At 32.8% G+C, this 60,948-nt stretch overlaps 1 protein-coding gene and 1 long non-coding RNA gene across 4 annotated transcripts; both read right to left on the bottom strand.

Annotated features, from left to right (window-relative positions):
* Positions 1–7,215: 7,215 nt before the first annotated feature.
* On the bottom strand, positions 7,216–32,004 carry LOC114342764 (zinc finger protein 271-like). Of its 3 annotated transcripts, none has more exons than XM_050662008.1 (4): positions 31,889–32,004; positions 31,584–31,673; positions 30,884–31,497; positions 7,219–9,096 (listed from the first exon to the last, which is right to left on the bottom strand). In XM_050662008.1, the coding sequence occupies exons 3-4, from the start codon at positions 31,110–31,112 to the stop codon at positions 7,589–7,591; spliced, it is 1,737 nt and encodes a 578-aa protein (XP_050517965.1). In that variant the 5' UTR covers positions 31,113–31,497; positions 31,584–31,673; positions 31,889–32,004; the 3' UTR covers positions 7,219–7,588. The 3 variants fall into 3 exon arrangements, with proteins under 3 accessions (XP_028149355.2, XP_050517965.1, XP_050517966.1); XM_050662009.1 differs by having other exon boundaries at positions 30,884–31,371; XM_028293554.2 differs by lacking the exons at positions 31,584–31,673; positions 31,889–32,004 and adding an exon at positions 25,412–25,524 and having other exon boundaries at positions 7,216–9,096; positions 30,884–31,008.
* A 3,022-nt stretch (positions 32,005–35,026) lies between these two features.
* Positions 35,027–36,797, bottom strand: LOC114342766 (uncharacterized). Its single transcript, XR_007700856.1, has 2 exons — positions 36,079–36,797; positions 35,027–35,208 (listed from the first exon to the last, which is right to left on the bottom strand). It is a non-coding gene; the product is annotated as an uncharacterized LOC114342766 (long non-coding RNA).
* Between the last annotated feature and the right edge of the window lie 24,151 nt (positions 36,798–60,948).

Raw genomic sequence — 60,948 nt, 5'->3', positions numbered from 1 at the left:
ATTGAAAAAAAAAATTTAAAAAATTGAATTCTGAGAGTGAGGGCATTTTGCCTACCCTTTTCATCTAGTACTTTTAGTGATTCAATAAAAATATTAGAAGGACACTGTTTATTATTTTTGCTTAAAAACGATTGCAAAGTAGGAAAATGTCAGTAATTATTCTTTTCAAGTTGAGAAATAAACAATTTTATTTTAAGCTGGAAACTTTTGATCTCTGTAAATAGCTCGTTAATTAACTGTCCTTTGCCTTGTAGTGTTGTATTTAATTTATTTAGGTAAGTTATAATGTCTACGAGAAAAGCTAACTCGCTTATCCATTTAAAATTTGATAATTCTTGTGTATTATTACCTTTGTCTGTTAAAAATATTTCAATTTCGTCAATCAACTCATCTGAGCCATCTTACTTCAGAAAAATAAATGACATAATAGGGCTAACTTTCAAAGTCTGTCTTCGCTTGTTGAATTTCTTTTAAACTCTTAATTTGAAACTTTTAATGCATCTTAATACTGAAAAACTTCGTTCAACTGATGCACGTGTGGATGAGATAGTTAGTACTAATTCACACAACTTGACCACTTCACACAGTGACTTGTTTAAACCAGTAGTTATAATTATCACTAATGTCAGCTGTTTCATAAACAACACTTAAGTGGGAATGCAAAGCTGGGATATCAAAAAATTTCATTATTTAATCGTATAGTGAAATAAATTCCTCTGTGGGAAATTTTGATGAATTATAATTAGAAATATTAAGATTATATATTATAATTCTACAAATTTTAAATCGTTAAAATTTTGGAAGCTAGAATTCATTTGTTGTAGAATAATATCGAAAGGTCTCTCTGTTTCCTCTGTTCTCTTTGTCTCCGACATTATCAATCTTCATTATTTTTCTTTCATGTTCAAACCCCATATTTTCAGTTTTATCCCAAATATTTTTAAACTGCTCTCGTTTTTTTAATTATCGTATTAATAAAGTCATCAATTTGTCTTATACAAAATGCAATGTCATTGACTTCTGTAAAATGTCAAATAAAAGATCAGTAAAAGGAAAAATCTCTGCAAAAATTTTAAATCGAAATATTCTTTAAGCGAATGTATGTTGACCTAAGCACCCCTTAGCAGTCGGAGCATCTCACTTTTTGAAGGCGATAGGACGATCGCTTCCAGAGGGTACCAAAATTCGCGCGACTAGTGGGTACGGTCATTGAACCCTGACCAATTTTTAAACGGGACAACTGCATGACAAAAGACGATTTTGAGATGCGCTTCTGTCAGGAGTGGACCGAATAGTTGATTTGTGTGCATATTGAGTTCGTTCGTACGCGATTAACTTTTAATATTTTTCAATGCCTATTGCCTAGGTAATATGTAGGTTACTTGGATTAGGGAAAAAATTTTAATTATTAAGTATTAATTAATAATATATTTTCTTATATGGAAGTATAAATAGGGAAGCGGTGCTTCCCCCGCTTCCATGGACCGCACGCTTCTGATATCCTCACCTCTTGTAGTCCCATGAAGGCTTTTTAATGCAGCAAGTTCTTCTGTGACACACAATTGTTAATCAATTCCACGGATAAAAATTAACAATTGAGCGGTGCTAGTTACATCGTTGCTTTCATCAAGCGCTAGTGAAAAATACTCAAACTGCGAAGAATTTTCTTTTAATTTATTACACATATTAGTTGATATATTTTCGATACGTCGAACTACTGTACGTGCAGACAAACTAACATCTTCAAATTTTTTTAAATTTTTTCCGGGCAAATTTCGTTGACAGCAGCCAAAATACATTTTTTAATAAACTCTCCATCCTAAATGGTTTGTTAGGTTCAGCAATTAATTTTGAAATATGTAATGACGTTTTAACCAAAGCTAAACTTTGTTCATTACATTTTTTAAAAACATTTTGTTGTGCTTGCAATGATTTTTGTAAAGAATCAATCTTATTTTGTCTGAATTGAGATTTAAACTTATCGTATTCACTTTTGTGTTTCGTGTCGTAGTGGCGACGCAAATTAAATTCTTTGAATGCACTTATAGACTCTTTGCAAATTAAGCATAGTCCTTTACTGTAATTATTAATAAAGAAATAATCAAAAGTCCACTTTTCATTAAATTCGCGGTTTTCCTCATTAATTTTTCTTTTCTTTGGTATTTTATTAATTTTTCCTACGATTAAATATGAATTATTTTACAAATAAACTAAAAAAAAAACATGAATTTTCCCTTACCTTAATTTTATTAGTCTGAAACGTGATACGGTTGTCAATATGAAGGTGTTTGTGTGTACAATGCAATATACATATAAAGATACAGTAACAAACTAGCGAAATAGGCGAAATGAAAGCAGTGATTATCCACTGTTCCACAATCGAGAGAGACGTCGGCAAAAATCGCTGCCGAGACCTGGGTAAAAGTCCGTATCTTTCAGAATTACGACAAACTGTCTTCCAGATGTTACTTTAGTAATTAGTCAAAGTCAGTAGATCCTCCTCCTCCTAAGTGCCTTCTCTATTGAGGTTGGCGATCAATATGGTCAATAGAATCAGTCTTAAATTTCCCAGTTGATTTTGATGTGCTTATTAAAAGGAATTACAATACAAACTTATTAAAAATACTAAATATTACTGACCATTTTTTTGATGGGAACAGAAAAAAAAAAGATAAATTGTGTTATCGAATTTATTTTTAAGTAAAATATAAGTGCATTTTGATATTTGTTTCGATACATTAATGGGCCGCAAAAAACGTTCCAAAGGGCCGCAAGCGGCCCGCGGCCGCAGTTTGCCGACCCCTGGATTAGCTAATCTGAGACACAACTGTCTACAATCACAATAAAATGCACTATATATAGGAATAAACAAACCAAGACACGTTGAATGTTCGAGGAGCACTCCCAAATCAGGATTAGCTTGTTTATTTCTAGTAAATGTTTATTGTGATTTTAGTGTAGACAGTTGTGTCTCAGATTAGCGAATCGACTATAACAACAAATGAACACGAATCTTTAAAAAATGTAAACACTATACGTCAAAAATCGTTATTATTTATACCACAGAACACATTTTTATGCACAAGTTTCATTGTAAAATTTGTTACAAGCCTTTAATTAATAACTGGCAACATTGTCACCGCTTCAGTACTCGGGTTTAATAAATCCGAAAGTTAACCAGCATTGAACAACATAAGAAATATTCCTTGAATTAAATTTAAACATGATTTAAATATGTTTGTTGTGTACTATGTTATTTCAAATTATAGGCTTCATCTAATTTAAAATAAGAAATTCTTCATTTGTGCCATCTCAAATGGGATTTCTCAAAGTATGTATTCTCAAATGTCTTTTCAAATCCCTAGAACTACGCCACTGTTTTAAACAAGTTTCACACTCATAAGGTTTTTCCCCAGTATGCACTTTTAAGTGTATTTTCAAATTACTTGCTGTAATAAACTGCTTAAAACAAATTTCACAGTGATGTTTTTCAATAGTATTGGCTTGATTACACGTAACGAGTACCGAGCCGAGACAGTGGTGAGGGCGAGAGATGGTTTATATGTACATATTTGGCAATTTTTGTATTTGGAGGCGAGTCAGTTCAGTTTCGATTCACAAAAACAAGGAGTAGTGTACTTATGGATCATAAAGCTAACATTAAAAATATATCAAACGGATTATACCACTGCTTATACAAGATTTGACTGATATATTATGAGAAGGAGATAAGCGTATTTGGACTATAGACTATAGACCAGGGGTGGGCAAAAGCCGGCCGTATCCGGCCCATTGAGAAATCCCGAAAGTATTTTTTTAAGAGCGTAGGCGCAATGCTTTTTAAATGCACTAATTTTTTTCGAATCCTGAGAAAAGTATTTTTGAAAAATTTAAACGCAGAATGAAATATTACATTATTACTGAGGGCCGAAAGTCCCTGAAAAGTTCTATGTTTATCACAGAGGTGAAAAAAAAGAGAAAATTTACTATGATTTTTAATTTCAAATATATCCTTCAAAGAAATTTTTTGTTTATTCTAAGGGACTTTCGGCCCTCGGTAATAATGTAATTTTTCAAAAATATTTATTAGTTTTCTCAGGATTCTCAATAGCTCAAATAGCTAACAAATGGAACTAGATAGGACAATAAAGTTTAGTTCAGTTGTATAAGTCACACCCGTGCTTATGAAATTTCAAATCTTTGGATTTATAAAAATAAACAAAAACGTGATGCAGCATATCTATCGAGTGTAGACGAAATAAATATCGCTGGTTTTAAAACTCAAGAAGTCAAATAAAAAAAATTAATTTGACACAGCGAGTGTTGTTTACACATGCCGAGGGTGGGAGGTGGAAGACTCGGCCTAGTAAATAGAACAAGATCCGAGTGACTGTCTCGCCATATGACTGGGACGAGTGCTCGGCCAAGTACTCGTTAGTATGTTTATACCAAACGAGCACTCGGCCGAGAACACTGTCTCGCTACAATACTCGTTACGTGTAATCAAGGACCCGTGTTGAGCTGCCCCCCCCCCCACTTGCAAAAATCAAAAAACAAATAGCCCTGATTTATAAGCTCTCATATTCCGCAAACTAAAAATTTTGAGCTCGTTACACTGAGCAGGAATTTAATACTTTAGTGGGGGGCTGAGTCAGCCCCCCCCCACTACTTAAAAATAGGAATATTGAATCGGTTTTTGCGGCAGAACTACGAGCTATTTATGAGCTCTTGAAATTATATAGTTTCGATTTTTGAGCTCATCCCCTTCACCCCCAAACAACCCTTTAATTGATTTAACTTAAGAGAAAAATGCTGAGAAAACTTAAAATATATCGTATTGCGGATATAATTCCTATAGCTTATATAATCTAAGAATAAACTATTAAATCACGTGCATTTCGATTATTGAGTTACAACCCCTTCGCAAGAAAACCACCCTATCTTTCCGGCTTAAAAGAAAGTTGTACTTAAAATGCATTAAACTAATTATTTGGCGACTACATATCATTTAATAATTTATAAGCTTCCAAATTACGCGCATTTAGATCAGTAAATTGCAATTTATTTTGTATAGTGCAGTCACTGAAGGTGAAAATCAACGATTACCTTCAATTTCGGTGAACCTTCATCGATTTTCACGTAAATTGGTCAGTGGTTAGAGGATACGTCAAGAAACAAAGGTGACATGGTACCACCTTGCGCCTTTACCCTGAGGGTGGATACCGCCCCTTCTCGGGGGTGAAAATTATTTTATAAAAAATAACTGCACAAATCAATAAAAGAACAAATTAAAAGCAAAATTTATTATATAAAGTTAATAAAATAAGTCAATACTTTTTAAGTTATTAAAGATCAAAGATTTTAATTATTCGTTAAAAAAATTCATGTTATGAAGCGGTTTTTCGTAAATCACTGAAAAACTTTAAGTTTTTTAAAAAAAGTTAATAGTAGTTTAATTCGTATAGCTTATATTCTAAGAATAAACTCTTAAATCACGCGCCTTTCGATTATAGAGCTACAACCCCTTCGCAAGAAAATCATCCCATATTCCCGGCTTAAGAGAGTTGTACTTAAAATAATTTAAATTAATTATTTGTCGACTACATATCGTTTAATAATTTATGAGCTTGCAAAATATACGCATCTCAATTATTGAATTGCCATTTTCTTTCTATAGTGCAGTCACTGAAGGTAAAAATCAACTATGACCTTCGATTTCGGCAAATTTCCATTCATTTTCACAAATTGACAATAACAATTTGGGGTTTTAACCTGGGGTATATGTCACCCCTTCTCAGGGGTGAAAATTACTTTATTAAAAATAACCCCACAAATCGAGAGAGGGACAAATTGTAAGCAAAATTTGTTATATAATGTGATTAAAATAAATCAATACTTTTTGAGTTATTAAAGATCAAATATTTTAATTTTTGTGAAAGAAAATGCATGCTTTAAAGCAATTTTTCATAAATAACTCAAAAACTGTAAGTTTTTACAAAAAAGTTTTCATTACTAAAATTGAAGCTAATAAAATATATAATAAATTGCTTACTTGAAAAACCCTTTAATGTTAATTTAAAGTAAGTTATTGCTAATTAAATGTATATTTTTTCTCCGACTGTTCAAATCTAAGGATTCAAGTTAAATAAGGGGAAAGAGATGCATTTTATAACACTTAGGTACGAAATACTTGTCAAAGTACTTAGAAATACCTATCAAAAATGAGCTCCAGAAAAAGGTGATAGCATCAAAATCCGCTCACCTATTTCGTGAAAATGAATGGAGATTTGCCGAAATCGAAGGTCATAGTTGATTTTTACCTTCAGTGACTGCACTACAGAAAGAAAATGGCAATTCAATAATTGAGATGCGTATATTTTGCGAGCTCATAAATTATTAAACGATATCTAGTCGACAAATAATTAATTTAAATTATTTTAAGTACAACTCTCTCTTAAGCCGGGAATATGGGATGGTTTTCTTTCGAAGGGGTTGTAGCTCAATAATCGAAGGGCGCGTGATTTAAGAGTTTATTCTTAGAATATAAGCTGTACGAATTAAACTACTATTAACTTTTTGTAAAAACTTACAGTTTTTCAGTGATTTACGAAAAACCGCTTCAAAGCATGCATTTTTTTCACGAATAATTAAAATTTTTAATATTTAATAACTTAAAAAGTATTGACTTATTTCAATAACTTTATATAATAAATTTTGCTTATAATTTGTTCTTTTATAGATTTGTGCAGTTATTTTTCATAAAATAATTTTCACCCCCGAGAAGGGGCGGTATCCACCCTCAGGGTAAAGGCGCAAGGTGGTACCATGTCACCTTTGTTTCTTGAGGTATCCTCTAACCACTGACCAATTTTCGTGAAAATCGATAAAGGTTCACCGAAATTGAAGGTAATCGTTGATTTTTACTTTCAGTGACTGCACTATACAAAATAAATTGCAATTTACTGATCTAAATGCGCGTAATTTGGAAGCTTATAAATTATTAAATGATATGTAGTCGCCAAATAATTAGTTTAATGCATTTTAAGCACAACTTTCTCTTAAGCCGGAAAGATAGGGTGGTTTTCTTGCGAAGGGGTTGTAGCTCAATAATCGAAATGCACGTGATTTAATAGTTTATTCTTAGAGTATATAAGCTATAGGAATTATATCCGCAATACGATATATTTTAAGTTTTCTCAGCATTTTTCTCTTAAGTTAAATCAATTAAAGGGTTGTTTGGGGGTGAAGGGGATGAGCTCAAAAATCGAAACTATATAATTTCAAGAGCTCATAAATAGCTCGTAATTGTGCCGCAAAAACCGATTCAATATTCCTATTTTTAAGTAGTGGGGGGTGGGCTGACTCAGCCCCCCCACTAGAGTGTTAAATTCCTGCTCAGTGGAACGAGCTCAAAATTTTTAGTTTGCGGAATATGAGAGCTCATAAATAGCTCATAAATCAGGGCTATTTGTTTTTTGATTTTTGCAAATGGGGGGGGGGGGGCCGCTCAACACGGGTTAACCAAGGTTTATGCACTCTCAAATGTCTGTTTAAAGAACCTGCATCACTAAATTGTTTACAACAAATTTCACATTTGGGGAGGTTTTTGTTCGGTATGAATTGTCATGTGGGAAGTTAATTGATATTTTTGAGCAAACCGATTGAAACAAACGCCACACTGGTACGGTGTTTCTCCAGTGTGTATTCTCAAGTGCACTTTCAAATTACCTGCTGTACTAAATTGCTTGAAACAAATCTCGCACTTGTAAGGTTTTTCTTCAGTGTGCACTCTCAAATGTGTTTTCAAATTACCTGCTTCACTAAATTGCTTAAAACAAATCTCACACTTGTAAGGTTTTTCCCCAGTGTGCCTTCTCAAATGCTTTGTCAAATCACTTGCAGTAATACACTGTTTTAAACAAATTTCACACTTGTGAGGGTTTTCTTTGGTGTGAACTGTCATGTGAGAAGTTAATTGAACTTTTTGAGCAAATTGATTGTAACAAATCTCACACTGATAAGGCGTTTCTCCAGTATGCACTCTCAAATGTTTTTTTAAGGAACCTGAACCACTAAATTGCTTAAAACAAATATCACACTTGTGAGGTTTTTCCCCAGTGTGCACTCTTAAATGTGTTTTCAAATTACTTATATCGCTAAATTGCTTAAAACAGATCTGACACTTGTAAGGTTTTTCTCCAGTGTGCAGTCTCAAATGTGTTTTTAAAGTGCTTGTTTCACTAAATTGCTTAAAACAAATTTCACACTTGTGAGGTTTTTCTCCAGTATGCACTCTTAAATGTCTGTTTAAAGAACGTGCTTCACTAAATTGTTTAAAACAAATTTCACACTCGTGAGGTTTTTGTCCTGTGTGAACTGTCATGTGAGAAGTTAATTGAAATTTTTGAGCAAACCGATTGAAACAAACGTCACACTGATAAGGTGTTTCTCCAGTGTGCACTCTCAAATGTTTTTTCAAATTACTTGTTGTAAAAAATGTCTTAAAGCAAATTTCACACTTGTGAGGTTTTTCTCCAGTGTGCACCCCTAAATGTACTTTCAAATTACTTGCGCTATTAAACCGATTTAAACAAATCTCACACTTGTAAGGTTTTTCTCCTGTGTGTACTCTCAAATGTATTTTTAAAGTACTTGCTTCACTAAATTGTTTCAAACAAATTTCACACTTGTGAGGTTTTTCTCCAGTATGCACCCTCAAATGTGTTTTCAAATGACTTTTCTGAGAACATTGTTTAAAACAAATTTCACACTTGTAAGGATTTTCTTCAGTGTGCAAAGTCAAATGTGTATTCAGATGTGTATTCAAATGACTTTGCTGAGAAAACTGCTTAAAACAAATTTCACACTTGTGTGGTTTTATCCCAGTGTGCACTCTCAAATGTCTTTTCAAAGTATCAGATCGACTAAATCGCTTAAAACAAATATCACATTTATAAGGTTTTGTTTCAGTCACAACTTTTATATTTTTATTTAAAGTTTTTCCTTCAGTGTGTCGACTCATATTATTTTCTTCGTAAGATGAATCTTCAATGGGTTCCTCCATAATTTCCATTTTGATTTCATTTTGGAGATAACCTAAAATATAAACCAACTATAATCAGGCATGTTATGTAACTACAAATCGAGTAGAAATGAGTCAAATCGAATAGAGATCAGCAGGTCGGATCGGAATTTGTAGGAATTGGTAATCTGTCACTCATCATTAGGGAGCGGATTTTATGCTAAATGCATATTGCATGCTAATTTCGCATATTTGAGAACTTTATTAAATTTTGCATATTTTTAAAGAAACATGCATATTTTGTGCCTATTTAAAAACATCTAAGTCCAAAAAAAATTAAATTTTTTTAATTCGACACAAAATATTTCCCCGCACAGGCTGTCGTATCTATTATTTCGAGAGCTACCTGAAGAGAGACGGCTCATTCACTGCCTTTTCATTTTTTCTTAGAAAATACCCGATCTTTACACAAAGTACTTAGCTGGCCAATCACTTACGGATATCGAAGAGGCCGGGCGACTGACAGGCGGTTAATTGAAGCCAAAATCACCACATACACGCAGTCTTCGTAAAGGCGTTGGCATGCTCGATCACAAAATTGCATGTGTGTGGCGTCTCAACTGCAGTTCATTAACTTAACTACTCAAATAACGGCCTTCAGTCCTGGCCTGCATGCGATGGCCTCTTCGATATCCGTAAGTGAGTGGCCAGCATTATAGTACTTATATAGTCGGTTCGCTAAACTCAGACGCAACTGGCTAGATATTTTAGTCGATAGTTTTTTTGTTTTTTTGCCAATGTTGCAAAAATTGGCAAAATTACTAACTATTTAGTGATTATTAACTATTTAGTAATTATTTAGATAGACTAAAATATCTAGAAAGTTGCGTCTGAGTTTAGCGAACAGACTATAGTACGCCGTTATAAAATGATTGTAGGATGTTTAAATGATGAAGGATGGTTTACCGGGAAATCCGAATTTTATTTACTTTTATTATATTTAGTACAATTTGTATCCCAATTTAATAGCTATAATTCTGGTGATTCTTTTAGATCCCCTATTGTTAAGATAATTTACACCTTTAACCATAGGATAGTACGAATAGCACGAGATAAGTCACCAAATGGACGAAGAAGTATTGGCAGACCAAGAAAAAGGTGGTGCGATAACCTAAACAATTTAGGAGGATAATATTGAAGAAGAAACAGGCTTTAAAGCCTACATACAAGAAGGAAGAAGAAGAAGAACCATAGTTTTACGATTTTCTAACGGAAATTGAAATATTCATGCTTTAGATCAGATTCCGTCTTCATAGGCGTAACCAGGGGGGTTTGGGGTTATAACCCCCCATTGGGATGAACTTTAAGCGCTATACGCTTAACACCATACCCCTAAAGAATCTTCATTAGTTGTAACCCCCCCCCCACTCCTTAGGATCATTCTGTTTACGCCGTTGCCCGTCTTTAAACGGCTTTAAAACTTTGTGGAGGGCATAACATGCGAAATTTTTAATGGAAAGGACCCCGCAGAAACCTTATGGGAAATGGCTCTCTGTCAAATGCTCTGAAACTTTGGGTTCTGGTAGTCCTTGATGTGTAGAACAAAAGACTCAATGGGCGCATAGCTCCAAAAAATCATGGTTTTAAGATATAAGCCTCTGAAGTTATAGGTACAGTGAGGACGTTTGAGTTGGAATAAATTCATTTTCTCGAGAATGGGCGACTCTGGAGATAAATTACAAATCAGGTCGATTTTTTTTTAAATTATAATTTTTTGGCATATATATCATACTAGTGACGTCATCCATCTGGGCGTGATGGCGCAATCGATGATTTTTTAAATGAGAATAGGGGTCATGATAGCTCATTTGAAAGGTTATTAAATTCTCTATTCAATTATATAAATATTTACAATATTATTTATACAGGGTGCCCAAAAAATTTTCTATTTAAATTAATTGAGACAAAAAGAAGAATGTATATAATTTATTTAATTCGAAATACATTTTACCGTTGTCCGAAACCAGGAAAAAATGTTTATTTGATAAATAAATATTGTTTTTAGCTTAAATTCAATATTAAAGCTGCCACCCACCTGCCTCTTAGCAATTTCAACATTGAGTTTAAGCGAAAGGGCTCGTGTGATAGCTTATTTGAAAGGTTATTTAATTCTCTATTCACTAATATATACATTAACATTATTATTTATACAGGTATTTTATGATCTTCCTCCAAGACGACTGTATACATGGAAATCTCCTCAGGATACTCCAGATCACACAGTAAGAAATCAAATAGACTATATCCTTGTCAACAAACGATTTAGAAACTCTATAACATCTGTAAAAACGTACCCGGGATCCGACATAAAATCGGATCACAATCCAATTGTCGCCAAAATGAAACTTAGTTTAAAGAAAATTCAAAGACCAAAAATTCGGAAATACGATATTAATCAACTGAAAAATGAAACAGTAAAAGAAAAGGTACAAAAAGGCCTAAAAGAAGAAACGTGGGTTCATACAGAAATAGATAACACAGAGTTAGAACTAGAAAAGATACACAAAGTAAGTCAAGAAATATCAGAGAAATACTTCACACCTGAAAGAACAAAGAAAAAAGAATGGATGACAGAGGAGATTCTATGTATGATGGAAGACAGAAGAAAAGCTAAAGACAATAAGAATAACTACAAAATAAATAACGAAATTAAAAGGGCTATTAAAATAGCAAAAGAAAATTGGTTAAGCTCGAAATGTACAGAGATAGAGTTATTACAACAAAAACATAATTCGTTTAACCTCCATAAAAAGATCAAAGAAGCTGCAGGCTTATATAAACACAAGAACACTGGATTTCTGACAGATAATCAGGGAAACATAGTATTGGAAATAGAACAGAAAAGGGATATTTGGATTAAATACGTGGAAAAAACTTTTCAAGATATACGAAGTAACACTGGCATCATAACAAACACCAATTGCGAAAATGGACCTCCACTTACAGTTGAAGAGGTAACGTATGCCATCAAAAGTACCAAAGATGGTAAAGCAGTAGGCCCTGATCATTTTCATTCCGAATTCTTAAAACTTATGGACTACGACGGCATAAAATGGTTGACAAAAATATTTAACAATATATATGAGACAGGCATAATTCCCCAAAAATGGCTAGAATCAACTTTTATAAATCCTCCAAAAAAACCCAATGCGAGAAAGTGCGAAGACTATAGTATTATAAGCCTTATGAGCCATTTACTTAAAACATTTCTAAAGGCCATTCACAAACGAATATATACAAAGTGCGAGGAACAACTAACAAGAACACAATTCGGATTTCGTGATGCTCTGGGAACACGGGAGGTCCTTTTTGCTGTGCAAGTGCTATTTCAGAGATGCAGGGATGTAAATTGTGATATATACGTATGCTTTATAAATTACCAGAAAGCATTTGACAGAGTAAAACATGACAAATTATTAACTCTAATGCAAGAAATTGGAATTGACAACAAAGATCTAAGAATTATCTAATCAAATCAAAATTGCAATAGAACGAGGAGTACGACAGGGCTGTATTTTATGCCCACTACTATTCAATATTTACTCCGAATGGATATTTAAGGAAGCTTTAGACGGTTGCGCGAAGGGAGTATTAATAAATGGTGAATGGTTGAATAACATTAGATATGCAGATGACACCCATAGTTTTTGCCGATAATCTGAATGATTTACAGATATTAACAAATCGTATAACAGAAGTCAGCAACAGATATGGACTAGCTCTTAACATAAAAAAGACCAAATTTATGACAATTAGTAAAAAACCAATATTAAACGCTCAACTTACAGTCAACCAACAGAAAATCGAAAGAGTTGAGCAATATACATATCTGGGTGCGAATTTAAATAGCCAATGGGACCACTCGAGAGAAATTAAACAGCGAATAATAAATGCGAAAGCAGCATACGTTAGAATGAGACCCATTTTCAACAGTCGAGACATATCATTAAAAACAAAATACCGTCTGTTGAAAAGCTACATATTCACAGTTCTGCTCTACGGAATGGAAGCGTGGACACTAACTGTTGCATCTATGAATAGGCTCGACGCTTTCGAAATGTGGTGTTATAGGCGCATCTTACGTATATCCTGGGTTGACCGAATTACTAATGTGGAAGTCCTGCGTAGAATGGGAAAAGAGTGTGAAATTCTCATAACCATCAAAACAAAAAAATTAGAATATCTAGGATATGTAATGAGAAATCAAGAACGTTACGGCCTTCTCCAACCCATTCTCCAAGGGAAGGTAAATGGTAAAAGAGGACCGGGAAGAAGACGCATTTCCTGGCTTCAAAATTTACGAAAGTGGTATAACACCACTACCACTGAACTGTTCCGCGGTGCGGTAAACAAAGTCAAGATAGCCATGATGATCGCCAACATCCGGAACGGATAGGCACTTTAAGAAGAGCAAGATTTATACAGGATGCCCAACATTTTTGAAGTTATACTTCTTTAGGCGCGATTGAGATTGAAGGTGAATTTATATTGATCTGCGCGCATGCGCACACCGACAGTTTGGTATTAGTCTTTATACGGGCTCTGATTGGGTGTTGAAATGATCTGTCAATAATTGTTCAATATGGAGGTTATCGGTAAACAAAAATGTTGTATAATATATTAGTTTTTATTGTTGTGAGGACAGAAATAAAATCAAATTTATAATTATAGTGACTTTTTAAATAGTTTTGAAAAGCCACAGGTATGTAATTCTAAATGTTTCAGTTATATTCCAATAAAAAATTATCTTCATACCTATTTGGAAAATGTAAAAAAAATAATGTACTTACCTAGTACTTGCTATGCTATACCCCTAGTAGGCAATGCTTTAATTTACATAATCTGATTACGAACAAACTTTCTATAAATTTTCATCTAATGTATCGTTTTCTTACTCTATATATTGTTGTATTTTAATTCGACAAAAATCAAACTAATAAAAATTCATATAAACAAAATGTCAAAAAGTTGTTCAGTTTGTGTATATTCCCACATGACGTATACGCGAAGGTGGTGCAGTTTGAAATCGCTTCGACTCTCGTACGGCGGGATACACGGGAAGTAGGTTCAAGCCCAATGCAAGTTATATCATTTTTTTTTATAGATTTTATGATTGTAAGTATATTATTATATAATTTTTTTTAGAAAATACGTATTTAATTAAAATTTTTGGCAACAATTATTGTTCAGAAATCATTTGTGGCATTTTTCAATGTGTTTGTGTGTGTTTTATTCGTTTATTTTTTTAATTTTTGGTATTGTTTTAATAAAAATTTTTGGAAAGTAGTAGAGAAACTGTTTAAAGTATATTGATTTCGTTGAAATCATATAATAGAAGTATAACTTCTTACGTGCGTACAAAGTACACACATTCTTTTTTTTTTAATTAAATTAATTGAGACAAAAAGAAGAATGTATATAATTTATTTAATTCGAAATACATTTTACTGCTGTCCGAAAACAGAAAAAAAGTTAATTTGAAAAATTAACACTTTTCGTTTAAATTAAATGTTCAAACTGCTAAGGCTACGGCTCCACGGGCGAGAAATTGGAATGGGAAAACGGAATGGGAGTAGCTGAACTGAACCGACTACGCACAAGTCCTGTAGTCGGTACAGTTCGGCTATTCCCATTCCGTTCCGCGGAACCTTAAGTTCATTTTACTGCTACTGCTAGCGTCAATTTCTCGCCCGTGGAGCCGTAGCCTAAGAGGCAGGTGGGTGGCAGCTTTAATATTGAATTTAAGCGAAAAACAATATTTATTTATCAAATAAACATTTTTTCCTGTTTTCGGACAACAGTAAAATTTATTTCGAATTAAATAAATTATACACATTCTTCTTTTTGTCTCAATTAATTTAATTCAAAAAAAATTTTTGGGCACCCTGTATAAACAATTATGTTAATGTTTATATTATTGAATATAGAATTGAATATCCTTTCAAATGAGCTATCACACGACCCCTATTCTTATTTAAAAAAATCATCGATTTCGCCATCACGCCCAGATGGATTACGTTTTTGTCATTGTCATCGTGTGGATTGACGAAAAAATTGTAATTTAAAAATAAAAATTGACCTGATTTGTAATTTATCTCCAGAGTCTCCCATTCTCGAGAAAATGAATTTATTCCATCTCAAACGTCCCCACTGTACCTATAACTTCAGAGGCTTGTATCTTAAAACTTAAAACAATGTTTTTTTATAGCTACGCGCCCATTGAGTCTTTTGTTTTACACATCAAGGACTACCAGAACCCAAAGTTTCAGAGCATTTGACATAGAGCCATTTCCCATAAGGTTTCTGCGGGGTCCTTTTGAAATTGAATTTAATGCAGAATTTTCGGCTTTAACAAGTTATTTTAAATACGCCCCAATTACTTCTGTTGATGTTGAAAGGAGTTTTTCTAGTTATAAAAATATTTTATCTGATCAAAGAAAATGTTTCCTCGTAACAATTTGGAACAACACATTGTAGTCAATTATAATCGAAGATATAATAGTAATATTGTTGTTTTATTTTAAATAGTTAACTATTGGTATCAGTTTTTGCAAAAAATGTGAATAAATTGAGTATATAAAAAATAATGATTTTATTTCAAAGATAATAAATAAGATTGCCGCCCTCCCTTTCAAAGAACCCTCTAGAATAGAATAGAACAGAAAATTTGTGGTTTCTCGATATGCGCATTTTTTGAATTTTTTTTTGCATATCTTGCGCATATTTCGTATTTTTACTGCATGTATATGCGCATATTTCATCAAAATTGATCGCATATAAATCCGCTCCCTACTCATCATATTGACATTTTGACATCATAATTGGTATTGACGCTTGCCCATTGGCGTTATTATTGTTGTTTTGATATTCATTTGTTAAATTAATTACCGATTTTAGTCTGTGCTGTTATTTACTTAGACAAGAATAAAAAACCGCTAAACGCCGTAAAAATGAGTGGCGCATAAAATATTCCAGCTACAAAAGATCTGATATGGATATTACGTGGCGCGAAAATGTATTTTCATTTTGATGCAAAACAAAATTATAGTTTAATTTTAAAAGATTTTTTCATAATATTTGCTCAATTTGAAGTAAAACGATCCACAAAAGAGTAACTTTGATACAGAATTTTGAAACTCTTTTGTGGCGCGTTTACTTCAAATTTAGCAAATATTATGGAAAAATCTATTAAAATAAAACTAGAACTTTGTTTTGCATCAAAATGAAAATACATTTTAGCGCCACGTAATATTCATATCAGATCTTTTGTAGCTGGAATATTGTATGCGCCACTCATTTTTACGGCGTTTAGCGGTCTTTTTATTCTTGTACCAGAAGTTTTTCAGAGTTATTTATAAATTAAATGTATGAAGTTGAATGCAGTGTTTCTCGATTACACATTAAGATTTATAAATGGCCGCTTTTGTCGGATTATCCCCTAAATCAGAGGTTCTCAATCTGTGGTACATGTACCACTGGTGGTACATATCATTATTGGCGGTGGTACACAAAACACAGAAAAAATTAAAATAGTAGTACTTAGTAAGTATTGATAATACAATTTAAAAATATAGGTGGTACCAAAAATAATAAAAATAACTGTAGGTGGTACATCACTCAAAAAGGTTGAGAACCGCTGCCCTAAATGATCTAGTGTCCATCGAGTGTACACTAGATTTTTTTTATTCGAAATAGATTGAAAAAAAATATATTGGGATGGCCAGTAAATGAACTCGGATTGCCCGTTGCGAGATCAAATTTAGCGTCGTAACCACTACAACTACATAAACCATTTCGGGAATAATCGTTAATTGGATTATACTTTTGCAGCTTAATAACTTCTAAACGGCTTAACCGATTTTGACCACTAAACATGTTTGAAACGTATTGATAAGTAGTCTGTGACTGATGCATCAGATTACTGTAATAAATCAAGTAAGGGTAAATCAGTAATTCAATAAAATTGTGTTTTGACTAGGACAGTTTTGGGGTAGTTCTGATTTCTTTCATTATATATGTATTTTGGGCTGCTGAATCCGAATATGAGGTTTGCGGACAAAATTTCGTGGCGGAACATTGAGAAAATAACGAAAAAACCGAAAAACTTCTGCTTTTTCCCGCTTTTTTGGTTAAATCTCGCAAACTACCAACTTAGAGTAAATGATCCGTTAATAAAAATTAAAGTAAGTACATACTTAAAATTATCTACAAATATCACTATTTACTTTTTTTTCAGACGAACCGTTCGGTCTGAAGTGCAAGTTGAAAATTGCCAATTTTTAACGTTGAAAATTGCCAATTTTTAACGGTTTCTGGAAAACCCAACTTTTTATTAGAATGCTGTCATTTGATAAATTTCTCCTAGTTTCTACTAGTGGAACTAGTAAAAAAACTGCAGTTGAGGTTCATGAACAATATCGTAAAAACTACAATGATGTAAAAACGATTACCGCGTTTTTGAAGAAAGTTGAGGAGGATAGGGAGCAAGTTCAAATACGTTCTATTGCACCACCTTATAAGTTAAAAACTCAATGTTTTATGTGTGGTCTCGTCATAATACTTGAGTTTATAAGGCAGCAAAGTAAAACGAAAACCAATTACAATATGGTGTATTAGGTTCGAGTTTTAAAATTTAAAGAAACTCTTATAACAAAAGCAAAAGACAGACTTAGTAGCCTCTGCTTGCCGGTATCATAGTTTATGCATGAGAAAACTGTACAATCGCTTAATCATTCACAAAAAGATTAAAAGTTTGGGTCCATTTGCCGATGATGTTGAAAGCAATGGAAGATATTTACAATTATTTAGAAAATATGGATGGGGAGTGCCAGTTTTTGTTCGATGACAAAAAGACAATCAAAGCTTATCTACTTAAAAAACACCAAAGCGATATAATTATTACCATGTCTCAAACCAAAAAGTCATTAGTTTGTTTCAAAGATAGAGGTTATAAAATCTTGAACGACGCTTGGTACCAACAAGCGTTAAAAATAAAAACGAGAAAAGACTACGGATTGTTCAGACGGCTGCTGCCATCATTGTTGAGCATATCCGGAGCCAGGTATTAGACACAGTAATACCCCCCACCGGATAAGTTTTTAGAAGGAAATGAAGAACTCATTCCTGAAACACTACGTAAATTTATGGAAAAAGTTGTACTTCATAAAAAACGTGGGGAGTATAATAGCTGGAAGAAAAAAAGTAATGAGCTTGCTCATTGTCTTGTAGCGGCAGTAAGGCCCAGATCATTCGTCTCACCAGTCCTTGTAGGGTTGGCCGTGTTTCTCTATAAAAAATACGGCTCAAGAAAATTGGTTGATGCAGTTTCCTCTTTGGGGTTTTGTTCATCCTATACAGAATCATATATGTTCGTCTGGAAGTGTCAGCAATCGCGGGCGATCCGCAGAAAATTGACCAGCCGTGCTTTATACAACAGGTGTACGAAAACGCTGATTTTAATGTACATAAAATTGACTGATACCACACTTTTCACGTCATGGGTGGCATTTTTGTATTGCACCAAGACATGTAGTAGCTCCTAACCAATCCATTCCTCGGTTAAAAGCGAAACCCGCGCCTGAGGTTTATGAAAGTCAGGGAGCTGTTCAACTAATTCATTTTGAAAGGACAAAATCTCAAGGTCAGAAATCAAGATAACAGATCCGAAGGGAATGTTCACACCAACTGAAACTGTGACTCCATCTGTGCCTAATCTTTTGTGGCTCTATAGAAAAAGCAGACATTCCTGGCCTCTTAGGATGGAGTGGATTCATGGAAGCTGTCACAAGAGACATACCATAATTATGAACTAACATTTATTGTTTACCAGCCATTCATCAACGCTCCTCCAAGTGATTATGATACAATATTTACAGCATTGTTGAATGGAGTAGAGAAAACTAAATCCTTGAAGCAAGTTACATGCCTAATAACATTTGACCAAATAATTTGATAATAGTTCCACTAGTAGAAACTAGGAGAATAACAGCATTCTAATAAAAATAAAGTAGGTTTTAAAGAGACCGTTAAAATTTGGCAATGTTCAACTTGCAGTTTAGACCGAACGGAATTTTAAGTAAGTACATACTTCAATTTCTGTTAACAGACCATTTACTAAAAGTTAAAAGTTTTCGATATTTAAACAGAAACGCAGAAAAAAGCAGTATTTTTTCGCTTTTTCGTGATTTTTTCAATGTTCCGTCAGAAGATTTTGTCCGCAAACCTCATATTCGGATTCAGAAGCCCAAAATACATATGTATAATGAAAGAAATCAGAACTACCCCAAAACTTTCCCACTAAGGGGTTCGTAGAGCACAAATTGACTGAATTAATATTCTAATTATTATTACATATACTAATATTACTAAATATACTAATTATTATTACATATACGCAAATTAATCCGCTAGGTAGACCGTTAGGAACGCCCAAAACAAATTTGAAATAGCTATATTAGATCTTCTGCTGCATTCCCGATGCATAAGTATTGTGTATTGTTCCTACACACAACCAAACTTATATGAAACCACCATGTCTTTCAAAGCAATATTTATTTCTTTTGAAAAAACTTGTTATTGTTACGCAGAATAAAGGTTTTTATTGAAAATAAACAAATCAATAACACAATCAGATAGTACAGCTCGGTACACTATAGCCCTAACAACACAAAACATTCCAGGAATGTACTATCAAAGTTCTATTAATGTTTGAATGTACTGGACATTCAAGGAACATTCGTTGAATATCTGATTAAGTTATTCGTGGAATGTTACCAAAAGACATTCTTTGAACATACTACCAATGTCCTATATTTTAAGAGAGGCCATTTTACTATTCAATTTGCATTCATTTTCAAATTTGCTGCGCGTCATAGATGAGGGGGTGGGGCTGCGCGTGTATATGTATTTAGGCAATCCAAACCACGTGACTTCTGGTTGGCATGGCATACAGCATACAGGTTACAGAGGTTATGTTTGTAATATCATTTCATTTCATCATTTCACTGTTTATCGTCATATTTTGGATTCATTTGGATTTCGTTTGCTGTATTTTGTGAACTTTATAAACTTTACCACACTGCAAAGTGATTATTTAAGGAAATATTATTGGAGACACCAGATGTTTAGAGAAAGGTATGGCAAACAATTTTTATCAATGTTCATTTTTCTCTGATATTTATCAATATTGATGAATTTTGCAAGCAATAACATTATTTCTTTTATTGTTTTAGATATTTATTGAAGCTGAAAATAATTGGGGATTTAGATCCATATACAATTCAGTCAGAATTGGATTTTACCATAAAGTGCATTCCACCAAATTACTATTATAGATACTGTAGATGAAAGCATACAAAAGCTTTCAGGCACATAAATATTTTACAGCTGGATTTGTTTTTAACGTTGGAGTAAAGTTGGAAGTCACAAGCAACAACTTCGTAAGTACCTACAAGAATATTGAGGAAATCGAGCTCCTGGATACTACTGGGCAAACTAGAAGATTGAAGAGGACAAAGCCTTTTGAACTAGTTTGAGTGATAGTGAAAAGCAGAGCATAATGCTTGTGTGCATGTGAATGTTAGAATAGTGCGGTTAGAAAAGCAGAGCATAGTGCTTGTGTGCCTGTTAGATTAGATAAGAGACGCTATGGGTAAGCTCTTCATTTTAAGGAACAGTAGTAATTTAGGTTAAATTAAAATTGCTCATTGGTCAGAGTTATGACCAGATTGTAATTCTAATGAACAATTCAATACAATGAATCGTCATCGTAGTGATGATTATGGAAAAAATATATCACAAGATTTTGTGCAATAAAAATGTTTATATTTATCAAGGATGTATTATTTGGTATGGCTACATATACAGTCGGAAAAATGAAAGAATACTCATGAATGAACATATAAAACACGCTGTATTTTCCTGTCACCGTGTCACAAAGAAAATTGTCCAGTGCAAGTAACAATAATTATTACATGTACTTGTGCTGACCAGTTTTTTGTGTGACACGGTGACAGGAAAATACAGCATGTTTTATATGTTCGTTCATGGGTATTCTTTCATTTTTCCTACTGTACTTCTGGTATATCGTCGGTGATGTGACAATACCTCCTATCTGCTTTTTCATGAATTTTGTAGGAGATGAAAAACTTGTTTGGGCCACCTCGTGTTTTCATATATTTTTTGATTTGTTTTGTAGTAAATTCAACTATCTATTTAGTACAAAACAAGTCAAAACTTACGTATGAAAACAGGAGGTGACCGTAAAAAATGTTTTTCGTCTCCTGCAAAACTCATGAAAAAACATATAGGAGGTATTGTCACATCACTGACGATATATTTCAGATAATGTCTAAAAAATATACTTTGAATGTCCTAAGAACATTCATGGAATGTTTCAACAAGACATTCAGTCTAAACAATATACTGTGAATGTTCAAAGAACATTCGTAGACATTCATGGAATGTTCCAACAAGACATTCAAGGAATGTTTAAAATGCTGACACAGCACTTTCCTGGGACTTTCCAGGGACGTTCGTGTGCATTTGGGGACATTCCAGGAATATTTTCAATGTCCTGTGTGTACCTTCTAGGAACATTCCTAGAATGTTTTGTGTTATTAGGGAGGTTATTTGCTTGAGTTGCAAATTGAACAAAAATAAATAAACTAACTTTTGCGTCAACGAGAAGAAAACAAGAAGCATTCCTTTAGAGCTTCCGCATAAATAATACAAAATAATTCCAAAAAGGTAAGATGGCAAATGGACATTGGGTGCATTCACCAGACCAGTGCGCTATGTCAGCGCTTTCAAACTGTTTAAGATTTTTCGGGTGAACGTCATGTTAATTTAGGCTAAACTTCAACGTGTTGACGAAGCGGTCGCCTTTTTGTTCAACGTAGTATTTGCATCGCTTCAATATTGAACGTGTTTAAGAAATATATTGTAATGGCGCGCGCTGATTTGAAAATATTTACTTTTTCAATGGTTTTAATTATAAAGAAATTGAAACTTAGGAGATACATAATTGTGTACGCTCACGAAATTGTAAATCTGTGTATTGAGGAACAATATTTTCAACATAATTCATATTTCTCGTAACAATTATTATTTATTTATGGTGGGAATACTTCATCATCATCCAATGGTTCTGCCAAGTCCAGCACAGCCAGCAGCACTAAAAATTATTTCTTATTTTAGTATTATATTATCCATTTTTGAATTAAATTTGCGTAAGACACGTCCAAGTTATCGTTGAACAATAGCACGATATAAAAATAAACAAAAACCATGCCCCGCTAACTCTAATAAAAAACATGTAATCGTATTTATTTTCCTTCCGTTTAGTCAGAGGCGCTGATGTCGGCATTGTGATTGGTGGAACATGGCTTTTGACAAATCCTGCGCTATCTGTGAATCTGTAATCTGTGTTCGTGTTCGTTCGTTCGTTGTCGTTCACTTATTTTATATGGTCGGTTATGTGATGTGTTTCGAGTGTTTGGTGTTTGTGTTTAGTTTGTGTCACCATAAAAAGCTGATATTCAGTCGTGTTTTTTGATATTTTTGTTATTTCATAATCGAGTACCTTTTTAAAGGTAAATTTTTCTGATTGTAGGTACTGTTTATCCAACAGTTTTAAAATACACATTTTATTTCGCGTTTTGTTGTTGGGTCTAATGGCCGATCAGCTGTTGTGTGCAGCCGATAAATTCAACAAGTAAACATATATTTAATCGAAATTAAATACTCATATTTCTATGTAAAATGTCACATTATTGTAAAAATAAATAATTAAGAAACAAAAGTTGTTTGTGTTTTACCTTTATTGTCCACTTGAATAAAATAATATTAAATATTGGAAGTACCGTACCGTATGGAGGCTATGGTGTACCTAGCGTGGAGGCTAGATAACGCTACCCTTCCTATCCAATCAACAGCAAGACCGTTTAAAATTTCACACCTATCATGTCGAAGCTACAGACCACTTATGTGGAGGCCAGATTTGTAGTATCCTTCCAATTTTCCAGGTGCTGAAATACGTGACATATTTTTTGAAGGGTAAGATCGCATTCTACCAAATCACACAACACTTTTTTCTATGACAAAAACAACGAATCTCGTTTTAGGTTAAGTTCATAATTCATAAAACATGTGAGGACACAAAACAAAACCAACTATGAAAGTGTCAAACGGAAAATACCATTCTACAGACTGAACGTAGTTTTAAAGCGCTGAAACACAGCTGTTCAGTTGAAACTTAAACCGATTATTTCTGGTGAACGCAGCCATTGACTCCGAAGCCAATGGACATCCCAAGTCTTGACGTCTCAAAATTGGGAGGAGCTTATATTTGGCTCCAAACAATTTTGTTTATAATGTTAAACACTCATAAGGAATTTTTAATTTATTGTTTACGTGGTTTGTGTGATAAAATAAGACTTTTCATTTAGGTATTTAGTTAAAGAAACGTGCCAATGAAGAGATTTTTATTCGTTTTGCCCAGGTGAGTTAATTTAATGCAATGATTAGAACGTAAACAGTTTTGAGGTTATGTTTATTTTCAATCACTAAGGAATAAAAACCACCTGAGCCAAAACGAATAAAAATCTCTTAATTAACACGTTTCTTTAACGAAATACCTAAATGAAGTCTTATTTTGCCACACAAAGCACATAAATGAAAAATTCCTTATGACCATAACATTACAAACAAAATTGCTTGGAGCCAATATAAGCTCCTCCCAATTTTGTGACGTCAGACTTAGACTGTCCATAATGCTCAAACACACACCTTTTGCGTCCAAAAACGAAAATATGCCTTATGTGGGATTAAAGAACTTACAACGGGGAAATAATATTGGTCTTGTGGAGCAATTAATGTTCTCGTGCCAAGAAGTATTCGCGGTGTGCAAGTACTTGGAAAGGGAAACGAGAAACGACCGTGCGCGAGTCGCGGAGAAATATTGCAATTATCTTAAATAATTCATATTGTCAATTGAAATTGTCAAATTGACGTATATTTCATACCTTCTGTCATTAAAGCAGAAAAATTATATATTGCTCCACAATATTGATATGATATGCAATTATTATATAAAGGTAATTTAATTAATTGTGTTTTGAGTGCAGTACTGCATTTTAATAACTAATTTTATTTACTACATACAATTGTTCATGTTTTCATAACATAACCTGAATCTTATTTTTTCTTCTTACTATTTTTTTTGGACTATGGCCTTGACAATTATCCAGTAACCAGGACTAATATAATTGGCCAATATAATTAAAAGTGCGAATAATAGTACAGAGCGAAGACATAGGGGTCGCTTTGCCGAACTTGCACGGTCCCAATACAGCAGAAGACAGTTATGGGTTCCCGAGTTATTCAGACAGCACAAGATTGATCGCCTAAATCAGTGGTCGGCAAACTTTTTACTTTGAAGTAAAGTTTGTTCATCAAAAATGAAGTTTATTTTGAATTTTAGGTGGGAGAAAATTGTCAAAATCGCTATTTTGCCCTAAAAATAAAAAAGTTAAACCACGTTTTTCTTAAAATTAAAAGTTGCACCATATTTTTTCTATAACACATCTAGACCTAAAACTTCCCATAAAACTTCTTTGAATTCTATGGTTCAACATAAACGTAATCAAATAGATAAATTTTAAATTTGTCACTTAAGTTTTGCGATTTAACTCTGCAATTCACGAATCTGCACCTTTAATTTTTTAAAAATTCATAACTTTTACAAAAAAAAGACTGAAAGACTACAGTTACTTTCATAGTCTTCACAAAGGTAAGAAATATATGCCGTAGAAATTTTAGAAAAAAATATTAAAATGGAACAGGGTTGTAGCGGGTTAAACGTAAAAATTCGTGACTTCACTTTTTTTTTCATTTTTAGGTTAAAATTGCGATTTTGACAATGTTCCGTCAAATAAAATTCAAAATAAACCTCTTTTTCATTATCAGCACCATCGAAAACATAAAATAAGACCAAAATTAGCCATTCACCTCCCATGGTCAGTATGTCGAAAAATAAGCGCTATTTTGGGGACGTATAACGTCTATATTAAAAGTGGCGCAATTTTTGTTCTATTAAACATTTGTAACTAAAACTTTCCAAAAAACTTCTTTGTACTCTATGTTTTAACATAAACGTAATTAATAAGAAAAATTTTAAATTTTGCCTCTTAACTTTTGCGATTAAACTTTGCAATTCAAGAATCTGTACCTTGTACTTTAAAAAATTCATTACTTTTACTATAATAAGACTAAAATCTTAAAGCAGATACCGTTGTCTTCAAAAAAGTGGGCAACATATAGCGTACAAACCTTAGATAAAAATATTAAAATCGACCAGAGTTGTAGCGAGTTAAACGCAAAAAACGTGATTTCACTTTTTTTATTTCCATGGTAAAATTGCGATTTTGACAATATTCCCCCACCTAAAATTTAAAATAAATTTCAATTTCGTTTTCAGCACCATCAAAAACATAATCTAAGACCAAAATTGGCCATTCACCACACATGGTCAGTATCTCGAAAAATAACCGTTATATCGCGGATTTCTGATGTCGATAATAAAAGTTGCACTATTTTTTTTTTCTATAAAACATTTTGATCAAAAATTTTCCAAAAAACTTCTTTGTGCTCTCTACTTTAACATAAACGTGATTAAAAGGCTAAATTTTAAATTTCGTCACTCAACTTTTGCGATTAAACTTTGCAATGCACAAATCCGTACCTTTCCCTTTGAAAAAATCATAACCTTTATCAGAATAAAAATTAAAGCTTAGAACAAGTACAGAAGAAATTAAAGTTCAGAAATGTTAAAGCTATATACTGTAAAAATTTCAGAAAAAAATATTAAAACTGAACAGAGTTGTAGCGAGGTAAACGCAAAAAAACGTGATTTATTTTTTTTATTTTTAGGTTAAAATTGCATTTTGACAATGTTCCCCCACATAAAATTCAAAATAAACCTCATTTTCGTTTTCAGCACCCTCGAAAATATAAAGTATGAATAAAATTAGCCCTTCGGCCCTCCGTGGTCAGTACCTGGTCATTTTAGGGGTATCTCCTGCTCGCCTAAATGTTGAGTATACAATATTGTATTGTCACCAAGTTGGATCCCCATCCCTGAACAATATCTTCTCCAGTGTTTTAGTGCTTCATTTAAAATATATCCTGAATAATACTGGGGTCGTATTTTCGAATTCAATTGATTTTTTTCACATGCGAGTTAACTCAAATGAAAAATTTCGTATACGAATCTGAATGTGTATTTTTGAACGTCCTTCGAAATGTTATATGTATACGAGAAGACCGGCAACTCTGCAAATTCGAACAACATTGGACTTGACCTTCATCTAAAGAGTCACAGTGTTGCCATACTTTTTTTGTTTATTTGTATAATTTCAATTAATGGTATAATCACGGTATTAAAAACAAATAGCTAAAATATTAGCTGGGATTGAATCTTAAGCTTGCATAATATTAGTAACATCGGTTTGAAAAGTCCACTATTTTGTTTATTATTATTTTTGTATCCAATATTTACACTGATATTTTACTACTTTTTTGGTGCTTTAAAACGATTTTTTAAATGCACGTTTATGTAATGTGATAGTATGAAAAAATTGAGAATTTACACTGATATTTTACTATTTAGGTACCTTTAAAAACTTTACTTTTTTGGGTGTTTAAAAACTATTTTTTAAACAACTTTATACAGGGTGTTTGGTAAAGAATGGGCCATAGCTTAACCTTAGTTCCTGAGGTTAAAATAGGTCGATTTAAGCTAACTTACCTTAGTATAAAAGTTGATAATAACCGAAATACAGGGTGTCAAAGTTAAACTTTTATTTTATTTATTTTTGAATATTTCCTGACAAACATGGGACAACAACACGAAATTTGGTAAGTAGTGCTGATACTGTACATCCTACTAAGTTATGTTAAAACAAACGGTTCTGGCTACTACCAGAGGCGTACGATGGGGGAATGTGAATGGTTAACCCTTCCCAAATTATATGCCACTGGCGGAATTGCTATTTTAGTGCAATTTTTTTATTCTCCAATACTTTCTATGTAAATAACATACTCTTCATTCGTAACGATAAAGCCATTAGTTTTCGAGATATATCTCAAAAACTTCAAATATCTCGAAAACTAATGATTTTATCGTTACGAATGAAGAATATATTATTTGCATAGAAAGTATTGGAGAATCTAAAACTTATGCAAAAATAGCAGTTTCATCAGTGGCGTAGAATTTGGGAAGGGTCAACCATTCACCTTCCCCTGTCGTACGCCTCTGGTAGTAGCCAGAAACAATTATTCAACATAACAAGTATGTTATTCCCATATAAATAATTAATCATAACAAGTATGACACGGATATGTCAAATTATTTTAAAGTATTCTTTTTTGTTTAATAATTTATTCTTTATTTAAAACTTTAAGAACTATGTGTGCCTGGTACTATAAAACTATTTGAAATATCCTTATGATACTTGGCACAAAGTGTAGGTACTGTACACCCTACTAAATTATGTTAAATAATCGTTTCTGGGTAATACCAGAGGCGTATGACAGGGGAAAGTGCATGGTTGACCCTTCCCAAATTCTACGCCTCCGATGAAACTTCTTTTTTGGCATAATTTTTAGATTCTCCAATACTTTCTATACAAATAATATACTCTTCATTCGTAACGATAAAGTCATTAGTTTTCGAGATATTTGAAGTTAAAAATGGAAAGGCACACTTATTTTGATTAATGAATTTTCTTCCTCTCTTTTTTGCTTCAAATATCTCGAAAACTAATGGCTTTATCGTTACAAATGAAGAGTATGTTATTTACATAGAAAGTATTGGAGAATCAAAAAACTGCATTAAAATAGAAATTCCGCCAGTGGCGTAGAATTTGGGAAGGGTCAACCATTCACGTTCCCCGTCGTACACCTCTGGTAGTAGCTAGAAACATTTGTTTAACATAATATAGTAGGATCTATAGTACCAGCACCACTTACCAAATTTCGTGTTGTTCTCCAATGCCTGTCAGGAAATATTCAAAAATAAGTAAAATAACAGTTTAACTTTGACATCCTGTATTTCGGTTATTATCAACTTTTGTATTAAGGTAAATTAGCTTAAATCGACCTATTTTATTTATTATTTATTGACGGACCGAAGTCCATTAGTACATAATACAATTAAAATGTCACACAAACTAGAAAAACAATTCAAAATAAGATCTAGTACAAAATTGGTAAATGCATAAGAAACAATAAAAAAATTACTTGCTCTCATTTAACAATTGAGAGCTAGTACTATAATATAAAGTAATAAAATCTAAATATCTAAAACATTTCGCAATTGACAAATACAACTTATCTTAGAACAAAGACAATAACAGTAACTGACAAATCAGTCCTGAAATTAAAACAAATAAAAATGTAATTGTGTGGAAAACGCAGTAAAGTCGTTCATAAAGAAATTAATGTGGAGATAATGTGTTTGCTAATTTAATAGTTTTACAGAGATAGAAACTTGAACCATAGTTTGTACGGTTAATGACTTCGTGGAAGGTGGTCACAGAACGGGTGGTTCTTGAAGGTACACGTAGACCAATTTTATTTAAGAGTGAGATACAGAATTTATGACCATGAATTAAGTTATATAAGAAGCAAAGATCTTTATGTTGAAGACGACTCTGTAATGAGTCAAGTCGAATAATTTGCAGTAAAGACTCATAACTTTGACCAGTGAAATGCATCTTATAAGCATAATAACGTAAGAATTTACGCTGAACTTGTTCGATTTTATTAATGTGACAATTATATTGAGGTGACCAAACACATGCTGCATAATCTTAATGTGGTCTAACCAAAGAACAATAAAGAAGTTTTAAAGAACGACCAGTCGTAAAGTCATAGCTACATCTTTTAACAAAGCCAAGCATCTTTAATGACTTAGAAACTTGTCTTGATGACTTTAATGTGTAGGTTGAAATTCAAGTTAGTATCAACAATAACACCCAGATCTATAACTGAGTCAACTAATTGTAACCTAGTGTCCCGTATATAGTAAGAATTATTCTCAAAGTTTCTTAGTCGAGTAAAAGTTATAGCATGGCATTTGTTTGCATTTAAGTCCATACCATTAAGTGAGCACCATTCCACAAGATTATTAAGATCTGATTGCAAATTGCAGCGATCCAAATCAGAGGTAATTATGTGAAATAATTTAAGGTCATCAGCAAATAGAAGAAATTGAGCAAAATTGAAACTTTTATTTATGTCATTTATAAATAAATTAAAAAAGATAGGTCCTAAGTGGGAGCATTGAAGTGCCCCCGATTTAACTATAATTTGATTAGAGAAATAATTCTTAATACAAACTATCTGCCTTCTATCTAATATATAATTTCGAATCCAACTAAGCAGAGGATCAGAGAAACCTAACTGTTCGATCTTACGTAACAATAATGTATGGTTGACCCTATCAAATGCCTTGGGAAAAATCTGTATAAATCGGATCTACATGTTGTTTGCTTTCCAATGCTTATGTTCAAACACTCAAAATAGTTAAACTGTTGTTGTTGTAATATTTAGCCCATTAAGCATTTGAAAGTTACTAAAGTTTTACAGGGGATAGATATGCATGTTTACAATCGAATTCCATGATTACTTCATTTTCATAAAATTTTGAGTTACTGCAGTCTTGCACTGAGGGTGCGATATATGATTCATAATATTTATAGCATCTTCTTCGAAGAAATGTCTGGAGCAGGATTTGCCTAAGAACAAAAATTATCATGAGACCAAGAACAGTGTAGGTTGAAGTCCCCTGCAATACAGAAATGAGCGGTGGGAAATGTATTTGAAAGTGTCCTCAAAATACACAGCCATCTTATAGGGTATTCTATTGCAAACTAAGTGCGAATTTGTTAAATGATTTCAGTGACTCTGATAATACACGATAGACACAACATATTGATATCATCTTTCCCAGTAAAAATATGTTTATTTTGATATTGGTACCCACATAAACACGAGCTCACGATCGTGTCAGCCGGTCACGAAAGGGCTAAGCTTTGTTTTTAAACCAAGAGGAGTAAACTAAAAAGACAGATTTACACCCAAGAAAGTCACTAGAAATATCACCAAATACATCTCCTGTTTTGGATGAGCATATTATACTAATACGTCGCTAAACAGTTCTAAAAACAACTGTCTTCTAAAAAAAAACAGACAAAAAATCTAAAAATTAAAGGAATAACGCAGAACATACGAAAAATCGCTGATATAACTTAATTAACCTATGAAATGCCAATAGTATCAAAATTTTATAAATGTCATTAGTGTCAAAATTTGATAATAGTGGAGTAAACTTGCATGAGGTTGGACCAATTACAAACAAGCTTTATGGCACGGGAAATTTGAACTACTTCTCTTGGTTTAAAAACAGACTATAATTAGAGTCAAATCCGCTTATTAGAATACTGGCTATAGGAATATCCCGGTTTGAGGAACAGAAATTTGAGGTCCCGAAATGTTTAACTAGCCACCAATGAACGGTTATTAGAATATCCCGCATATAGGAATACTTTTGCTTGGCACGAAAGAAATTCCAATAAGCGGGTTGGACTGTATTACCACTGACAGTACGTATCATCATATCAATGATACAACACATCCACCTATGTTTCATTTTGTTTTGATTTAACTTGTTTGAAAATGAATCATAAGGCGTGGGCAAAGATAAAATGGAACAACTATACTAAATATTTTGTTATTAACCTTTTTCATTTTCACGGTTTTCTTCAAATGGATCAAATCTATTTCCATCTTGTTCTATTTCAGTATATATGGGACATTTCTTTAAGTCTAAAGAATCATATGTGCCATGAGTACTTTCTCTATTGGATTCCTCTTGAATTTCAGATTTAAAGCCATCCAAAAGAGCATAATCCAAGTCATGATACTCTATTTTAATAGTTTCTTCCATAATTTCTCCCTTTACTTCCATTTGATCATGTACTGATTTTTGATTTCATGTATTCAAATTCCTAATCCTAATTTTACTTTTGTCGTTTTTTAAAACCAAAATGACCCAAAAAGGGAAATAAATTTATGAAGACAAAAACCAGTGATGTGGGAGAGACATCACACATCATCACTATCACTGACACACACTGACGGACAAAAACAAATGATGCATCTTAGACACTTGCGTCTAGAGAAAACCAAATACTTTGCTTCGGAGCTTCTAGACAATTGACAGTTCTCTGGATTTGGCGGGCAATTTGAAAAGTATATATATTGTACCTATACTACTTATACATCATATACAACTTATACATCATTGAGTTTAAGACAGTAAATGAAAAACCTCAATTCGCTTGGTAGATTATCTATATAAATGTAAATGAAATTCAAAATATACTTATTAACTTAATTATATGCAATATTTTAAATAAAAACTTTGTCATGTAGGTACCTTATATGTACTTATATATGTATAGGATATGTTACTTATAGTTCGGTACCTCTTGGGGACTTAGCAATTTTACCAGTATTTTGAATTTCTCTATAAAATAATTTACCATAGGAAAGTTATAAATTACAGTCAAATAATTAACCATATTATAAAAGTTATATTATTACCACATTATCAAAAACAGTAGGTACCTACTAACAAAGAAAAACATAAATATTTCACATAATAAAAATATTCTTAAACAAAAATGATTGTTTTCAATTAATAAGAAAAACCTTAAAGGAAAATTTAGGGTTTAAACAAACCATCTATTAGAGAAATTCAAAATACGGGTGTAAAATTTCTAAGTCCCCAATAATTATAACTGTCAATTGTCTAGAAGCTCCGAAGCCAAAGTATTTGGTTTTCGCTAACCGCAAGTATCTTAGACAAGGAAAGAGTTTTTCCTTGTCTAAGTGATGCATGCATGACACTGACACATGACAGAAAGCAGGTGTTTGGCAGCACGGTTATTAGACTTTATAGGCCATTTCAAGACTTTGACGTTTATGACACTAATTGAAAGCTGGAAGGCAAACATTGAAATTATTTATATTTGTACCGCATTGAGTTTCTTAAGTTTTTTACGTTTAATAGTTTTTTTATAAAATAGTTATTGTTGTTATAAAATAGTGGTCTATATAATTGTTTTTATATAATAGTTTAATCGTTGTATAATAGTTTTTTATAGTTGTATTTTCCGAACATTTTGCTGTTGACTTCTGTAGCTTCCAGCTGTAGAAGTACTTTAACGACTGTATTTAGTTGTAAGCAGTGAATAAATAAACATAAGTAAATATTTTCAAAAGCTTTTGGTATATAGATCCATTTTCCCTCAAGGGGTATGAGTTAACCTACAGTAGAAAAAGTTTTTCAAGGGTGACAACATGGACAAATATAGTTACTTACATGGACATAGTTTTTTTGTATTTGGAGCTTAGTAATAGTTTTTACACAGGTCAACAAATGAAGGCATTCAAGAGTTTAAATTCTTACAAATATTTTGAGGTAGGATTTGTATATAATTGTGGAGCTATAAAAATAAATAATTTCATCATAGTGGTTCACCCCAGATATCTTAAAAAATTGACCTTTTAAAGAATTTGTACAGTCGGAAAAATGAAAGAATACCCATGAACGGTCACGTCAAACAGGTACAATCACATATTTTGTATTTGCTGTTCTGTTTCTATAAATAACAAACGATAGAGATTATGTTAATAATATGTGATCGTTCATGGGTACTCTTTCATTTCTCCGACTGTACCTGCAGTGAAAAAATTTCAAGAGAAGAAACTGAGAATCTGCCGGAAGAGGTGAAATGTTTTTTGATTTTAGACAACGCTCCTGCTCATCCCTCTGAAAATATTCTATGATCAAAACATGGCAACTTCAGTTGTATGTTTTTGCCAAAAAATACATCGCTTATTCAACCCATGGATCAGGAAATAATTTTAGCAACAAAATGAATATATCGCAGAAAGTTTTTAGATGAAGTAATTGTATGATGAAGATAACACAGAAGATACAAGAGGGCAGCATACTTTGCAAAACTTAACTGTTACAATTTGAAATCAACAATTTGTTAAGTTTGCTACAGCATGGAAAGGCAGTTATTAAGGGGTTACATAGGTCTTGCGGGTAAAAAAGTGACTTTTTAAAAAAATTATATCTTGGAAACTAAAAATTATTTTTATTTATAATTGGAACATGTAAAAGTATAGTACACTCAAAAAAATTTCAGCCAAATATATTCATTTTTGTAGAGTTGACTGCAATTTTTCGACAACAGCCCTTTTTTGCGGTGAGCAGCATAACAAGTCCAGTCTCATCTGAAATTTCTTGTAGTTTATACCTCTGGTTAGTGAATGAACAAAGATTTTTTTATTAGATGAGGTCATTTTTGTTTTATCAAAAAAAACTACTTTAAAAATGAGAAAAATTGGGGTCAAAAATGTGTTTAAACTTATGTAAAATCTTCAAATTTCATTTTTTTAAATTCCTTCGTTCATTTACTAGCCAGAATTATAAACTACAAGAAACTTTTTGATTTCAAATGAGACTGGACTTAGTTATGCTGCCCACCGCAAAAAACTTAAACTCTACAAAAATGAATATTTTTGGCTGAAACTTTTTTTGAGACTACCTTAAGTACTATACTTTTACATGTTCCAATTATAAATAAAAATAAATTTTAGTTTTCGAGATATAATTTTTTTAAAAAGTCACTTTTTTACCCATAAGACCTATGTAACCCCTTAAAAAAATGTTTGATGGCCAAGATGCATACATATATTTAGAAGGAAAGTTCCTAATTTCTGTAGTATAATACATAATACCGAAGAGGAAGTAGCTCTAAGAGCCGGACTCGACTTGCGATTTGTAGTCGTGAAGATTGAACACATTCTTTCAAATAGAAGTCAATCCATGATTATTTAGTTACAAATGGATTGACTTGTATTTGAACAATGTGTTCAATCTTCCTGATTACAAATCGCAAGTGGAGTGTGGTGCTAATAACACCAAAATATTCCATATATGTCCATAGAAGGTACACAGACATTGAAAAATTCCTGGAATATCCCCGAAAACACATTCCCTGAACATCCCAGGAAAATCCTGTTTCAGCATTTTAAAAATTACCTGAATGTTTTATTGGAACATTCCATGAATGTCCACGAATGTTCTTTGGACATTCAAAATATATTTTGTAGACATTCCCTAGATATACCAGAAATACAGTGATGAGCGCTCTAATAACCTGCAAAATAGCACAAAAGATGGAAAACGTATTAAGTAGTGAGATAAAAAGAAATGAAACTAGTCGAGCTGGGAAATTTAGCGATATTAACTTATACATTTAGATTGTATTGATTGTGTACCACCTTCAGACGTATCAGACGAGTTTGGAAACTACCACTGTCACAGTGACAGTTTTAGTTGATATACTCCTCTGATATGTGTAAAGGTGGGAAACAATCAATATAAAATAAAATTTAAAGGTTAATTTCGCTAAATTTCCCAGCTCGACTAGTTTCATTTCTTTTTATCTCACAACTAAATATGTTGCCCGTCTTTTGTGCTATTTTGCCGGTTATTAGGGCACTCATCACTGTACATCCTTGCTGATGTGACAATACCTCCTATCTGTTTTTTCATGAGTTTTGTAGGAGAGATGGAAAAACATGTTTTAAGGTCACCTCCTGTGTTCATATGTAAGTTTTGACTTGTTTTGTAGTTCATAGATAGTTTAATTTACTACAAAACAAGTCAAAAAATATCATATGAAAACAGGAGGTGACCCTAAGACAAGTTTTTAGTCTCACGAAACTCATGAGAAAACAGATAGGATGTATTATTACATCACTGACGATATGTGGCCATACCAATTAATACATCCTTGATAAATATAAACATTTTTATTGAACAAAATCTTTTCATACATTTTTTTAATGCAATTTACTGATATTCCTAAATATTTCAAAAAAATGTGTCACATTTGCTTTGTAAACCTTTCTTTTGCCTTTCGTAGCCACATATTCCGTTTCCTTCCTGGGTTTTTGTAGACCACTTCTCTCAGCTGATTCTAAAAAAATAAAATAAATGGTAATTTTTCTATCCTTTACAATTAACAATCAGAAGAAATATTTACAGGTAATAATATGCATAAATAATAATATTTTGTATTTTGACAATGACGTCTGATTTGGAAGTCGAAAGATTAATAAAATTATTTTTTAAGTTAAATTGTGGCTTATTTCCCAATTAGAATAGTTAATTACAAAAATGCCTCAAATAACTAGCTTCAGAACAATAAATAATTCGTTTCATACCAACATTCGTCCAAAGTCAATTATACCTGTAGTATTTCCATGAAAAGATTCTTTAAGTGAATTTTGCATAGTTTTCTTTAAAATATCTCTATCAGGCCAGAACACAAATTTTTTTAACCTAAGACACATTATATACAAAGTATTTTTGAAATAAGTTGATACCGGGTAGGGTGAAATACTAAACCTATATCCCAAATCTTTATAATCTAAGTTTAAGCTTAGTTTAGCTAAAGTAAGCAATACTTGATCACTTGGTGACAAAACAGTATTTTGATGGTATTTGATAAATGGTGTAATATACTTTAAAGCTATTTTAAAAACATTGTAATTTGCTAAACCAGTATAATTTTTAGTTTTGGCATCATCATTTTCTATACTTTCACAAGATAAAGCTAATTTCTTAAGCTGATATTTAAAATCCTGTGTTAATGTTAATGACATAAAATGTATTTGTTAATTTTTCCATTGTAATATATGTTTGACTATTTGGCAAAATCTTGTCTTCTACTAAACTAGCTTTTATACCAAATAACTGCTATCTACCACTAAATCCACTGTTTCTAAATCTACTAAAGTAACAGTAATGTATCATTAATGAAAAATGTGTAAAATCATAGACCTACCTAGTATTTGTAGAATATAAGACAGTCCAGTGTCTTATAAATCATTTCAAGAGGAATAAAAAAGCAATTTTTTCTTGTAGGTACCATTTTCTTCTAATTCTCCTTTGGTACCTTAATTCCCATTTTAGATTTTGGGGAACTCATTTCATTGTGTTTATATACCCCATATTTATTGAAGGAACCCAATCTGGATTGTTATTATCAGTTAAGTCGGCTGGTTTTCCTACAAGATTAGACTGTTAACATCTTCAAAAATCGTTAATGTTCAAATGTTGTAACTTACCAGATATAAGATGATTACAGGGGAATTTCCATTTTGCTAGTAAAATCTTTATATTTTATTGCATTTTACCATTGTTGTTGTCTCTCAGATGATAACTATAACTTATTTAGTTAAATTGGTTCAGTTTTGTGCTTAGAATGTAGCACTGATGGTAAGTGGTAAAAGCTAACTTTATCACGATTACTTTGCATTTCACACTTCAAAACACAACACCAATGAGGCATATTATCTTTCTAAATTAATACTTCCAGAGAAAATGTTAAATTAATCTTTGTACAACAACTAAAATGATCTAAAACCATAAGAACCTGATAGAATAATATTCAATGTTTGCCTTCCAGTAGCCATATTGTTTTAATTTTGACAGCATCTTGGAACGGCCTATTAGTTTGGCCACCGTTTGGCAGTGTTGTATAGACATATTAAGGATAGACGAGGCATACTGAGCAAAAAAGCGTAATGCGGGCAGTCGATCGGTGGTCTCTCTATCTTTTATTACAAAGCGATCCCGCGCACGTGACAGACAACGATGGCTAGACCACTCAAAGTGAATATTAGAGAGTTATCAAGTAACCCTAGGAGAATACGGTAACGCTATTTCACTGTATACTTTACATGTTATTTATAACGTTACCGTATTCTCATAGAGTTTTTAAGTCGACTTTACATTACATGATTTATCATGTGATTTGTCATATGATTTGGTCATGGAGTGAGATTTACATGTTTACACTGTGTGATTTGTCATATTATTTTGCATTGTTTATACGACTCGTTTTGTCATAAGCATTGTCATGCGGCTCGTCATGGGAAAAATCATATGACAAATCACATGATAAATCATGTAGTGTAAAGTCGACTTTACTTGATAACTCTCTATTGTCCATTGATATTGGCGTTACACCTCGATGCACAGAGCGGCCCATACCTTGCCTGGTGTACCCTTTATTATGCCTACGGTTGCATATCCGGCATTTTTACTTCCGTTTCTGGACAACTAGGGAGCGCTCATTGCTCATGTGATCTCCCCATGGCCCATAGACATAATAAAAATAGACTAGGCAAGGTATATGCTGCCCTGTACATCGAGGTGTAACGCCGATATCAAGGACGTCATTCTGGATGGGTATTTACCTGTCCTTCCATTCGGATCTCTCTTGTGCCCTTCTCCTCTATTGTCTTATATCCATAGTTTTCAGGTCGTCTTCCACGTCATCCAACTATCTCGTTCTGGGCCTTCCTTTCTTCGCCTTCCTACCGGCTTTTATTGTAATATTTTCTTATGTCCACTTTACATCAACAAGAAATTGACAAAGTTATTCAAGGTCAAATTTAACGTGTACAAAATGTATGATTTGTAAAAGAAAATGAAGGAATTTGATGAAATAGAACAATTTTATATGTTTTATTTTGTCAAATTTCTTTATTTTCTTTTTATTCACGGCAAAATTGGGTGTTTTGTATAAGTCAAATTTGACCTTGAATAACTTTCCCAAGTAGCAATTTTTCGACGCATTGGTTGTCAGTACAAACAAATGCACTGTCTACAACGTTGCCCGAGAGCATTTTCAGTTGTTTCGGCCAACGTCCCCTACCCCGACTGACATTACGATGTTACAACCTGTAGTTATACGGGCAACTAATTTATTACCATTTTGACAACTACATATCACACTTCAATTTTTTCAACAATCGCAACGACTTAAAAATGTTATAATGCTAAACTAATTATTATATATTTTATTTTGATAGAAATTTTCGATTTATTTAACAACCTGTTTATTTGTTTTTTTAATAGCTGGTTTCAATTCCATTGTTTTATCAGTAGATTTGAGATTTGATAACCATCTTTGTATCTGCTTTGGTAGACAGGGTTGCCAGGTCAGTTTTAACTCTTTCAGTAGTTTTGTTTTCACAAAATAAGTAGATTCTTTTTAGGCCATGTAAATATACAGTAATACAGTGATATGCACATCCGTCCGAAATGTCCCAAGAGCAATTCCACAAAATTGGAAACCTAATTATTCCAAACCACCAACTGGTAATTATCATTTTTTAGCTAAAATCTACTAAATCAAAAACTAAAATATACTTAAGTATTTTTGGGATATATTTGGGATTTTTTATAACAAAAACAACAGCTAACTTAAGGGGATAGGCGCAAAATGTCGTCTGTTAAAATGTTCAATGTATTTTAAATGTTTTCGTTTTTTGCGAATCCTTAGAAAACTAATAAGTATTTTTGAAAAATTTAAACGCACAAAGAAAGATTACGTTATTACCGAGGACCGAAAGTCCCTGAAAACTTCTATAATGTTTATTTTAATACGTTACAGGGGTGAAAAAAAGAAAAAATTTAGTGACTTTTAATTCCAAAATATCTTGTTCAAAAGAAACGTTTTGGTTTTTCTAAATAATGCAGTCTTTCATTCTGCGTTTAAATTTTTCAAAAATACTTATTATAGTTTCCTCATGATTCGAAAAAAATGGATCAAATTCTGTTGAAATATACCAAAAATCTACTAAAAAAAGAATGTGTGTGTACTTTGTACGCACGTAAGAAGATATTATTCTATTATATAATAGGTAATTTAAACGAAGTAAATATACTTAAAAGGTTATTTGTACTTATTTTATTTAAAAATCAAACTAACTTTCTTATCTACCACTTTCAAAAAAGAAGAATATCTTCAAAAATTATATAATAATATACTTACAATCATAAAATCTATAAAAAAAATAAAAAAATAATAACTTGCTTGGGGCTCGAACCCACTTCACGTCTACCGCGCCGTACGAAAGCTGACGGCATTTCAAACTAAACCACATTCGCGTGTACGTCATGTGGGAATATACACAAACTAAACGTTTACACCATAAATTTATATGAATTTAATAAAATTATTAGTTTGATTTTTGTCGAAATAAAATACAACAAAATATAGAGTAAGAAAACAATATATGAGATGAAGATTTGTAGAAAGATTTTTCGTAATCAGATTATGTAAATTAAAGCATTGCCTACTAATAGGTAACTACATTATTTTGTTTACATTTTCCAAATAGATAGGTATTGAAACTATTAGGTATTTCCAACTGAAACATTTAGAATTAAGTACCTGCGGCTTTTCAAAACTATTTAAAAAGTCACTATAATTATAAATTTGATTTTATTTCTGTCCACACATCAATAAAAACTAATATTATACAATATTTTTGTTTACCGCTAATCTCCATATTGAACAATTATTGACAGATCATTTCAAAATTTCAACACCCAATCAGAGCCCGTATAACCACTAATACCATACTGTCGGTGTGCGCATGCGCGGGGATCAATCAAATTTTACCCTCAATCGATTCGCCGCTAAAGAAGAATATCTTCAAAAATATTGCCTACTAGAATGTTTTAAAAAATATCAAAAATCTACCAAAAAAGTAGAAATCTACTAAATGTGGCAACGCTGTTAATGAGAATGATACACTTTTGACACTGGTCACATGACCTCTGTCACCCAATAAGAGGGTGCGTTCTAAAATGGTTTTGATAGGCGGCGCTGCCGGGTTTGGTTGGCGATTGGACTTCTAAGTTGTCTTATCCGTCTAAGGTTGGTAATTAGGTATTTTTTTAGTAATATTGGTAATATTGTTTAATGCGCCATTTTGGTTTTACTTGAGATTTTTGCGATTTTTGGGATGCAAAGAAAATGAAAACACAGAATATAAAAAATGCAGGCATTTTCTGATAACTTTAAAAGCACCATCAATACATTAAATTTATACAGAACATATTTAACATAAATTTTGACTTTTATATTAAAATTTGATTTTTGAAATTTGCATATTTAATGGTGCTTTTAAAGGTATCAGAAAATGCCTGCATTTCTTATATTCTGTGTTTTCATTTTCTTTACATCCCAAAAATCTCAAGTAAAACCAAAATGGTGCATTAAACAATATTACCAATATTACTAAAAAAATACCTTATTACCAACCCTAGACCGATAAGACAACTTATAAGTCCAATCGCCAACCAAACCCGGCCGCGCTGACTATCCCAACCATTTTAGAACCCACCCTCTTATTGGGTGACAGAGAGGTCATGTGACCAGTGTCAAAAGTGTAGCATTCTCCTTAACAGCGTTGCCACATTTAGGAGATTTCTACTTTTTTGGTAGATTTTTGATATTTTTTAAAATATTCTAGTAGGTAATATTTTTTAGTAGATTTTTGGTATATTTCAACATTTTGTTATGACTAAAATAAAATTTGCTTTTTAATACTATTTACCCCATTTCTAAATTAATTTTCAGAAATTTGGTTACAATTTCCCAATGTCATTACCGAAAATAAGATTCAGGACGTAGATGATGAATATTACAGAGAAATGAAACTGGAAACTGGATTCTTGTGTAACAAACTTGCAGATTTCAAGTAACAGTGCAAGCAGTATTTCAGGTGTTATTGAAGAGTTCTGGCATTCGGTGAGCCTATTAGAAGCTAACGATGCAAAACTAAAATATCTAAACATATGTAACTTTGCAAAACACAAAATGTTGTGTTCACGTGTTTCTAATGTTAAAAGCGAAACAATTGTTTGAAGAATTTGATCCAGACATGCAGATGTTAAAATTAGTGGATGACAAAATATTCTAGTTGTTAAATATACCTATTCATTTTTTTTAATCATGAGGAAACTATAATAAGTATTTTTGAAAAATTTAAACGCAGAATGAAAGACTGCATTATTTAGAAAACCCAAAACGTTTCTTTTGAATGAGATATTTGGAATTAAAATGACACTACATTTTGTCTTTTTTTCACCCCTGTAACTTATTAAAATAAACATTATAGAAGTTTTCAGGGACTTTCGGTCCTCGGTAATAACGTAATCTTTCTTTCTGCGTTTAAATTTTTCAAAATACTTATTAGTTTTCTCAGGGTTCGCAAAAAATGAAAACATTTAAAATACATTGAACATTTTAACGGACGACATTTTGCGCCTATCCCCTTAAGTTAGCTGTTGTTTTTATTATCAAAAATCCCAAATATATCCCAAAAATCCTTAAGTATATTTTAGGTTTTGATTTAGTAGATTTTAGCTAAAAAATGGTAATTACCTTGTTGTTTTGGAATAATTAGGTTTCCAATTTTTTGGAATTCCTCTTGGGACAGTTAAGACGGATATGCAGATTACTGTATAAGTATACTGTATTTACATGACCTAAAAAGAATCTACTGATTTTGTGAAAGCAAAACTACTGAAAGAGTAAAAACTGACCTGGCAACCCCGTCTAGCAAAGCTGATACATAGATTTAAAAATTAAGGTTATCAAATCTACTGATAAAACAGTGGAAAATGGAATGGAAACCAGCTATTAAAAAAAACAAATAAACAGGTTGTTAAATAAATCGAAAATTTCCAGCAAAATAAAACATATAATAATAAGACAAAAATAAGGTTATAAAGTAAATTCTTTTTCTCCTTCTGAAGTTGCGGCAAAGGTGTCACACACCTAGGGTCCTGACAGACAACTTCAGAGTCGGCCAAAAAACCCAAATCGGCCAGGGCGTAAATTAGTTTAGCATTATAACGTTTTTAAGTCGTTGCGATTGTTGAAAAAACTGAACTGTGATATATGTAGTTATCACAATGGTAATATTTAGTTGCCCGTATAACTAAAGGTATTACTTAACGTTGTAACATCGTAATGTCAGTCGGGATAGCGGACGTTGGCCTAAACAACTGAAAATGCTCTCGGGCAACGTTATATACAGTGCATTTGTTTGTACTGGCAACCAATGCGTCGAAAAATTGCTACTTGGGTACATCCCCTCCATTTTACAAAAATTGGAAAATACGGGGTGAAATTTTTTTTCTCAGGAGTGAAAAAATATACGTTCAAAATAAGTCCGGAATTGGATAAAATGACTAATTCTAAGTAATTTAACTAATACTTTTCGAGTTATTTGCTAGTGAATGTGTTCATTTTTAATAAAAAAAAAGTTTTTGGTCGGTTTTTCGGAGATAACTCAAAAAGTAAGTATTTTAGCGAAAAGAATATTCTTAGTAAAAATAAAGCTTATAAAAAATTGAAAAAAATGGTGTATGCGTGAGGTCTGCAGACCCAGTAGAAGCAGAGTTGCAACTAATGCAATGTAAGTTCTTTTTCGTCAAATTCCAAATCGAATATTTCAATGTGAAACAACCAAAAAACGGAGCACTTTTCGAGGAAAATTCATTACAACTTTTTTAAAGTGTTTAAAAAAGGTTTATTTTTGTTTTTTAAAAAAACTTCTAACATTAAAAGTAAGTGAGTTACGCTCAAAATATTGTTGGTCCCTTTTATTTTTTGGTAAAAAAATGGCGAAAATCATCCCTTAATTAGCTTCTCAAATAAAATTAATCGTTACCGCTTTACAAGTTACTTTACTTATGTATTGTTTATATTATCTATAAGTTTCATTGGTTCAAAGTGCTCAGTTTTGAAAATAATTGGGTTTAAAATAAAACATGTTTTTAATTTCGAAAAAAATCGTAATTGTTTATAATATTGACTTAAAAACAATTAGGAATACCAAAAATCTCAAAGAGTAATAAAATATACGTTTTGCTTTTCTGAATATTTTTGATTTTTTGTTTTCTTGTTGGACAAAAATTGGTTATGCTATGGCTGTTCAAAATTTGCCTAAACTCGTGATTAGTTACTCGTTCAAGCCATTTTAACTACAGCTTTTTCAAAACGAAGCACTTTGAACCGATGAAACTTACAGATCATATAAATAATACATAGGCAAAGTAACTTGTGAAGTGGTAATGTTAAAATCTATAATGTGATGCTAATTAGGGGGTGATTTTCGTGATTTTTTACCAAAAAATAAAAGGGACCAACAATATTTTGAGCGTAATTCCTTTTAATATTACAAGTTTAAAAAAAAACAAAAATAAACCTTTTTTTAAACACTTTAAATGTCTTATGAATTTTCGCCTAAAAGTTCTCCGTTTTTGGGTTATTTCACATTAAAATATTCGATTTGGAATTTGACGAAGAATAATCTACTTTTCATTAGCTGCAACTCTGCTTCTACTGGGTCCACAGATCTCACGTATAAAATATTTTTTTTTTCAATTTTTTATGGGTTATATTTTTGCTAAGAATATTTTTTCGCTAAAATACTTACTTTTTGAGTTATCTCCGAAAAACCGTCCAAAAGCATGTTTTATTTTGTCAAACATGAACATATTCACTCGCAAATAACTCGAAAAGTATTGACTTTAGTGAAAAAACTCTATAGAAGAAAAGTTGTTTAGAATCAGTCATTTTATCCAATTCCGGTCTTATTTTGAATGTATTTTTTTTATCTTCGAGAGGGGGGTATTCCCCTCCATATTTGCAAAATGGAGGGGATGTAGAATTGTAAACTTTTTCTTATATAATAATAGACAATTTCAACTATCTATTCCCAAATTTTCATCCTTCCTTTATTTTTTTTTGGGTCAGATTGTTCTTTGATCGGGCTACTTACAGACAATATACTTGGACATTTGTGAGAGAACAATCGCTCTCTTTCAATACTGCCCGTTAAAGCGTGTGGAGTTGTATATCGAGTGTCACTCCCCTCGCGTTGAGGATACACTCGCTCTCTTTTGTGCTATTACCCATGATACTATAAATAACATTTATGGTATCATGCTATTACCCATAGCAAACGAACCAGTTGTGCTACCCCGTACGTCACACCAATATTAATATCGTTTTAGATCTTTCTATCTGGGTTCCAGTGACGTGAAGCAAACGCTGTTGTGCTGTTTACTTTAAAAGTACTCGTGAATCCGCGAATAAGGGTTAATCGTCCACGAATCCCTGATTAATCAAAACGTGAGTGAATTCATACACCTGTTTAACCAAAACGCGAGTGAACTGCCGAACTGGTCCACGTGTGTAAAAAACGCGAGCAGTGGAAAGTTAAAGAAGAACTGGTAAGAGTGTTATAATAGTTATTTATGATATAAGTGTTAAAAGTACAATTTTAAGGCATGCATGTGAAAGTGCATTCACATGAGTGCCTTAAAAATGTACTTTTTAACACGTATATCATACAATATTTTTTCTACAAACGTCTTATATATATCAGCAATTATAATTTATTCATTCTCAATTACAGGACAATATCTACAAAAACTTTTACTTGAACTTGACTGATATTCCATTTTTATATTTTTAATATATATATATATATATATATATATATATATATATATATATATATATATATATTTTAATATATATACTAATTTTATATACTAACTTTGACTGTAATTTTTACTAACTTTGACTTTAATTTTGAGATCTGATATTACTAATTTATGCATTTTATAAACAATTTGGTCTTATTAATTTTTAAAATTTCACTAAATAGTATCAAAAGAAAAATATTTATAACATTCTAAATCAACTTGTTTTACATTACTATCAGTTTTTTTTTTACTAATAATTATAACTTCAAATTTACTTACATCTTTATATCATTATTTTATACACTGTTAACTAACTTCTTTCCCAATCTATCGAGTTATTAAAGTAGTCTAACTACATTTGATTAATGTCTTTTTGACATATTTCAAAATTAATTTACGTTTACAATTTATATTTTATATATATATATATATATATATATATATATATAAATACTTCGTCTAATTTACTAACCGTTGCACATCATCCTCGTCATAGCCTGTGACGTCACATGATACCAACACGAAATATTTGGCGGTAGGTGTGTTCTTTTTTAGAATCACTTTGCCGAGTACAGTGGAATTACAGCCACTAGACATATTTTATTATATACGCGTAGAAATAATATTTGAAGGTTTCTATTAATGTTAACCTAAAGAAATACACAATAATGTTTTTATTTAATTTGTATAAATGGATTATAAAGCGTTTTTATGAAGCACACTTGTTCGGAACACACTGTAACTGTAATCGAACGAAGGTGACATTTTAGAATAAATTGGTAACATTTATTTGACAGTTGCGGTGATGACACTTCATATTTGTTTATATTCTTTACTATAAGTAAAGTAAAAAAACTGTTCTATTATATTTACTGTTTTTATTATTTACTTTACTATAAAAAGATCCTCTACTATAAAAATATAAATTTCACCTAATTTTATCACAACTTGGAATAATCGAGGTATCTGACAACTTTTTTAGTTGTTATTGTAGACATATACAAAGAAACCTATCGGCTTCTCCCAAGAGTTCGGAGCCGTTTTTTAATAATTATTAACAGTGCAGTGCAAAAACGCTTGCACTGCAAATCTTAAATGATTATAACTTAATTCTTGTCCTCTATTTCGTAAGTTTTTATTTATTTGCATTGAATATTAATTTGTTTTGTTGTATAATCCACGTTTACAATAATTATGTGATCTATTTGATTTAAAATGGATTCAGGATTTTTTATACTTTGGCAACTATGTCAACTTAGATCTCCGGCGTAGATAATGACGTGCAACGGTAAGTAAATTAGACGGACTGTATATATATATATATATATATATATATATATATTGATGTGATCTTGATTATTGATATGAGATAATATTCTTATATGTCATTTAATTTAATCAATGCATTAATCATAATCTAATTAATTTACCAGATCACATATCAATATGTTTCAATCTCAGGGCGAATTATAAAATTAATTACTTACTCTCGTGGCTTCTAAGTATTTCTCAATGGTTCCTAATCGGGATAGGAAAGAAAAGAGTAAAATAATACACACATATGGGTTACAATTATAATCAAAATATTGTTTATTTTATTTAAATGGCAATCACTGCTTAATATTTGCTAGATCTTATTTTTCTTAAAACATAACATTTACAAATGGGAATCTTATTTCCTTTTGGTTTCCAATTGAAAGTTTTTATTAACATTTAACTATTAGGATTTATTAGCAACAATTCTATTTAAGTTTGATGAAGCTTTTCTGATATTATTTATTATGTTCTTCAATTTATAATGTGGTATTTAATACGAAAAACCCATACATTCATGTCCAAACAAATGAGACTGACCTTTTTCTGGTGAACTGAGAATGTCTTCACACAAAACCCGTTTCCTGCTATCCTTGGCTGCGATCAAAACCTCGTCCTGGCTTTCAGTAATGTTCTCCTTTGAAAACTAGCTCGTATAGCTCTCGTACCTGCTTCTGTCGTGATGCTGTATTCTACCTTTTTCGAAACTGCAATCAGCTACCGGGACACTCTTGGCTCAAGGAGGTTCTTTTACTCTCAACCTGGCCTACCTCTCGTTCCACGATAGATATTCCACACTCACGGAACTACACCGGCTTTCTCACTCTCCGTACACTACCGTCTACTACTGGACTTTTCTTCTCGACAGCTCAAAACATTCTGATCTATCTTTTTCATTCATTCCTCTACTTTCTAAATATCCCTTCCAGATTCACAAATCAACCTTCCACCACCAACTCTCATTCGCAGTCTTCCTCAAAACCAATTTTTAATCTTTCTAAATATGCTTAATGGATTTCCAAAAAAAATAGTTAATTCCCATTCTAAAATTACTTTCTACTATTTACAAAATTTAATGACCTATTATCTACTTCAACTGAGTCTTATTTAGTATAGGCTAATGATCGAACCTTCCGCGAACAACGATAATGACCTATTATCGATTTCCACTGAGTCTTATTTAGCATAGGCTAATGATCGAACCTTCCGCGAAAAACGATAATGGTACGCGCCATTCACTTTGTTTATTCTAAGCGCATTGTCCCGAGTTTCGTAAGCTTCTTCTAATCACTTCTTATAATTAAATATAACAATTTGTTGTATACAGGTTGTTCTAAATTTATATGCCCGTGGTTGAGAAAATTGAAAATATTTTATATTAAATTGAATTCTGTTTATAATTATCAAAATTTAATTTTCATATCAAATAGAAATATAACAAATCCCCGCCTTGTATTCGATAAAATTTATCTGCATTTTTAAATAAATTTTCTCGAGGCAAAACCAACTCCCTGTATATTTCCTTACTTTAATTTACGTCTTATACCCCTTCTTCTTGTATTACTCTAATTAGTCCCACCTGTAGAGTAATTGTTTCCTTATTTTCAGTGTCCTCATCCTGTGTTAGAGTGTCGGCTATTATGTTGTCTTTCCCTTTTTCCCATATCAATCTTCTGTCTTTTTCCTCAGATTTTTCACATACTTTTACCGTGTATTCTGCATCCTCGTTTTCATATGCCTCCTCTTCAAATGCCACTGTTTCGATCATATCTTTTTCGCTTTCATTTGTTAGCTTTATTTCTTCTTCTCCTGAGCTCATCTCTTCTTCTGAGGAATCCCAGTTTTCTTTTGCTTTTGATACTCTCAATTTTTCTTCTTCTGGGCTCAACTCTTCTTTTGAGGAGCCACAGGTTTCATTTTCTTTTGTCTTTTTCTGACTTTTTCTCCCTTTTCTTCTTTGTCCTTGCTTCGTTGCCAAATTCATTTCCACTGTTTGTTCTTTACCTGATTCGTCCGTATTTTGTTTCTCCTGTTCCTTGTCCTGTTCTTCTTCTTTTTCTTCTGTTAGATTCATCGTATTATTTTTCAAATCTATCACTACATGTTTTTCTGCCAATTCGTCAACTCCTACTATCATGTCATGTGACATGTTTGGCATTATTACACATTGTAGTGCATACATATTCTTACCCAGTCGTACCATTACTCGTATGCCTTCATTTATAGTTGCCAATGTCCGTTTGTTTGCGCCCACTAAATTTACCCTAGGTATTTTGTAAATTAAATTTGTTAAGTTAACTTCTTCTATTAGTTTTCTGTTGACCAATGTTATTTCAGATCCAGTGTCTATCATAATTTTAATTGGTTTCTCGTTGATAAATCCATCCACAAATTTTAAATTAACTCCATTTTTCTTTTCGTTGTTTCCTGCCAATTTAATAAACTCCTTGGGGTGACAAAAGATTCCTGTTTGATTTTTGGTTTTTAGTGAGCGCCGTCGTGAAAAGACGCCGGTTGCTCATCGTTGTTTATATTTTCGTCATAATGTCTCTCTCCGTCATATTCATCTGTCTGGGTATTATTTACTTCTCTTCTATTTTCTCTTGGTCTGTCGGATCTGTTTCGGTTTTCTCGATATCCCTGTTCATTTTGTCTACCATTATTTCTGTTTTCTTGATTTGAGCGTGTGGTGTTTCTATTCTGGTATTCTCGATTTCTATCCTCATTCCATTGCCTATTTCTTTGTTCATAATTTCCTCTTCCGTTGTCTCTATTTTCGTTTTCCCTTCTGGGATTAAAATCTCGTCTTGTATAGTCCCTCCTATTTTGATTTCTATCTCTGTAATCTTGTGTTTCTCGGGGCCTGTAATCTTCTCGCGACCTTCTTGATTTTCTTTCTCTTAGACGTGATTCTCTTATTTGTAGGAATTGGCATAAACTATCTATGTCTTTGTAGTTTTGCAATGTGATATGGTCTTCCAGCGTTTCTTCGAAATGTCTTGCAATCAGTTCGACTAATTGTTCCGATGAGTAATTATATTGTAAATGTTTTGCGTTATAGTAAATTTGTAATGCATATGTCCTTTCTGATATACCCATCCTATCATTGTATTTCCCATTTTGCAATTCCTTGTTAATTTCCAATTGTTGGACTTTTCCCCAGAAATAATTCAAAAATTTTTGTTCAAATTCTTGCCAACTGTCAAATTCTTCTTCTTTGCAATCGAACCATAGGCTTGCTTCATATTCGAGATGGTTTCTGATAGTTTCTTTTGCTGTTTCGAAATTTCCGATGTGTTGTATTTTCTTTTTCAGGCTATTTATGAACGGCACTTTGTGTAATCTTCTTACATCCCCGCCAAACCTTATCTTCACGTCATGTGTGCTATGTATAACCATTTCTCTTCTTTCTCCGACATTCTGTTGCGTCCTGTTTTCGGTGACTTGTTTTTCTATTTCTGTGATTCTTTTTTCCACTTCTTCTCTGTCTACTTGAATAGCATTTTCCAACTTGTTTTCCAAACTTTCCATTTCTTTTTTCTGGCAATTCGTTAACTCCTTCATTTTATTTTGAATTTTCATTTCTTGTTCTTTCATGTGGTCCTTCATTCTAATTTCTTGTTCTTGCATGTGATCTTTAATTTTCATTTCTTGCTGTTCTATCTCGTTTTTCATTGTTGTCAAACATCCTTTTATTTCCTTTTCATACTTTTCTATGCGTTCCTCTATTTTCTTATTGTTCTCTTCTATTGCTTGTTTTGTTTGCTGTTGATTGTCATCCATTTTTTTCTCCACTTTATCCATTTTCTTTGATGTTTCTTTCTGATTTTTATCCATTGTTTGTTTTGTTTCTCTTTGATTGTCATCCAGTTTTTGTTGTGTTTCATCCATTTTCTGTTCCATTCTTTGTGACTGGAGTTGCATCATTTGTAATATTTTATCTATTCCTGATAATTCTTGCTGTTCTGATGCCATGATTGTCTTGTCTAAAATATCTTCTTGGTCTGAATTATTCTCTTGATTTGAATGTTCTTTTTGTTTTTTGTTGTCTTTGCTTTGGCTTCTTGTCACAGACATTTGTTTTCAAGAAGTACTGTCCCCGCCAAATATGAAATTTTACTAGTATGTTACCAAGACGACCTTTTCTCACCCAAATATTATAAATTGTCAATAAATATATCAAATGTAAATATCGTAAAAATAAAATATTAAATCAGTTATGTAAAATTTGTACCTAAAGAGATCTAAAATTTTATGTTATCAAATGTAAGTATCTCACTTTTTACCACAGGCATATAAATTTTCAAATACCGGCTTTACTCTTTCTATCCTTCAAATTTGCCACTAGAAATACTTTACAATGCCCCACGTTGGACGACAGTTGATGTGATCTTGATTATTGATATGAGATAATATTCTTATATGTCATTTAATTTAATCAATGCATTAATCATAATCTAATTAATTTACCAGATCACATATCAATATGTTTCAATCTCAGGGCGAATTATAAAATTAATTACTTACTCTCGTGGCTTCTAAGTATTTCTCAATGGTTCCTAATCGGGATAGGAAAGAAAAGAGTAAAATAATACACACATATGGGTTACAATTATAATCAAAATATTGTTTATTTTATTTAAATGGCAATCACTGCTTAATATTTGCTAGATCTTATTTTTCTTAAAACATAACATTTACAAATGGGAATCTTATTTCCTTTTGGTTTCCAATTGAAAGTTTTTATTAACATTTAACTATTAGGATTTATTAGCAACAATTCTATTTAAATTTGATGAAGCTTTTCTGATATTATTTATTATGTTCTTCAATTTATAATGTGGTATTTAATACGAAAAACCCATACATTCATGTCCAAACAAATGAGACTGACCTTTTTCTGGTGAACTGAGAATGTCTTCACACAAAACCAATTTTTAATCTTTCTAAATATGCTTAATGGATTTCCAAAAAAAATAGTTAATTCCCATTCTAAAATTACTTTCTACTATTTACAAAATTTAATGACCTATTATCTACTTCAACTGAGTCTTATTTAGTATAGGCTAATGATCGAACCTTCCGCGAAAAACGATAATGGTACGCGCCATTCACTTTGTTTATTCTAAGCGCATTGTCCCGAGTTTCGTAAGCTTCTTCTAATCACTTCTTATAATTAAATATAACAATTTGTTGTATACAGGTTGTTCTAAATTTATATGCCCGTGGTTGAGAAAATTGAAAATATTTTATATTAAATTGAATTCTGTTTATAATTATCAAAATTTAATTTTCATATCAAATATAAATATAACAAAATATATATATATATATATATATATATATATATATATATTATATATATATATATATATATATATATATATATTATATATATATATATATATATATATATATATATATATATATATATATATATATATATATATATATATATATATGAAAGAACGGCAATTGCATTTTATTACACTTCGACCACCACCGGTATTCTACACGACGTGTTTCGCAGGTTATGTCAACCGCTCGTCAGGAACACCTAGGTGAAGTGGTCGAAGAGGAATAAAATGCATGGGGCCTTCGTGGTAATAATAAAATACCAGACTTCAGTACACTAGGTACGACATCTATATGAAATAAACGAAAGGATTTCTCTGGTGTACAGAAGAAATCCTTTCCGTAGCGGCCGTGACCATGTGAATTCAAAGTCTTGATAAAATACTATGAAACGACAAAAGATACCTCTTTGTATCACAGATTTGTCTACAAAGCCACGTTATTCGCTACGCATTCCTCAATAACGGAGAAACCGTGATAATATGAAAGAACGGCAATTGCATTTTATTACACTTCGACCACCACCGGTATTCTACACGACGTGTTTCGCAGGTTATGTCAACCGCTCGTCAGGAACACCTAGGTGAAGTGGTCGAAGAGGAATAAAATGCATGGGGCCTTCGTGGTAATAATAAAATACCAGACTTCAGTACACTAGGTACGACATCTGTATGAAATAAACGAAAGGATTTCTCTGGTGTACAGAAGAAATCCTTTCCGTAGCGGCCGTGACCATGTGAATTCAAAGTCTTGATAAAAGACTATGAAACGACAAAAGATACCTCTTTGTATCACAGATTTGTCTACAAAGCCACGTTATTCGCTACGCATTCCTCAATAACGGAGAAACCGTGATAATATGAAAGAACGGCAATTGCATTTTATTACACTTCGACCACCACCGGTATTCTACACGACGTGTTTCGCAGGTTATGTCAACCGCTCGTCAGGAACACCTAGGTGAAGTGGTCGAAGAGGAATAAAATGCATGGGGCCTTCGTGGTAATAATAAAATACCAGACTTCAGTACACTAGGTACGACATCTATATGAAATAAACGAAAGGATTTCTCTGGTGTACAGAAGAAATCCTTTCCGTAGCGGCCGTGACCATGTGAATTCAAAGTCTTGATAAAAGACTATGAAACGACAAAAGATACCTCTTTGTATCACAGATTTGTCTACAAAGCCACGTTATTCGCTACGCATTCCTCAATAACGGAGAAACCGTGATAATATGAAAGAACGGCAATTGCATTTTATTACACTTCGACCACCACCGGTATTCTACACGACGTGTTTCGCAGGTTATGTCAACCGCTCGTCAGGAACACCTAGGTGAAGTGGTCGAAGAGGAATAAAATGCATGGGGCCTTCGTGGTAATAATAAAATACCAGACTTCAGTACACTAGGTACGACATCTATATGAAATAAACGAAAGGATTTCTCTGGTGTACAGAAGAAATCCTTTCCGTAGCGGCCGTGACCATGTGAATTCAAAGTCTTGATAAAAGACTATGAGACGACAAAAGATACCTCTTTGTATCACAGATTTGTCTACAAAGCCACGTTATTCGCTACGCACTCCTCAATAACGGAGAAACCGTGATAATATGAAAGAACGGCAATTGCATTTTATTACACTTCGACCACCACCGGTATTCTACACGACGTGTTTCGCAGGTTATGTCAACCGCTCGTCAGGAACACCTAGGTGAAGTGGTCGAAGAGGAATAAAATGCATGGGGCCTTCGTGGTAATAATAAAATACCAGACTTCAGTACACTAGGTACGACATCTATATGAAATAAACGAAAGGATTTCTCTGGTGTACAGAAGAAATCCTTTCCGTAGCGGCCGCTACGGAAATTGTATTTAATTACAGAGTAATTTCCACATATTAATATATTTTTCAAATTGGGCTCTGTACCGCCATTCTTTATTATATTACGAATACGTGTGCCAAATATCTCGAAAAAATATTCAAAATTACAGCCACAATCTTGGAACGCGTTTTTGCTACCTGTTAATCGCTACTGTTTCCTCTTAAGGTGATACAGTAGCGATCAACAGGTGGCAACAAACGCGGTCCAATATTGCGAAAGTTCTGCGAACTTTCAAAAACAATCATTTTTATACACATAGGCGCGAAATGTTGCCAAATCAGTGACGTTCGATTTCTTGTTATAAAAAAATCGATTTTTAGTAGTTCCAAGATTACACAAAATCTAGGCATGGGATAAAAAAGTTTATTTGAAGAAAGTGTATTTTTTGTCTTTCTTAATGGCGGTACAGGCTCCTTTTTTCAATATTTTATTTAGTTGTAGAGTAATTTCCACATACTAACATATTTCTGAAATTGGGCTCTGTACCGCCATTCTTTATTATATTACGAATATGTGTGCCAAATATCTTGACAAAATATTCAAAATTAGAGCCGCAATCTTGGAACGCGTTTGTTCCTACCTGTTGATCGCTACTGTTTTCTCTTAAAATTTTTAAAGCACTAGTGCCTTAAAGTAGCATTTTTAACGCTCCTATGGAGTGCTAAAAATTGCATTTTTAACACGGTTGTAGAAAAACTTTTTAAAATATTATCTGTTGATATAAACCCTTATAAATTCCCATTCAAACCAGCAAACATACCTTACATTTACAGTCCACATAACTCTGAAATTAATAAAAATTGCATATATGTACATGCTCATTTGCACACTAGTATTGATGGGAAAAATATTTTCTCAGTGAAATAAAACTAGATAACCGTATTTGATTGTAATTTATATTTACCGACAAAAATTAAAATAAATATAGTAACATTTTTCTGTAAAAGTGCTAATTGTCTGAAAGTGTTACACATATTAAAATACTAAATGCCATGCACGTCTCGCATTTAGTGAACTTTGAAAGAGGAAGGAGAATATCTCTTGAACCTTATATGAGACGTGATAATGACAAAGCATTAATTTGTAAAATTAAAATAATAATTAAGGGGGTTAGAAGTAAAAGGGTTTAAGTGCACTTTTCTAAAAATATGCTCGAAGTACAGATTCGCATACTCAAATGGTATTATAAGTTGGTGGTAAAAGGATTCAAGCATATTTCGTCCTACAATCGCCATTACATGTAATTTAATTGCTTTGCATTAGTAGTAAATGGGTATATGTACGTGCGCTTGAACCGTTTTACCACAAAACTATTTTTAGTATTCAGTTAAAACACATGTTAATACAGGATTAAATTTAAGTAAATAAATATTAGATTTATGCCGAAAGACTAATTAAGCATTATGCAACGTGTCAGTTGTAGTTACACTGTGGATAACAGCTGGGATAAAAATTATTAGTAATAGTTAACATCTGCACTTAAACCGTTTTACCAGTAACATTTTATCAACGCCAGGTACCAATGCAAGTAAATTTTATTAATAATTGAAAAAAAGGAAGGATATACTACAGTTCGACCAGATTCACTTATTTGAGATTTGGATGTACACTATTATTGACGTTCGGTTTTTCCACATTTTCTGAATTTTATTTTGGTACCGTGCAGTTACTTGGCGAGACGTTACCAAAATAAATTAGAAAATCTAGAAATACCGAACGTCAACAACAGCGCGCCTCCAAATGTCATATAAAGTGAATCTGGTCGGACTGTAATGCCTGGTTGCACCAACAGATCTTAAGCTCCAGCTTAGCTAAGCTCTACTTATAGATAGGGCCTCCTTGAGTATCACTTACGTTGCAACATAATTATAAATTCTTACCTTATTATCAATTATATCTATTATTATATTATGGTATTCTTATTGTAATATATTATAATTATATTATATTAATTCTTGATATTCTCGACTTAAGCTTCAAATCTGTTGGTGCAACCGGGCATAACAGTAATAATATAGCCTTATATTTTTATCATTTTATAGAACATTGTACACTAGACATATTTTAGTTTAATGACTCCTAGAATTTGTAAAACTCAAATAACTTTGAAGCTGATTATCTAAGAAGTATCAAAACTGCACTTAAACCCTTTTACCTCTGACCCCCTCAATTATGCGTTTTATTCACCAAAGTAACGATTTTCTTTGACGGCACCGTACTTTTTTTTAGGTTTTTCTCTAGTATGTATTTTCATATGATCTTTTAAATTGGATTTTCGTGAAAATGATTTGGAGCAAATTTTACATCCAAAAGGTTTAGGGGAAGGGCGGGCACAACGGGGTGGACGGGCAAGACGGGGTACCGCGATTGAGAACGAAACCCCCAACTCTATCTACTTTGTACCGTAACAGGTACTTGCAGGAGACGAGCCTCTGTAATTTGATGTAGTTTTAAACCGGTAGTGCAAACAATACCGTTATAGGCGACTGAAGTGTATTGTGTGACTAACGGACGAGTAGTAGTTGTAATTGTTAAGAGCGATTTAAACTAAGGTAAGTACTGTTAGGTTATTTGCACATTATTTTTTTTCATTTCAGCTAAACATGTACTATTTTGAGCGTAATATGTCGTAGCGGTTGTTCAAATAAACAATGGTTTAAAAATTTTTTAACACTTAACCTAAAAGTAGTGCAAAGCGGGCTAAACGGGGTAGAGTAGGGTAGGGTAAAATGGGGTACCCCATTTTGCCCTTCCTTAAATTAGGTACTTTGTTTCAGATGGTGTTTAAATACAAACGTGTCACCCAGAGGCAGAGCTGGTCTACACAGTCTATGGAAGGGGCGGTCAGAGCTGTAATCAACGGCGAAATGGGACATTACCGTGCATCGGTTCAGTTTAATGTCCCACAAACCTCACATACAAAGAATTTGGAATTAATAAATTATGCAAGAGATAACGGTGTAATTCTCTTATGTTACTCTCCTCACACAACTCATCGGCTGCAAGCTCTTGACGTCTCATTCATGAAGCCGCTAAGCACTTATTACCCTCAAACCACACGGACCACGCTGCAGCGCTACGCTGTGGATCCACAAAAGTAGTTTACCGTGGGTTCTTATGCGAGCGACTGTGGCCGGCTACAAACGCTCGTGTGGGGTGCGCCGGCCACTCTACATAAGAGCCCACGGTAAATCATCGTCAGCCACTCTGTGGATCCACAGAGTAGCGCTGCAGCGTGGTCCGTGTGGTTTGGCTCTTAGGATGACGAAGTGAGAAAATGGCTGAGAACCAATCCAGGTAGAGTAGTGACATTTCACCAACTTTCATCATTATTTAGTGCTGCTTTTATAAGGGCGGCTACAATGACAACTGCTATAAATGGGTTTAAAAAAACTGGGGTGTGGCCTGTAGACTTAGGTATTTTTTCTGACGCAGATTTTTTGTCATCGCAACAACTGAGATTGAAAAAAGAGAGAGAACTCCTGCACAAAATTGTGAGGTCTATCGAACTAGCAGTAAGACAAACCAGCAAACAAATAATAATCCGACGTTTTCTGATGCAGTGCCATCAACTTCAAAAGCTATTACTTAATTCGAAGAAATAACACCAAGAAAGAAAACGATACCCACCGTTAGCCCACAACCAGACACATCAAGAGCTACTGTTCCATTCGGCGAAAGAACCCCTGAAAAGAATACAACAATAATCAGCAATGCGGAGCCAGGTACCTCTAGTTCCAATGATTCAGCTTTTCCGATAGTATCACCAACCGTTTTTATGCCTATTTCGCAAGCCAGTGCTGCAACTAAACGGAGTTCACACAGAAAGGGAAAAACTGCTATTTTGACTTCTACTCCTTACAAGAAAGAGCTGGAAGACGCTTTAGAAAAAAAATAAGCCGAAAAGAATGCCAATGCTTGGGGTAGTAAAAAGAAAAATAGGAACCATCAGACAAACCGAGGGTATTAAAGGGAAAACTATCACGAAAAAAGTAAAAATTTCTAAAAAGTGTGATTCTTCAAGTGATAGTGAATCCTGTGCTAGTGACGCAGAGTGACTTTATTGTGGAGATCTTTATTCTACATCCTCTGAAGGATGGGCTTCATGTTCCAGGTGCATTCGTTGTGCGCATATGTCATGCGCTGGGATTGAAGAAGATGACGAAGAGATTTTTGTTTGTGAACTCTGCAAATAGGTAGTTTACGTGTTTATTGGGTTATTATGCCTTATTTTGATCCTACCCCATTTTACCCTACCTGACGGGCAAAACGGGGTAAAAGGACTTTTCTTAATTTTTTATTGTTTTCATGTTGTATTTGTTTTTTGCTAGGAATAATTTATGTTTTTTTTGGATGTCCAAATATGCTTTTATTAATAAAATCATATGATGTTATTGTAAATATACAAATTTTTTTTGTACTGATCTTTCAACCTTAAGTACCCCATTTTGCCCGCCTTTCCCCTATCTCTAGTATGTATTTTCATATGATCTTTTAAACTGATTCTATAAGATAACGATTTAAAACAAATCTCACACGTATAAGGTTTCTCTCCAGTATGTGATCTCATGTGTTCCTTTAAATAGACTTTTTGTGTATACGACTTGGAGCATATTTCACACGCAAAAGGTTTATCTCCTGTGAGCATCCTCATATGCATTTTTAAAACGTATCTTAGAAAAAACTTTTTGGAACAAATTTCACATTCAAAAGGTTTATCTCCATGTATTTTTATATGATGATTTAGACCTGACCTATAAGAAAACAACTTGGAGCAAACTTCACATTTAAAAGCTTTTTCTTCGGTATGTACCATCATATGGTCATTCAAACTGGATCTGAGCAAAAATCTTGGTACAAATTTCACATGCAAAAAGTTTTTCTCCGGTATATACAGTTATTAAGTCCGCGAATCTTTACCCATGCGTCATCATTTAAAGCATACGAAATAGGTCGATGATAAGTCGGAAATTAAAATTTAATTAACGCAACAGCAAGTGACAGTAAGGACTTGCTGTTGCGTTTGGTAAATTTCAATTTCCGACTTATAGTCGACTTATTTCGTATGCTTTAAATGATGACGCACGGGTAAAGATTCGCGGACTCAACTGTACTTTCATATGTTCTGTTAAACTGGACTTACGCAAAAACAATTTGGAGCAAATTTCACATGCAACAGATTTATCTCCATGTGTTTCCATATATTTTAAACGGGATCTTCAGCAAGGGCGGTCATAGGGGGGGGCATGGGGGCCATGCCCCCCCCAAAAGTGGCAATGCACCTTAAATAAACTTGTCTAGTAACACAGGATAATGTTATGTTAATATATTTTAAATTATTTACTCTGTAAATTAATTATTTTGAATGGATTCACATACGGATTTTGAAATACCTAGATACTGCAATCTGTAATAATGATAATTAATCATAATGCCTGTCTCTTCAACTCTGGTTACGCCAATGCAAGTGCATCGCCTCCCGCGCGAATCCCGACACCGGCGACGTCCAGTGTAGAAACAGAAACATAAGAATGCCTATGTACATATTTTTTTATGGAAGTTATATCGTTGTGTATTGTGTAGAAATTTGAACGTTCTGAAGTATCTATCGTCTACCCCATATACACTATCGTATCGTAGTTATAGAGGTGACATAGGTGCAGTGCACTATATATATTGCCGGATTGTAATCATCATTTTATTCCAGGGTGACAGGTGAGTAAAAATCCATAGATAGGTTAGGAATAATTTTCTGTTTGCTAACGGAACGAATACATCAGCAATGAGTAAATAATACTCTGCAGTTTTCTCTCGTCCAGCGCAGATGTTCGCTATATAGGATGCTATTTCGAAATACAAAAGTTAATAGATTCCGATTTGAACGAAAAGTGACTGCAAATTATTATTAGGCTCAAATTAAAAAACCTGGGCATATCCATCTCTCGTTTGGCCGGAATCACAAATGTTCTTTTTTTTTCAGAAAATGAAGAGGGCAAACAATACGAATACGTTGAATTCGTATTTTTCTGTTGTTCCGAAGAAAGTAATTAAAGATGTGGGTGATAATGGGTCATCCCGGTCATCTTCCTCATCGTCTTCTCAACAGAATCTCGTAGTGCCAGAACGACTTACAACAGTGTCAACATTACAAACATCAGTTAATAATGAAAATACTCTAAAGCAAGTCGCTGTAGAAAAGTCCAATGAAGTTAGTAACTACGACATTGGTCGAGTTGTTGATGGTTTGAGTGGTTTGGGAGACTTTCAAAAATATAATTATTTGAAAAATACGTGGGTTCCGGAAAAAAACTACTCATTTCCATTTTCTGAACATAACAAAAATAACAAGTTAGTTAAGCGGTACTTGAGATACGATCATCTCCAAAAATATAACTGGATTGCGTTTTCGGACTTGAAGAAAGGACTTTTTTGTAAGCACTGTACTATCTTCGCAAATTCAGGTGGTAAAAATAAAGCAACAAGTTTGCAAAGTTTGGTTACCACACCAGTTACAAAATTTGCAAAATTATTTGGAATGGATGGTGTGCTAGATAAACATAATACAAATCGATATCACATTGAAGCGGTTTTATCGAGCGATAATTTTATAAAATGTTACGAAAACCGATCTTTAGATATAAGAAATTTGATAGATAGTGCTCGAGCCAGGCAGATAGAGGATAATCGAAATCGGCTCAAACCAATCATTCGATCTATAATTTTTTTAGCCAAACAATGTATACCTTTCCGTGGCCATAGAGATGACGGGCCATTGTTAGAAGAAAGCAATGTGACAAATAATGAGGGAAACCCGAGAGCTTCTTCGATTCAGAATCGAAGCAGGAGACAAAACTTTAGAAGAGCATTTAAGAAACACGTCGTCACGTGCCACATATATTAGCAAAAGAACGCAAAATGAGTTGATTGAATGTTGTAAAGACGAAATTTTGTCTGTTATCGTGAAAAAAATTAGTGATGCTAAATATTACAGTATTATGTTTGACGAAACTACTGACATAGCACATGTTTCCCAAATGTCGATTGTTATTAGATACTTAGAAGGTAACAACGTGCGGGAGGATTTTGTGTCATTCATAGATTGTCATTCTGAGAACTATGAGCTCAGTCCCGATACGTTGGAACCGGTTTTGAATGGTACTATTTTAGGAAAATCAGTGATAAAACAAGTTCAAAAATTTCGTTTGCCATTGGAAAATTGTGTAGGAATTTGTACAGACGGATGCAGCGTAATGACATCAAAAGAACAAGGAGCCGTCCAAGAAATTCAAAAAGAAATGAATATAGCTGTACGATGTCCATGTTTCAATCATGCTTTAAATTTGAGTTTGTCGAAATCATCAAACGTTCAATGTGTGAGAAATGCTGTAGGGGTAATGAAGGAAATAATATCTTTTTTCAAAGCCTCTTCTAAACGCAATTATGTCCTCAAACAAACATTGGGTGATCAGCTCTCTGGATTGTGTGAAACGCGATGGGTAGAACGGCACGACTCCGTTCTGCAGTTTAAAGCATCGATTGAAAAAATTTTGCAAGCTTTGAATTTGATTTCCGAATGGAACGAAAGAGAATCTTCCAGTAAAGCTAGGACGCATATACTTGCGATCTCATCAAATTGCAGCTTTATTATCACTTTGTTTTGTCTAAATGAAGTACTCGCAATAACGTTACCTCTGAGCAAATTATTGCAAACAAAAAATTTGGCTATAAGCTCTACACAGAATGCTGTTCTAAATACGCTGCTTGTTTTGAAAGACAAACGCAACAATGCAGAA

The sequence above is a fragment of the Diabrotica virgifera genome, chromosome 9 (genome assembly GCF_917563875.1).
Source record: "Diabrotica virgifera virgifera chromosome 9, PGI_DIABVI_V3a".
Taxonomy (NCBI): Eukaryota; Metazoa; Arthropoda; class Insecta; order Coleoptera; family Chrysomelidae; genus Diabrotica; species Diabrotica virgifera.
The sequence above is the reverse complement of the archived record's forward strand: the minus strand, read 5'-3'. Positions and strand labels throughout refer to the sequence as shown.

What these genes read in the sequence shown, in the direction of transcription:
- LOC114342764 (XM_050662008.1), bottom strand. Translation starts at nt 31,112, where the DNA reads ATGGAAGTAAAGGGAGAAATTATGGAAGAAACTATTAAAATAGAGTAT. An exon ending in AAACCGTGAAAATGAAAAAG is followed by an intron (nt 9,097 to 30,883) that starts GTTAATAACAAA and finishes TTTATATTTTAG; the next exon opens with GTTATCTCCAAAATGAAATC.